Raw genomic sequence first — 71,766 nt, forward strand, 5'->3', positions numbered from 1 at the left:
AGAATAATCAATATCATACAAATACACAAGTTTAAGGAGGTTCGGCAAACTGCTTATTCCTCGGGCGAAAATAATGAAAGTTTCACTAATATGAACGAAGGTTATATAGAATTCCAATGAGAAAAACTCTCTATGCCAAGAACTACCCAAAATCTCACTTGGAACAACAACTCTCTCACACTCTTTCCAACCAAAGCGGATCAACAAAACTCCAAAAATGCCGAAGGGTTGCCACAAAGAAGAAGAAAATATCTGACTTTTGTCTCTCTCTAGGGTTACAACATATAACCTATTTATACTATATAAGGAGTTTCAGTTAACTGAAACCCTTAAAAAACCTAAATAAAATTCATGAGGCTCGTTGCTTCCTCGAGGAAGGGTCCAGAACTTTCTCGAGAAAGGGCAATCTGTTCCCCAACAAATTCGTTTTCACTAATTTTTTCAACACATGGAGAATATGCATTTTATGTGGAGTGCAACCCCTTTGACTTAGTGACAGGTTTCACGACATGGGCTCCAAGAAATCCGACGAACCAAATTTGTAATCGAACTCTGTCGATGACGACGCAGAAGAACAAATATGTAAAATGTTTTTCGGACAAGAGAAAGCAAGATTAAGACAGAGACAGGTAAAAAATTGTTGGGATTTTAGTACGGAGCCCCTTTTTGTGCACGGTGACTTGGCTTGATGATCCAACCAAGATTGTTGTGAATCCTGTCGAGCAGGTGTTGAACACCTGTTGAGCATCTGTTGAGCGCTAGCTGCTGTCCAATCTAGACTTACCTATGCTTGAGCGTCTGTTGAACAACTGTTGGGCAGTTGGGGTCAAGCAACTGTTGAGCATAAATTTTTTAGAGCATTTATTGTAATTTTCGGCCAAGTTGATAAAGTAGGGTTAGAGTATATAATTGTGATTGTAACCCTACAACCGTGAAGCTTATATTCTTTCTCTGAAATAGCGAAAACTCTCTGCAACTCCAAGGATGTAGGCATAACTGGTCGAACCTTGTAAATCTTGGTGTCTTGTTCTTTTGATTTCTATTTTCGTTTATTCTCTGTGTGTTGATACCGTTCCCAACCAAAACCTCTCTTTTTCGAGAAAGTTTACTGTCTTTCCATTGGAAAGAAACAATTTAAAATTGAACAGACACAACCAATGGTCAATCTGGATGGTCCAAAAAGTCAACTGATCCGACCCAGTTAGGTATGATACATACGCATGTGGTTTTGACCCAACTCAAAGTTCCCTTACGTCTTCTCCTATCCAAAAATTTGGGTGTTCTTGGACCCAAGTTAGTATCATCAATGAGAGAGCTTATAAACTCACTTGAAAATTCAATTTTCCAATGTGGGGTTGGACTCTTGCACTAACATTCATCCTAACTTCATGTAGATACTTTAGAGAAAATTCCTCATTCACTCGATATCGATTTCCGCAATACAAATATACTATGTTAATCTATTTTCGGAGATGAACATTTTTCCCACACTAACTAGTTCCAACAAACATGTGCGTCTCACATTAATTGCTCATAAGATATCCAACAACCGATGGTTGTAGCTAGCTAGCTTTTCTACCTCCTTCGATCCCAACAAATTGCTCGCAAATAAAAAATTATGTTTCCAATCATTCTTGCATGGTAAAATAAATAAAATAAGCTACATAGTTTTCCCTGTAAAGTTTGGCTATTTTATGTACCAACATGATTTATTAATATCAGCTCAGTTAGTGATGTAAGTCATGATATGTTAGGGCAAAGATCAAAGAGTAATTAATATAAGATAGTTTTCATTGCTTAACACTTGATCTTATCGACAATAATAACTCGAAAATGACATGTAGCCCAAGGGAACCCAACAGGTTTATTCCACTCTTTTATCCCAGAATTTATTGTTTTAATATAGATTCAATTGTTTTTTCAAAGCACAGTATATAATTCATTGTTTTAATTCTGAGTCCATTGTTTTTGAAATTTCATTGAAAAAAATAATGGAATTAAGATTTACTCGATAAAACTCTTCGACAATGAATCTTATTAGAAAGAATTTTATGCACTGATTCCAAATATGTATTTTTTTAAAAATCTAACATGTATTTTGATAGTTAAAATGTTTTAAAATTTCGTTTAAGAGACTTGGTTACCATGAGCTATCACTATGTGGGCTACCTAGTAGATTAGTCAAAATAAGACTAGAAGATTGATTATGCTGTACGGAGTCAAATTTAATATTGTATCCCAAAGAAAAATGATTAATTAATCACAATAACTTTAATTAATACAAGTCTTTGTCTTGCCATACAAAACAAAAGAACAATCAATGGGAGTCCCTGTTTTATATATGAAACTAGTTGCATGCTCGCGCTTCGCGCGGCACATATTTTGATTGGAAAATAGAGATGTGAAATTTTTTCGATACTTTGTTAACATGAAGAGCAGTAGAGCTTTAATTGTAGAAAATAAAAATGATTGTGAGATGGAGGTAAAATATATACAATACCTTTTTTTAATTTGCTAAGAAAATTTTTTCCATCCACGGCTTGTAATTAACTTTGCTAACAACGACCCTAAAATTCTTGATTTTGTATAGTTTCCCCTCATGTAGTTTCTCCCGGAAGCGTTTCGCTTGACGTTTCCATATAATAGCATGTATTTGTGTTCCCTTTTAAAATTAATCAATACTTTGTTAGCATGATGAACAACATCAAATAAATAGCAAATAACTACAATACATTTTATCAAATATGCTAAGAAAGGGAAAGAACTACAAATTACACTCATAATACAAATCAAATAAATTTTGTGGACCATAAAATTATGTAATAAACAGTAGAGATATTATAGAATAAATAAAACAAAATAAGAATACATCAAATTAAGTGAAGATGGTGTAAATCATGTATGAAAGCAAATCTAAAAAATTTAAGGTAGGTTGTCATTTTTTTTAAACTTGTAAACTATTGAGGGAAAAATACATTAGAAGTGTCTAAGATAATGTTAATATGTGGATGTATAGCGGAATAGAAGAAAACATCACAAAAATCTCACCTCGCGGTCAAGCAAAATCATGTCAATACTTATTGTTTCGTCCGTCTTGGTATTCCGTGATTCCTAAAGTTGAGGGAGTCTTACCACAACATGCGAATCCATTTGATCGGGGTTTAAACCTTTAAGCAAACCCTCTGCCATTTTTACCAAATAATTTTTTTGTGAGTTGTATGGATGATGGTTTTAAGGTTGTGTTTCAATGGTAAGATGCCACCTTTTATAACATGGAGGGTTCCAAAAGTAACCTTAATCATCTTAATGGGTAATTCATATTGTTAAATGGTGATAATTAATGCCCAAAACACACAAAATGTTTTCAAACTAAATACTACAAATGAATTTCATTAATTGAGTCATATCAAAAGACTCTCATAATTAGCAATACATGGCTTTTGAGAAACCAAAACAACATCAAACCACTCCTATGAAACATTAAATTCTCATACAATTCAATATGATTTTAAAATTATTTGAATACTATTAATTGTATAAGTGTGGTTGTGGGTCTTAAAGTGTATGAGTGTGATTGTGGGTATTAAAGTTTTGCAATATATTTATGTGTGTGGTTGTGGGTCTTAAAGTTTTCTAATATATTTTAAAATTTTCTTTTGTCTATGTAAGCTTTTTTGTAAAGGCGTCCACGTGGCACCATGAATTGAGGAGAAGCCTTGTGGATCCTCAGTTATATATATATAGATAGATATCACTAGTGTCTGAGGGGAGTTCCTTTCATTAAAAAGTTATTACCCACAGGCAACATATAAAAATAATATTAAAAAAACGATACAGTTGCTAATTAATTAATTTGGTAGGAGTACCACTTGCTTAATCAATAATATAAAGGCCCCATAAATCACGACCTAATAATAATAATAATAATATAAAGGCCTCATAATTCATAAATCACGAATTAATAATAATAATAATAAGCATGCAATTGACTTGGCCATTTGAGAATTGAGAATAATATAAATCAAATATTAATGATAAGCCCGAGTGTCTACGGGGCTTAATTACTCAATTTATTGGATAACTTAATACAATCAAATATACGACGTTTTTCATGTTATGATTGACCAACACTTGCTTATTCAATAATATAAAGGCCCCCATAAATCACGAGTTAATTACTTAATTGCATTCATTTGACTTGGCTATTTGAGATTTGACAATGACAAAAATAAAAAAATTAATGATAAGCCAACAACATTATTATACTTGGTGGGGTCTAGCTTCCAGTACACATCATATCAATGGCTGCTACAATTTTCAATATCTAAAAGTCCACATTTAATCAAACTTCAGCTAACTTAAGACTCAGAACAGTCAAGCCTCTCATACGCCTTTTGGCGCAGCCCCCCCTGGGAACGGGACAACTTACAAACAAATTGAGACAAATATGATAGAGATATTAAGCACAGTCAATATATATATATATATATATATATATACACAGAGAGAGAGAGAAGTCATTAAATGGATCTGCGAACTGATTGTTGCTACTTGATATCTTTAACAGTTAAGTACATCAGAACAACAAGCTAACTACTACCTACAATAAAATAACACGCACATGCATGGTAGACAATATTATCTATCCGAAGAAATGTGCATAACTCTTGAGCATCAACTATAGATATGAATTGTAGATGAACGAATAGATGACATATTTAATTAGCTAAAAGGGTTTGGTTATCTTTTTAAATTACTACTGCAAACAAACAAACGTACATTTGTCTTTTACTTGGGGTATTATTTTTTTTTTAAAAAAAGTTAACATTAATTTTGTTTATAGCAACGACAAGTATAAAAAGATGCTTTTAGAAATGAACATTCTGAAGAAGAATTTATCCAATCGGATAAGTGGTTAATTTTTAAATGATTGTCTCGAATATTTTATAATAGGACATTTTTCATAAACACTACTCCAAACCTCCGCTACTTAATTGTGCCCCGTAAATTCAGATTCTGGCTCCGTTTTTACAACAGAAGACAGCCTGAGCATCCTAGATAGCCAAGCAAAAACAGAAGCCACGGATAGAAATATCAAAAAAAAAAAGAAAAAAAAGAGACATAAAAGCAATGTTCTCAACACGTGATTCACTGCATCAACATAACTTTATTAACTTGTCTCAATCATTGGGAATCCAAATTCCAAGCAGACGATAATTAAAATAGACAAAAGCCAATGTTGTACTACGTCAATAAAGTTTGGCCCTGCCAATAATACCATTCATCGTCCTCGTCATCACAACAGGGATATGTTTTACAATATTTTTTTAAAAATGTACTTTCTATAAACATCAAAAGTGGTAGGGAAAGGAAGAAACAAAGGCAAAACGGGCATCCATTTAGAGTTCTTTTTTTATTTTATTTTATTTTATTTAAATAAATAAATAAATATATTTATATATAAACACCTACGGCCTACCTTTGATTTCAAATAATTTTTCTGGTGAAAAATAAATTTAACTGAACAGAGCATCTCATAATTATCTTTAACTTTTTAAGGTTTGATTCAGCGTTGTGGGAAGATTGGGAGTTCTCCACTTAATTCCGGCAATGGTCATTGTTTTTATTTTTATTTTTTTAGTTCTCTTATAATCCATTTATATGGTGACTCGAGTGTTTTAACGTCTCAAATTCTCTTATCCTTTGGCCGGGTAACTGAATACAATCCGATCCATGATATTTTTAAAAAAAATAATATAAAAGGCCCATAAATCACGAGTAAATTAATAATAATGCACTTGACTTGGCTATTTGAGAATTGAGAATGATAAAAATCAAACATTAATGATAAGCCAACAGCATTATATTACTGTGGGGCTAGCTTCCAGCACACATTATTTCAATGTCTGCTACAATTTTCAAACAAATAATTTACCAACTTCATCCCCAATAGAAACGGGACAACTCACAAACAAATTGAGATATATATATATAAGTCATTCCATGGATCTGCTTGATAGTTTAGAAGGACACAAGAACAACAAGCTAACTACTACCTACAGTAAATCTTTCACCAGACTTGATTACAAAACCAAAATCTTACCCCACGGCTAGACGAGCTTCACTAAAATAGCGACTGCTCCAGCTCTGTAGTAAATAAATTATAACAGTTCGATTGTAGGAGCCCCATTTTGGAGCCCAAGTTTTTTTTATAAAAAAATAATAAATATAATTTGATCGATTTTACAATCATATAATTTTTGTTCGAAATAAAAAATAAAATTCAACACGAAAATTGCGTAAAATGTTTTGAATTTATATTAAATCGTCCAAAATTTGTCTTGACTTTGATCTTTTTTTTTGAAAAAAAAACGTTCATTAAATTCTTAAAATTGATTAAAAATACAAATAAGATTTTTTTTTTTAAAAAAAATTGAGGTCCAAAAGAAAAGAAATGGTCTTTTTAACACATGCCTCACGGAATCACATGATTCAATGCATCACATATAACTTGTCACAATCATTAGGAAATAAGAATCCAAGCAGATGATAATTAAATAGACAAAAGTCATTGTTGTACGTTCAAAAAGTTTGGTCCCTCGCAATAATACAAGATATCATCATCATCATCCTCATTCATCATCATAAGAGGGATATGTTTTATAATATATACTAGTTTATAACCCACGCGTTACTACGGATATGTCCTTTTTGTTTTGGGAACAATTTCCTCAATGTAAAATAAGCCATGCTCGGCATCATCTATCCCCGCATGACATACGATAAAAAAGCTTGGGAAGAACCCTGTCCATGACATGGGTTCCTTCGATTCCTTATAAGCTGTCCACTTCTATCTCTATGTGGCTTACTTGACTTCCATTTTTCCATCCTAAAAACAAACAAAGTACAAAACTTGTCAATTGAAACTCAAAGAAATAACAATACATACCTTAGAAGAGGACAATACATTTAAAAAAAAAGAAGAGTATCTTATACTATAAAGCATAAAAACAGCAAGAAGAAATCCAATAAAAAACACATATGCAAATATACATAGGATGGAAAAGAAGATCACAAAATCTCAAGCTAAACTAAAGGGAACAATCACGTTGTAAAACATGTTCCTCACAGGTAATCATAGATTGTAGAACAATATAGAGAAGCAATCGACAAAAGAGAGAGAAGAGAAGAACACATAATTTACGAGGTTTGACAATTTGCTTACGTCCTCGGTGTTTGTGGTTGTTTTCAATATAGGAATTTCAGTAGTACATTCGGTTAGGATTTTAACCCTTATATACCAGCTACCTAGACACCCGAAATTACAACTATACCCCCATAAGAAGTTGTGCTCGACTGGTACGTTACGCTCCCTTCTCGCACAACTTCCCTTTTCCTAAAGTTTTTAGGTATTAATTAAAACTAATATGAGTCATTATTTAACAAATCATGACACGCAACAACCCCTGTGGGCCTTGCTATTGAATTCAAAATTTTGCAGTGATTTGTCCGGGCACAAGGGGTCCCTACACCATACTTGCTGCTGCCTCGTCGTGTGTTTCATTGGGTACTCTTTTGCCTTTGCTGGTAAGGCAATTCATGGAATTTCTCAACTGTAAAATAATGACTTTCTTTTGTTGTATGTGGGGAAGTTGAATGCATTGATCTGTCTGTTCTTATATTATAGAAAGATTAAAAAAAAAAAAACAGCAAGGGAAAATTCAATGCAAAACCCATATCCAATACATATCATTGAGAAGAGAACCACATAGTCTCAAACTATACATCCAATCAAACGAAAATACACACAAACAGCAATAACCAAAAAACAAATCCACGATCTCTAATTAAATCATAAAGAGACCTAATTTCATAAACTCTAACCAAAAGAACCAAATAGCAGACAACCAACAAAGCCCAAAGGAAAACACAACACCAAAAAATATAAATCAAACATGAATTCTCTAGCATATATCTCCAGAAGACGAATCGAACGGCTAGTTCCTCTGCCGCACCAACGCAGCTAATGACGAAAGAGAGCACCCCTATATATGTTAAATAATGTCTCATATTAGAAGCATTATCTAGTACCTAAAACCTATGATGAAAGGGGAAGTTGTGCGAGAGGGGAGCGTAGCGCATCAATCGAGTACTAATGGAAACCCTAGACGAATGTACTAAGGAATTTCCTATATTGATAACAGCCGCAAACCCCGAGAACGTAAGCACGGTGTGGCAGCGAGTAGGAATGATAGAATTTGTATAGGAGATAGAAAGAGGCGAGAATGAATATTTAAAAAGACATGGCCTGAAGTAATAAGAAATAATATAAAGTTAATAGAAGTGGATGAATGTATGATCCATTATAGAAATGAATGGAGAAAGCAAATACGCAAGGTAGATTCCGATTGATGTTATCATAAACTCATGTAGCGGATCTCAAATTTTCCTATTCACCTTGGGTTAATTATTTTATTTGGGCCAAGAAAATGTATAGCTTTGGGCCTGATCTTCGAAGGGGAAACAATACAACAATTTGGGCCGGGCTTGACGCTGAAGGTGACAGGTTTGATCCAAAAGCATCAAACAATTCGGACCAATAAATATAGCCATATAATATAATTTATAGGTATTTCAAGTTGACAAAGATTAAAGGGTGATGTGGAGTTAGGAAGTCCTATGTTTTTTTTTCTTCTTGGAAACTTATTAAACAAAAAGAGACTTGAAGTAGAAGGTAGAATAAGATAAAATAGAGCACAGAGAGAGAGAGAGCAACCACTAGAAGAAATTAGTCTGTGCTTGTTCTTGGGTGTTTCTTTTTTTGACATATGTGCCGTGGCAGTAGCAGTGGATATTTTTACGTAAATTTGGTAGAGTGGAAAGATTAATTTTCAATGTTAGTGAAAAAGCTGTGGAAAAAAAAATTGAGTTTAAAGCTGTGAAAAATACTATGAGGTGTTTGGTTAACCAAAAGCTGACGCTCAAGGAAATATCGTTGAATTAAAATATTAGATATTATTATTTTTATATTAAATTTTGTTATTAAATTTAATCTAATAAATATTATTTTTTATTAAAATTAATCCTAAGTATAAAATATCTTAAAATTTAATAATAATATATTTAATTATTAAATTAATAAAATATATTTTAATTATTAAGTACGAACATGTGGGGCCAGTGTGGGGAGCGTGGGCCCCATGTTAATTTTTTTTTTTAAAAAAAATACGATGGCGTTAGCATAAAATAAGCTCCTATTTGGAGCTTATTTGATGCTAACGGATCCGCTGCCATCTCTCTGCCGTTTGGCAAAGCATCTAACGCCAGCGTTTCGCTAAGCGGAAACGTTGTGTCCAATGCTCTACCAAACAGGCAGTAGTTATTGCTTCGTTTCTTGATACGCAATATCTTGCTTTATTGGAATCAAGAAAAGAAGAAATAAGAGAAGAATTTATCGACCATGAATAGACAATTTCATGGTGGAGCAGACACGTTTCAAACAATGGGCTGAGATTAGGTTGATTTCAAGGCAGTATTGGGTTTTGCTTTATTTTTCAAGCTTCTTGTTGCTGCTGTCGGTAGAAAGAGTATGGAGGGTTTGGAGCAAATAAGGAAAGTTTGTGAATGAATGGCGATGTAATCATTGGCTACTAATTTTATATACTACCAGACTACCAGTAGTAGGGTTTGCAGTTTGCTTATCCAAATTGGAGCAACTAAACACAGATAATTACTTCATCTAATTATAAACATAGCTAACTGATCCTTATCAGTTGCTTTCATTAGCATCTCACAGTGCATCCTGTCTTCCATATCAGTTGTCTTAAGCGACATATAGGTCCTGATATTATACCTAATGTATCCTTGCCTTCAGTTTCTGATAAAGGTTTGATGCAGGATCCAACTCCTCATGCTGTGCTGCAAAGGGTGATGTTGCAGGTACCCAGCTGTTGGTACAGTAGAAAGATCATGCAGTGGAAGAGGCTACATGGGAAGACCAATGCAGACTTTGTAGCCAAATATCCCGCTTTCCAATTTTAAAATTCTGTATTGGAATTTAAATCGAATTGTAGCTGTCTTGGTTCATAACATGTTTCTTGAGGAAAAAAAGTTGTTAAGGGAAGGGTACTTGTTAGATGAGCACTATATGCACTCTATTTTTTACTAAATATATCTCATTAACCCTTTAAAAATACATTAGAATGGGGTGTACTTAGTTAAAAATGAGTTGCATATAATGATTCTCTAGTTGTTATGATCCTGAATTGTAAACTTTGAAACGGTGCGTTTTGAGGTTAGTCATTAGTTTGTAGTTTTACATGTGTATCGTTTGTATTGGCCTAGCTATCATTAGGTCGGTTAATCAGTTACTATAAATATTGGTTACAGTGTTGTATGAGGTACGAATGAATTGAATACGAAAACCTTCTTCCAACTTCCATTGTAATTCTCCATTTCCTCCATTGATAACCTCTGTGCTAGATCAAGGACGTCAGAGGCTTAATAGAGGTTATTAAAGGAGGAAATGGAGAATTACAGAGGTTATGGTGGTACCATCACTACTGGGTGGATCACAGGCAGAGAGCTAGGGAGGAAGTTAGAAAAGAGAAATTGGTGCAGTCCCATAGGAATTGGACAACTCAGAACAGTTGAGTGAAGAGAGAAGAACAACTAAATAGCAGGCTAGAAGATCATCAGAGGATAATAGTGAGTTGTAAAATAAATGTAAATTGATTCTACTACTAAGATCTCTCGCGAGATTTGTTACAAATTCATCAACTGCCTGGACGGCTAGAAGAGAAACCCTTAAATAGATAAGAAGGTAAAGTAACGGCTATAAACACCAATTGTCAGAGAACAAAAGGAGGAAAGCTAAAACAGAAGCAACCTTCACGCAAAGGACAAAAAGGAGGACATAAGTCTTTGATGGTCACGTCGTCCTTCCCATATTACCAGGGTCATCCCTTGGTTAAGTGTTGTCCACGTCATTAATGCCAAGGCTTGGTTGGCTGTGGGCTACATCACAAATCTCCTAGACGGGAAGATAAGCCAGTCAATAGCTTAGTGTTTTTCTTTTTATTATTTTCTATAGAAATAGTCCTGATTGTATACTTTTCTATGTAAATCCTTAGTTTCAAGGAATGCCTCTTATCTTCAAAGATGATGGGTACTCGTGCAGCTCAAGTGGGAGGGGAGGTTACTAATTACTATGTATATATTTTCTAATACAATCCCCTCCCCCTTCACACATGCAACGAAGTCCAAACATGTTGAGCCAACTAAACTATGAGAAATATCAAATTCCCGGAGCAATTTTAGCCATTCCAGTCCTGATTTTTTCACTGTTATGGATATTCTTGATCAAGAGACCAGGATCCAAAATCGCTCCTCTACCACCAGGTCCTCGAGGATTCCCAATAATCGGGTACCTTCCTTTCCTGGGTAGCCATCTCCATCACACATTCACAAAATTGGCACAAACTTATGGCCCCATCTACAAGCTCAAGCTCGGGAACAAACTAGGCGTTGTGATTAGCTCTCCATCACTTGCAAAAGAAGCGGTTCGTGCCAAAGACTCAATCTTTGCGAATCGAGACCCACCAATCTCAGCAAAAGTTGCTGTCTTTGGTGGAAATGACGTTGCCTGGTCACCTTACGGTCCAGATTGGATAAAGATGCGCAAGGTGTTTGTGAGAGAGATGTTGAGCAATACAAATCTTGACGCTTGTTACAGTTTGAGAAAACAAGAGGTTGAGAAGAGTATAAAGAATGTTCATGACAAAGCAGGTGAGTGTCTGGATTTTGGTGAATTGGCTTTTGTGACTTTAATTAATACTCTGATGAAGATACTGTGGGGAGGAACATTACAAGGAGAGGAGGGGACTAAACTCACAGAGGAGTTTCGGAAGGCTGTGGCGGAATTCATGGTGATAATGGGGGAGCCAAATGTTTCGGATTATTTTCCGGTTCTTGCAAGATTTGATTTGCAGGGTGTAGAGAGGAGAGCCAGAAAAATAGGGGTTTGCATGGAAGAAATTGTTAATTCTATAATCAAGCAACACAGGAGCTCCAATATTGTCGTGAAAGAAGATGGAGTAGGAAATAAGAAAGGGAGGGATTTCTTGCAAATTGTGCTAGAGCTTCAAGAACGTGACGATCCTGCTACATCAATTACCATGAACCAAGCTAAGGGCTTGCTCTTGGTACGTTGAATTCCTTTATCATATCATTTTTTAGTAGTCGGTCAACTTATTATCTCCATTAATTGAGCAGAGTTTGTTCTTCTCACAATCGTTTGATCAGTGAGGTTCTTTGAATTTATAATTGTTTGCAAATATTGTTTGTGATCATGGTCCATTTGGTAGTATAAGTGTATACTGATGGTACCTCCTCCTATATTGTGTGGCTCGCAGGACGTTGTTACTGGTGGAACAGACACAACATCAACCATGGTTGAGTGGGCAATGGCAGAGATCATGATGAATCCAGAGATAATGAAAAAAGTCCAGCAGGAATTGGATCAAGTCGTTGGTGTGAACAACTCTGTCGAAGAGTTCCACTTGCCCAAACTACCCTATTTGGATGCTGTAGTGAAGGAAACAAGTCGCTTGCACCCTGCAGTACCAATGCTAATACCACATTGTCCAAGCTCGACTGCCACAATTGGTGGATTCACCATTCCAAGGGGTACTCAAGTTTTCTTGAACATTTGGGCTATCCACAGAGACCCTGAACTTTGGGACAACTCCTTAGAGTTAGGCCTGAGAGGTTTCTGAATGGAGAAGATTGCAAATTAGATTTCTCTGGTAATAATTTTAAGTATCTTCCGTTCGGTTCTGGTAGGAGGATTTGTGCGGGGATTCCTTTAGCAGAGAAGATGTTGGTGTATTTGCTGGCTTCATTGTTGCATTCTTTTGACTGGAAATTATCGGCAGGCGAAGAGCTAGAATTATCAGAAAAATCTGGGATTGTTGTCAAGAAGGCGAAGCCTTTGATTGTTATTCCAACACCGCGGCTGGAGCATTAAGGTTCCAAGACTTGTTGTCTCGAAATAAGGTTAGCATTTGTATTCATTCTTGGTATAAAAGGATATGATCTCCTGTTATGTAATTCTGCTCTTCTTTGTGGTGCTATAAATTCAGCTTATCAGACTAAAAAAATGTTAGCAATTACAATAGAAGGACCTAAACAAGGTAATAAATTGGCAGTTTCCACCATCTGCCATCTTGGGTCTAGCACGAGATTGTGTGCTAGGCTACAACTCGACAATTGTCAACCGAGCCACCATTCGTCGGTATGAAGCCAATCACCTTGAATGGGAACTATCTAATCTTTTATAAAAAGGCTCGACTCTAGTCTTCCATGGGACTTACTTTCTTTACATTGATGGAGTGTGTGTAGATTCTTTGTTAGGCTTCATTGTACGAAGACCACCTTTTTTTCTTTTCTTTTTCATTTTGATAATTAAAGTCTTATGAAGACTTCAAACCAATTAAACTTAATTTCATTCGGAATCAACAAGTGATCACCATCATTTTGTATTAAATTATTGAAGATGACCTTGTTGGGTTGTCAATTGACGAGTGTAGTTAGCATACAAATTATAATCTTATCCAAAAATCATAGTTAATTTGAAATGTGTTGGTTCACATCTACTCATCCAAATTTACCAAATAAGTTGGGAGTCTCATGATGTCATTTTACAGATTGAAATGCAATACTGGTCTGTAGGGCTGCCTTAAAAAACTAAATCGATCGATTAATTGGTTATTCTTAAACATATGTTAGTGAGAATCGATCGAAAAATCAATCAAATAATCGAAAAAATCAATCGATCGTTTGGTTAAATTTATGTCAAAAATTCGGGAAAAAAAAAACCATCGAAACTGACTGTGGACTTTCCTGATCTGGTAGTAGTCGAAAGCCAAATTATGTCATATTGATAAAATAAGAATGATTTTGATATTTAAGAAATATTACTCGTACGGAAAGAACTTGTATTAACAACAGAACCTTGAGGTCCAGGGTTCCATTCTCATCAAGGAGATTTGGGATTTGAGTAGTTTTTCATCCGTTGTGATGATTTTTATGCTCCTCGGGCATGGCTTAACGTGTGTGGCATGTGGGCCTTTAAAAAAAGAAAAAAGAAAAAGAGAGTACAAACAAATAAATAAAAATTAATTAAAAAAGTGACGTAATTTTATAAGGACAATGCTAGAGACCCCCCAAAATTTAACCCTCAAAAGTCCCCAAATCTATGTGCCATTAAAATAACCATTGATTAAAAACACACATATAGGGCCCACTTCACATCCAATACTCCACATTAAATAGGGGACTTTTGAGGATCATATTTTGAGGGTCTCAAACATTATTCATTTTATAATGTCACGTACGACTTGAAGTGTCCAGCTAATCCCGGCTGGGAAACAAAACATCATGCACTGCCTTCTGTTTATTTGTTTGTGGCCGTACATTAATACCCACGTGGGAGTGGGCCCCATCCTAACCCAAATTCATGATTATAATTATATACTTACTCCCTAAATGGGGATGTAATTAAGAGAGTTAATCGTATCTCCCTCTGCAAAAGTGAATGCCAGCTCATCATCATTGTGAGGGCATATAAGTAATTGTGTATTTTTCAAATTGTCAGCAAAGGACAGGTGTCAAGTGCACGTGATTACCAAAGTAGGATGATTTATCGGGCACGTGACTTTCCAATGTAGCCGCAACAAAGTTTCTCACGGTCGCCGGTAGCGCGGAGAGAGAGTTTGAACTAGTGAAAGAAACAACAAACGTAAAGGAGCCAATGGCTGGTTTTGGACTCTTCAGACACGCTTTAACGGACTTCTTCTTTGTTCTTTTAATGGTTCCTAGTATCAGCAGGTCAGCCCCTCCCTCCCTCCCTCCCTCTCTCTCTCTCTCTCTCTCTCTCTCTCTCTCTCTCTCTCTCTTGTGTATTTGTGCAAAATGTAAGCTCTTTGATGCGTAATTCAATTTTCTTAGTTAACATCAATTTGGGCCAATCGAGTTGAATTATGATTAAAATTCTATGTTTGTCTCTTGGGTTTCTGATTTTTGTTTTATGTTGATGCTTGTTTGAGGAGTTACACTTGGTTTTTAAGAGGTAGAGTGGATCCATGTGTGGGTCAGCTTGTAATTTGCTTCTTGGATTCAATCAGAAGAAATTGACCAACTGGGTATCTGAGGGAACTTAGTAGGACTTTGTTCTGATTTTGCAATTCTAGAATTCCACAGTTATCTGAATTTCCTTAGTTTTATGGCATTTGAAAAACTTTGAAATTGAAGATGTTGTTTTAAGGCATAGTATGTTAAAAGCTGATTCTCGATGTTTGATTTCGATTACAGAATTGGATAAACCGGCTTCTTCAAATTTATCTCGACTAAAGTCTAAGTTTGTTAGAAAGAAAGGCCTTTGGCCTACGGATTGAGCTTACTCTAGTGGATTTACCCACCCAAGGTAAAATCTGATGTCTCCAATATTTTCGGAAGGGTTTTTTGGAAAAGTAGCACTTTTCAAAACTCATTTTTGAAATCTAACCCACTTTTTTAGAAACATGAAATCTAACACTTTTTTGAAAGGAATTGTCCCAAATACCCTTATTTCACATTGTTTCACTCAAAAATCATTTTCCCTTCCTACGACATCACTCTTCATTCTTTTTTCTCTGCATTCTTTTTTCTCTTCGTTCTTCTTTCACTTTGACGCTGTTAATCTACGATTTTTGCCTCATTCGACCGCCCCTCTGCACATGGTTATTCATGGGTATGTTTTATTTAATTTTGTATTTGTGATTCGAGTATGAGTTTTTCAATCTAGTAGTGCTTAGGGTTTCGAGTATTCATTCATTCGAGCAGTTTAGGGTACTTTGTGTGCTATGTTCGAGTATTTCATATTTGTTGTTTCGAGTCTTTTATTTTATTTGTTCGAGTATTTCATATTTGTTGTTCGAGTATTTTGTTGTATCTGTTCGAGTATTTCATATTTGTTGTTCGAGTATTTGGTTGTATCTGTTCGAGTATTTCAGATTTGTTGTTCGAGTATTTCAGTTTTTCAACTTTGACCGTCCGTAACTTTTGATCCACTCGTGTGTTTCCTTATTATAATATATTTCCGAGGACTGATTTTGAAGACCTATAAGTCAATTAGGGAAGGAGATCGAAAAGACGTCATTTTGAAGTCTAACGGAGTTAATAAGAGATGTGAAAATCATTTTTTTGTTATACATTTTCTTGTTCGAGTAAATGGTGTATATGTTCAAGTATTATAAATATTTGTTCGAGTAAATAGTTTATATGTTCGAGTATATAGTTTATCTATTCGAGTAATTGATGATATGTATTCGAGTAATTGTAATTATCTGTTCGAGTATTTGGATTTATAAAGTGTTTCTGAATGAATTTTACACTTTTCTTTTACAGAAATGGGTGATGTTGACATTGTTGTTATATACGGAGGAGACTGGAAATTTTCAGGAGGAATTTACAAATTCATTGGTGGTACTGGGAAATGTTTAGTAGTGAATGAGTCAATTTCCTATGAAGATTTTTTGGAGAAGATATACAAGATTACGGGAATTGATCGAACTTCGAATGAGGTGGTCATGAAATGTGTCTATAACACACATTTCCATTTGGAACGGTTGGTTGTTAGCAATGATGATAACTATTTACTCGAACAGTCAGAGATATTTACTCGAACCAAATATAGTATTACTCGAACATAAAAACTATTTACTCGAACAAATATTTATAATACTTGAACATATACACCATTTACTCGAACAAGAAAATGTATAAAAAAAAATATTCTTCACATCTCTTATTAACTCAGTTAGACTTCAAAACGACATCTTTTCGATCTTCTTCCCGAAGTCTTGCAGGTCTTCAAAATCAGTCCTCGGAAACATATTATAATAAGAAAACACACGAGCGGATCAAAAGTTACGGACGGTCAAAACTGAAAAACTGAAACACTCGAACAATAAATCTGAAATACTCGAACAGATACAACAAAATATTCGAATACATATCATCAATTACTTGAACAGATAAACTATATACTCGAACATATAAACTATTTACTTGAACAAATATTTGTAATACTCGAACATATACACCATTTACTCGAACAAGAAAATGTATAACAAAAAAAATGTTCTTTCTTATTAACTTCGTTAGACTTCAAAACGACTCCTTTTCGATCTCCTTTCGAATTTCAACTGGGGTAAACCATAGATTGACTTTTAGGTCTTCAAAATCAGTCTTCAGAAACATATTATAATAAGGAAACACAAGAGCGGATCAAAAGTTACGAACGGTCAAAGTTGGAAAACTGAAATACTCGAACATATAAAACAAAATACTCGAACAACAAATCTGAAATACTCGAACAATAAAACGAAATACTCGAACAGATACAACAAAATACTCGAAATTGGACTCCTACTTAAACTAGAATTAAAAAATTGGAAACATAAAACGTGCAGAAACTTAATAACTCAGTTGGACTACAAAACGATGTCTTTTTATTCTCTTTCCCAATCTCAACCGGGTTTATCCCCGTTGACTTTTAAATACTCGAACAAGAATTTTAAATACTCGAACAAGAATTACATGTATTTGTTCAAGTAATTACATATATTTGTTCGAGTGTTTGCCTTTGTATGTTCGAGTACTTACATGCTGCACTTTTCAGTAGTGAACTTCACAAATCCAAACTCCTTTGACTTGCCACTCACATGATCAAAGAAGTACAAAGCCAAAGAGACCTTCCACGAATGAGTGACAAACCGATAGCCATCTGGGGAAGGTGAGAGCACGTGAGAGAGGCAAGCAACTATTTGAACAAATATATGTAAATACTCGAACAGATAAACAATTTACTCGAACTTTTGTATAAAGTTGGAACTCGACATAACCTCCTCAGAGGCTCAAACCCTAAATAACCTATTCGAAAGAAGCCTTAAACTGCTTGAATGAATACTCGAAATCCTAGGCACTACTAGATTGAAAAACTCAAACCCTAACCATTGCTAACTCGAACCACAAATATAACATTAATTAATACATACCATGAAATATTAGGTGCAGAGGGGCGATTGAATGAGGCAAAAATCGTAGATTAACAGCATCTTTGAGGATGAAAACTATCGGAGCGAAGCGTAGCGTTGAATACGATGGAAAATGGTGTCGAGGAAACATAACGAAAGTGAAAAGAAGAACAATGTGAAAGGAGATGTCGCAAGAAGGGTTTGGGTTTTAAGGGAATAAGGGTATTTGTGACAATTCCTTTCAAAAAAGTGTTAGATTTCATGTTTTTAAAAAAGTGGGTTAGTTTTCCAAATTCGTTTTTCAAGGGTGTTAGTTTTCCAAAAAACCCTTTTCGGAAAACTCAAAATTTTAATTTGCAATTTTTTTCTCAACTCCAATTAAAACAGTTTATACAGATGGTGGTGGAGAATAATAGGGCTCACTCGCATTCTCAGTAAATATGGGATTCAACACCTCATATCACCCTCATATACATCTGAGCATGTGGGTTCTGCGGAAATGAAACATCGTCATATTGTTGAAACGGGCCTTTGTCTTCTCCACCAAGCACCCTTGCCCTAGCATTTCTGGTCTTATGCCTTTCAAACCGCCACCTATCTCATAAATAGGATGCCCAACTTTGTTCTTCATTTTGATACACCTTATCACAAACTTTTCCATCATCATCCGAGCTATGGCAATTTAAAAATCTTTGATTGCTTATGCTATCCTTGGCTACTACCCTACACCAAACACAAACTTGAACCTCGTTCACGGCCGTGTATATTTCTTGGGTACTCTCTTCCCAATCATGTTTACTGCTGTTATGATCCATCCAATAGTCAAGTCTTTGTTTCTCGGCATGTTGTCTTTGCAGAAAGCATCTTTCCCTTTCAACACAATTCATCTACCGTACTCACTAAGTCATCTCCCCATCTCCATAAATTCTTTTCACACTATCATGAGTCAAATCCCATCACACCTATCACCAATGTGTCCCATGATGCCTCTCCTGTTCTAGTTACTCCCAACATCATCTCCTCCTCTAATTCTGGTCAGCCACTGCCCAATCCCCCTCTAGCTTCTCTATCTCGTGATTCGTCACTTTCTACAGATCATACTACTCATCACCAGCGTCAAGATGCTCCCAGCTTGGCACCTCCACAGGTAAGTCCTTCTCCAACCTTTTAACACTTCACCCACACACAAACCAAAGCATCCTGAACTCATCTCCTCAACCCATCTTGAACTCATCTCCCTTACCCACCATCCTTCTCCGCCACGCATGGTCACTCGAGCCCAGAACAATATTTACAAACCAAAAAGGCCTCTCTCTCCAAACTTCACTCACTGCCCTCACTGCCCCCACTAGAGTCACTGAGTCCGAACCTTCCACTTTCAACCAAGTTGTCAAATCCCAATGTTGGCGCCATGCCATGTCCGATGAATTTCAAGCCCTTATCCGAAATAAGACTTGGTCTGTCGTTCCATCTACACACACAAAAAATATTGTTGGCTGTAAATGGGTTTACAAAATCGAGAAGAATCCCGATGGATCAATTGCTCGTTACAAGGCTAGTCTTGTGACCAAGGGCTTTCATCAACGTTCGGGCATTGATTTCCATGAAACATTTAGTCCAGTTGTTAAACCTACCACCAAACGTTTGGTTCTCAGTATAGCGGTCTCTCATGGTTGGGATTTGAAGCAATTAGATGTTAACAATGCATTTTTGCAGGGAACTCTTACTGATGATGTTTATATGCAGCAACTACAAGGCTTTATTAGTTCTTAGTTTCGTCATCATGTTTGTAAATTGCACAAGGCTATCTATGGCCTCAAACAGGCACCCCATCCTTGGTATACTGAACTACAAACATTCTTGCTTGCCAATGGGTTCACAAATTCGAAGTGTGATGCATCCCTCTTCATTTGCCGTGCGTCCACCTATATTCTATATGTACTGGTTTATGTGGATGATATCATCCTCATAGGCACTAGTCCATAAGCAATTTAGGTTGTTATTCAGCTCCTTTCCAATCGGTTTTCTCTCAAAGACCTTGGAGACCTTCATTATTTCTTGGGCATTGAAGCACAATGAACTCCTCACGATTTGCTCCTTACTCAACAAAAGTACACTTGAATCTTCTTGTTAAAGCTAACATGCACCAAGCTAAAGAGGTATCTACTCCTATGTCATCATCTGAGTCATTACTCTTGATTAATGGGTCTCCTTCTCATGACCTTACGCAATACTATCGAGTTCTTGGTTCCCTTTAGTATCTATTCCTTACTCGCCTAGATATCTCATTTGCAGTTAATAAATTGGCACGGTTCATGCATTAACCTACTACTCAGCATTGGCTTGCTGTCAAACGAGTCCTTCGCTACTTGAAAGGTACGTCTCATTATGGCCTGTTTATCTCCAAAGTCAATTCCATTGCTTTTCAAGCATTTGCGGATGTCGATTGGGCCAGCGATGTTGAGTCCTATGCATCTACTTCCGCCAATGTTGTTTACTTTGGTACTCACCCGATCAGTTGGAGCTCAAAAAAAAAACTACTGTTGCTCGATCCTCCACGGAAGCTGAATATCGGGCCATAGCCTCTGCCAAAGCTGAGTTAAACTAGCTCACTCATTTGCTCACTGAACTTGGCCTCACCTTGCTCAAGCCACCTATAGTTTATTGTGAAAATGTTGGTGCTACTTATATGTGCTCCAATCTTGTGTTTCACTCTCGTATGAAGCACATAGCACTTGATTTCCATTTCGTATGTGACCAAGTGGCCGAACGTACTCTTCGGGTTTCTCATGTGCATTATGTGGATCAACTTGCTGACTCCCTCACCAAGCCACTTGCTCGCAAGCTCTTCATTGATCATCGGTTCAAGCTTTGAGTCTTACCTAGACACCTACGCTTGCGGGAGAATGATAGAGATAATTCTGGTACTGAAAGAGGAGCTAATTCCGGTGCAACAATCACAACATGATATGGTTATATTTTGATTTATTCTATGTAATATTCATTTGTAATTATCCCATTATTACCGTGATTCATTTTCCATGTTTGTTAAGAAACTCGTCACACGTGCATGTATATATGATTGATTCATATAGTCAATACTATTACACAAGATTTCATACAAACCGTAGAATTCTTCAATAATATATTTCTTGAGGACCAAAAAGTTGTTAAGGATAGTTGTTATAGTGCACTCTATTTTTTACTAAGGACATCTCATTAACCTTTTAAAAATACATTAGAATGAGATGTACTAAGTTAAAAATGGGGTGCATATAGTGTTTATCTAGTTATGATCCTAAATTGTAAACTTTGAAACGATGCGTTTTGAGGTTAGTAATTAGTTTGTGGTTTTACACGTGTAACGTTTGTATTGGCCAAGCTATCATGAGATCGCTTAATCAGTTACTATAAATATTGGCTACAGTGTTGTATGAGGTACGAATGAATTGAATACGAAAACCTTCTTCCAACTTCCTCTGTAATTCTCCATTTCCTCCATTTATAACCTCTGTGCTAGGTCAAGGATGTCAGAGGCTTAGCAGAGGTTATCAATGGAGGAAATGGAGAATTACAAAGGTTATGGTGATATTGTCACTACTAGGCATGTTGTGCTAGAATCACCAATACCCACAATTCAATAGCACCAAATTTGATTGACTAAATCAATTAATCCATCCCAAGTATGCAGAGAATCAATCAATCAACAATATCCAAGTAAATCAAAGTAGTAAAGATACGAGACAAGCGATATACGAGGTTCAACACAATCTTGCCTACTCCTCGGGCAGCAGAGAATTAAATTTCACTAGATGGAGAATATTACAAACCAAAAAAGACTACTCAATACAAGTAGAAAAAGCGCACTTTAGATGCTATCTTGTTCCTACAAACTCTCTACAAGAAACCCACTTACTCACAAGACAATCGGAACCCCAAAAGAAGATCTCTTGGATCCCACCACTCTTTCTCAAGTGTTTTCCATTTGTAAGTGTTCTCTCTCTATTTTTCTCTCAAGACGGCGCCCCAAAACCATGTTGAACGAAGTTCGGCCGAAAACCCTTGTAAAATTACAATTTATAGAAATTGGCCACGTCAGATCCCGATCGATCGAATTGGGTCTCGATCAATCGGGAATTGCTACTGGTATTAAAAAAAAATCTAGACATAGGTGTCCGGACGGCACCCATAGGTGGCCGGACACCACCCACCAAAAAAACACCAAAGAAGGAGCCAATTTCCACAGGGTGGATCACACGCAGAGAACTAGGGAGGAAGTTAGAAGAGACAAATCTCCTAGACGGGAAAATATTGAAAAACAAACATGCGCTGACCTATCAATATTTGTTCTTGTGGTTCTAATTACATATATCAATTTATCAAGTAACTCCCTTCACACGCAATTGCGTATCGACCATGCAACTTCACGCTCCACGAGTGTCATGCTCACATTATCATTGCAATAAGCCAGTCAATTTCTTAGTGTTTTTCTTTTTATTATTTTCTAAAAAAATAGTCATAATTGTATACTTTTCTATGTAAATCCTTAGTTTCAAGGAATGCCTCTTATCTTCAAAGATGATGGGTACACGTACGGCTCAAGTGGGAGGGGAGGTTACTATATATATTTTCTGATACAATCTCCTACCCTTCACACATGCAACGAAGTCCAAACATGTTGAGCCAACTAAACTATGAGAAATATCAAATTCCCGGAACAATTTTAGCCATTCCAGTCCTGATTTTTTCACTGTTATGGATATTCTTGATCAAGAGACCAGGATCCAAAATCGCTCCTTTACCACCAGGTCCTCGAGGATTCCCAATAATCGGGTAAATTCCTTTTCTGGGTAGCCATCTCCATCACACATTCACAAAATTGGCACAAACTTATGGCCCCATCTACAAGCTCAAGCTCGGGAACAAACTAGGCGTTGTGATTAGCTCTCCATCACTTGCAAAAGAAGTGGTTCGTGCCAAAGACTCAATCTTTGCGAATCGAGATCCACCAATCTCAGTCAAAGTTGCTGTCTTTGGTGGAAACGACGTTGCCTGGTCACCTTACGGTCCAGATTGGATAAAGATGCGCAAGGTGTTTGTGAGAGAGATGTTGAGCAATACAAGTCTTGACGCTTGTTACAGTTTAAGAAAACAAGAGGTGGAGAAGAGTATAAAGAATGTTCATGACAAAGCAGGTGAGTGTCTGGATTTTGGTGAATTGGCTTTTGTGACTTTAATTAATACTATCATGAAGATGCTGTGGGGAGGAACATTACAAGGAGAGCAGGGGACTAAACTCAGAGAGGAGTTTCGGAAGGCTGTGGCGGAAATCATGGTGATAACGGGGGAGCCAAATGTTTCGGATTATTTTCCCGTTCTTGCAGGATTGGATTTGCAGGGTGTAGAGAGGAGAGCCAGAAAAATAGGGGTTTGCATGGAAGAAATTGTTAATTCTATAATCAAGCAACATAGGAGCTCCAATATTGCTGTGAAAGAAGATGGAGTAGGAAATAAGAAAGGGAGGGATTTCTTGCAAATTGTGCTAGAGCTTCAAGAACGTGACGATCCTGCTACATCAATTACCATGAACCAAGCTAAGGGCTTGCTCTTGGTACGTTGAATTCCTTTATCATATCATTTTTTAGTAGTAGGTCAACTTATTATCTCCAAGCAGAGTTTGTTCTTCTCACAATCGTTTGATCAGTGAGGTTCTTTGAATTTATAATTGTTTGCAAATATTGTTTGTGATCATGGTCCATTTGGTAGTATAAGTGTATATTGATGGTACCTCCTCCTATACTGTGTGGCTCGCAGGACGTTGTTACTGCTGCAACAGACACAACATCAACCAAGGTAATAAATTGGCAGTTTCCACTATCTGCCATCTTGGGTCTAGCACGAGAATGTGTGCTGGGCTGGAACTCAGCTATTGTCAACCGAGCCATTATTTGTTGGTATAAAGCCAACCACCCTGAATGGAAACTATCTAATCTTTTACAAAAAGGCTTGACTCTAGTCTTCCATGGGACTTTCTTTCTTTACATTGATGGAGTGTGTATATTCTTTGTTAGGCTTCATTGTACGAACTACGAAGACCTTCTTCTTTTCTTTTCTTTTTCATTTTGATAATTATGGTCTTATGAAGACTTCAAACCAATTAAACTTAATTTCATTGGGAATCAACTAGTGATCACCATCATTTTGTATTAAATTATAGAAGATGACCTTGTTGGGTTGTCAATTGTCGGTTCCCAGCATCTGCTGTAAAAGTTTTACGACAGATCACACTGCAGTTGAAACCAACGATCAGATTTAATTTGATTCAATCTAATGGCTGATAGTTTAAATGCCTAAAAATACTCTATTTAATTTTCTCTTTCTATTCCCACACAGAGAGAAGCTTTCCTTTCCCATTGCTCTCTATCCGGTCCGATGATCAACGCCTTCTCTCTCATCAAATGACTCGTAGCCAAGAAATCGACAAGGAAACCAAGCCAACCACCACCAGTGGCAGCAGTGGAGGGACTTCCATGAGAGTGATGCCAAATTGCTTAAATAGAACAAGTGAAGGGAGCCAAGAAATCGACAAGGAAACACCTAGGCCTCGCCTTCTCCCTATTTTATTTTCTTCAACAAAATTTTTTTCGAACTTCCTGAACGACTCGCGAAATCATCTATGATTTTCGGTTTGAGAATTATGCTTCTTTAGTGGTAAAAAATTGAGATCTGCAATTCAATCCAATGGAAGTAGTCACCACATCAGCTCCGATTGCTCCACTCCAACAAGCAGCAACATTAATGACCATTTCTTTCTAGTTCTGGTTTTTTTTTTTTTAGTTTATTAGTATCAATGGCCATTTCTTTGTAAATTTGTGCACTAATGGAACTGATTTGGGATTTGGTTGCAATGATATTGTGAGGAGCTTGGTTTAAAGTTATTGGGTGTGGCTAATTTGGCGCAAATATGAGTTGTTGGATAGGTGTTCGATGAAATGTTTCAACGATCCATGCCCCTTGAACTCCAACTGCAAATCTGAGTTATAGTGAGAGGAATAAAATAAAGAATTTTTGGACTTTTATAATTTCAGCCATTAGATTGAATGAGATCAAATCTGTCCATTGATTGTAATTACGGTGTGGTCTGCTGTAAAATTTTTACAGCAGACCCCGGGCACCCTCAATTGTCAAGTGTAGTTAGCATACAAATTATAATCTTGTCCTAAAATCATAGCTAGTTTGAAATATGTGTTGGTTCACATCTACTCCAAATTTACCAAATAAGTTGGGAGTCTCATGGTATAATTTTACATATTGAAATGCCCTATTGATCTGTAGGGATGTCTAAAAAAAATTGAATCAATTCGAATCAACCGTCAAATCGATCGATTAGTCAATCTCCGTTAATTTTATAATGTCAGGTACGACTTTGAGTGTCCAGCTAATCCCCGCTGGGAAACAAAACATCATGCACTGCCTTCTTGTTTTTGTTTGTGGCTGACTGTACATGCATTCTAGTACAATGTCATCATCCGTTTATATATAATACCCACGTGGGAGTGGGCCCCACACTAACCCAAAAATCGTGATTATAATTATATACTACTCTATCTGAATGGATCTAATTAAGAGAGGTAATCGTATCTCCACCTGGAAGTGAATGCCAGCTCATCATGCATTGTGAGGGCATATAAGTAATTGTGTATTTGCCAAATTGTCAGTAAATGACAGGTGTCAAGTGCACGTGATTACCAAAGTAGGATGACTTATGGGGCACGTGACTTTCCAATGTAGCCGCAAAAAACAGGTTCTCACGGTCGCCGGTAGCGCGGAGAGAAAGTTTGAACTAGTGAAGAAACAACAAACATAAAGGAGCCAATGGCTGGTTTTGGACTCTTCATACACGCTTTAACGGACTTCTTCTTTGTTCTTTTAATGGTTCCTAGTATCAGCAGGTCAGCCCCCCTCTCTCTCTCTCTCGCTCTATTGTGTAGTTGTGCAAAAATGTAAGCTCTTTGATGCGTAATTTAATTTTCTTAGTTAACAACAAGATGAAAACTTTGTAGGTCTTCTGGGTTTCAATTTGGAGTTGAATTATGATTAAAATTCTAGGTTTATCTCTTGGGTTTCTGACTTTTGTTTTATGTTCGTGCTTGTTTGAGGAGTTACACTTAGTTTTTCGAGGTTTTTAAGAGGTAGAGTGGATCCATGTGTGGGTGAGCTTGTAATTTGTTTCTTGGATTCAATCAGAAGAAATTGACCAACTGGGTATACGAGGGAACTTTGTAGGATTTTCTCTGATTTTAAAATTCTATGCACCTAAAAAAGTTACTCTAGAATTCCATAGTTTTATCATTTATGCTATTAGAAAGACTGTGAATTGAAGATGTTGTTTAGGGCATTGTATGTCAAAAGCTGATTCTCGATGTTTGATTTCAATAACAGAATTGGATAAACCGGCTTCTTCAAATTTATCTCGACTAAAGTCTAAATTTCTTAGAAAGAAAGGCCTTTGGCCTACGGATTGAGCTTACTCTAGTGGATTGCTATAATCACCCAATATATGGTATCCAATGATGCTGAAACTCGTGGCTGAAGGTTGCATTGGTGGTTTTCCTTACAAGTGTTTCAGTCTGCTAGCATGGATGTAGCTGGCAGTGACAACAATAGTCATCCTTGGACGAGAGTTTGCAATTGTTACAAAGTTTCAATCCTCAAGGACACACTATTGGACTGCACCCATATTGCAGATCTGAGAGATCAGTATGTTCTTGGAGAGCAGTTGGGATGGGGCCAATTTGGTGTGATAAGAACATGCTCTGATAAGTTCACCGGTGAGATTCTGGCTTGCAAATCAATTACAAAAGACAGGCTGGTCACGCCAGAAGATGTGCGCAGTGTTAAGCTTGAGATTGAGATAATGATTAGGTTGTCTGGACACCCAAATGTTGTGAATCTCAAGGCAGTTTATGAGGATGATGATTATGTGCATCTATTAATGGAGTTGTGTGCTGGTGGGGAGCTTTTTCACCGTCTTGAAAAGCATGGAAGGTTCTCGGAATATGATGCTGGGGTTATCTTTAGGCAACTAATGCAAGTTGTTCTGTATTGTCATGAGAAAGGCATTGTTCATAGAGATTTGAAGCCGGAAAACATTCTCTTAGCTAACAAATCTTTGTTATCACCAATCAAGTTGGCAGATTTCGGTCTTGCAACTTACATCAAACCAGGTAAATGTTTTACATTTCTTTCGGTTGAGGTTTGTAAAGTTTTTTGTGGCCAATAATTCGAGTTTTGACTAAAGTTGTTGGCACATGGTCTTGGCACTGGCAGGGGGAAATTTACATGGAACTGTTGGAAGTCCATTTTATATAGCTCCTGAAGTACTGGCAGGAGATTACAATCAGGCTGCTGATGTGTGGAGTGCTGGTGTTATTCTTTACATTCTTCTCAGTGGGATGCCTCCATTCTGGGGGAAGACTAAGTCAAGGATCTTTGATTCTGTCAGGGCTGCAGACCTGCAGTTTCCTTCTGATCCTTGGGATAAAATATCAGCATCCGCCAAAGACTTGATCACCGGAATGCTTTGTGTGGATCCTTCAAAGAGACTTACCGCTGCTCAGGTTCTAGGTATGTCAATGCCACATGCATTTGTACCATAGATATTTCATCCTAGAAGATTCAAAAACTGTTTCTAAATATAAAGAGTACACTGGTGATCATACAATGAGCAGAATACTTGGTGAGTCCAGGATAGAAGCAGCGATAGCTAGAACAAACAAGGTTTATCTTTGCTAGGTTCATCAAGGCCATTAGATTGGTAAAGAAGTAGTTGCTAAGTGAGGCCTTCATGCCTACTGCCTAGCACTTTGATACTTAGATTCATCTCTTGTATGTTATTATATACAGAGTGGTGCCTCATCCACACCTTCTCCCCTCCCAACCCTACCTCACATGCACAGGAAGAAGGTTTATGAAAAGTTCCTCTAATTTGCAAAAGATAAGAATTCTCATTTATTTGTAATCAGCCATTTTTGGACTCATCTATAAGACTTCATAAGTCACACCAGCTTTGATTGACAACAGGGTTAAGCATTTAGTTGCAAATAGTTCATCAGTCCAAAGATGGATTTTGTTCCTCTGGTCCCACCCTTTGAAAATCACAGAGTAGTGTTCACGTTCGGCTTGAGTATTGGGCAGCTATGTTCAGAATGTGAGTTCTGCGACTGAAGAGTCCTCCTCAAAGCAAAATGGCTGAGGGTTGGACTTCATCCAAACTTTCTTTTATGGTGAATGTACTTTTACGGGAGCGGTTTCGCTTTTGGCCCCCTAGTTTGATACTTTGATCCTTTTTCCAAGTTAAATGACTTGGCTGCTGTCTTTTACAGCTCACTCCTGGATGGTGGATTGTAAACAAGCAGCTCAAGAACCATACAGGCAGGACATACTTGAGTGCAGACAGCTAGAAGTTGGTGGAGGTTCTTTCTCTACCCCACTTATTTCTAGGAATCGGGACTATAGCTTCAGTTATGGATCACCGGCAACTGGTGAAAGTCAGCAGGGGCAATATCCTACATTTACGTGCAAGTCGTCATTTTCTTCTTCTTTCCTAGTTGACAACAGCACTCCTTGCCCATCACCTGGAGGTTTTTCTTTTAGCAATTGTGGCAGCTCAGACACAACAAAATTCTCATACCCAATTCCCTCGATGCCTAGCTTCAACTTCTTCAGCCCATGCTCTGCAGCTGATCAAGAAAGTATTTCCTTAAGATATAATGCCAACTTATCAGCAGTGGAAACAATCCCTGGAGGTATATTTTTTTCCTTATGTTCCTTGTAAGAATAAAAGGCGAATAATGTACCAGAATATCTATTGAAAAAAAAAACCTAACGTAGCTCTTTCTTGTTGCCCAATGCAGAATCAAGCCTGGAAAAGCTATTAATTCTGCAAGATTTTGCACCTCCTTTAAAAGGTGAGACAGGAGAGATGGATCACGGGACAGCAGCTCGTAGGGGAGGGAATAATGGGTCTCGGGTATCAGGAATCCATGGCAAGAGAAATCACACCATTGGACTTGGTGAACGCGATCACCTGGATATAATAGTGACAGAATCAATTATCCGCTGGGCATCGTGCACACATATCCCGACTGCCCCATCGCTTAGATTATCACTCGTCTTCTAACCGTAGACATTGTCGGTATTTGGCCAGATACGGATGGATTGTGCTATTTTGATTGACAATTGAGGATTGTAAGTGCAGACCAAGGCAGTTGACTGTACACTTTCATGTGTGAAAATTAGTTAACGTCCTTATTGTAACCTGGCATATTGTATCTCTTTGTGCTTCATGGCATGGCGTCTGACCATGGATTAGCTATTGTAGTTTTGTTTGATATTTTATTGCAGTATTTCGACATCCTTTTCGTACGAAACGTTGTACGACCTCTAAAAATTATGATGAAACTTATTTGCATCCCATTATTTATTGACTACATCTTATTCTAAATAAATTTCAGTTAAAATTATAACAATTATGAGTTCACCTCATTTTTATACTTTTATCAAATTTTGCAAACTGTGTATCTCATAATTTTAACTGTTGGATCTCATAAACGGCTGAGATTAAAAAAAATTAAAAAACAAAACAAAAAAAATAATCTCTTCATTGTAACCCTAGATTTGGTCCTCTTCTTGCCAGCAATTCACCTGTGTAATCTGAAGCAGGCAACCATGAAACTCAAGAAATGTCACCAGTTATCATGTCTGGTACTGTGATGAGCGTCGTTATAGCGAGGCTGGCATCCCGAGGACAAATTGCTTATTCGTTTGTAGCAAATGTTGTGGAGCAGTCAATCGACACAATTAGAACGGTATTCCCCAATCATCCCAAGAATGTTGCTTTGCTTTTAACCTCTCTCTTTTTCCTTCTTCATTGCAGAATCACTTCATTTGTCACTCCTGATAACACAATACATGTTGTATCATTTACTGGGGAGAAGCAAGCCATAGATAAATACAACGAGTCATTGATGAAGGCTTACAGATCCAGTGTTCAAGAGGGCTTAGCTGCTGGTTGGAGTCTTGGAGCAGTAACATTCATCATATTTTCTAGTAACATCCATGCTTGAGTACATTTGCTGCTGGAAAAGCTACCTCTACATCAACACAAGTTGCTGCCAACCCTCTCAACAACCAAATCAACGACCATGAGTGTTCCTCATCTTTCATCGCCTATGCCCATGACTCCGTCGAAGTTTCCAACCAAGAAACCGTGGAAGAATCGTCCATTGATTTGGAAGAGAAGCTCTGTGGATGAGAGTGAAGAGGGAAAGGAAAGAGAATGACAGAAAGAGGAGGAAAACAGTAAAGTCCGAAGGGGGTGTATATAGATCAAGTTTTTAATGTTTTTTGGAATGTACTCAATAAAAGGTGGGATGCAAATACGGTTCATCAAAATCATAGATGTACATCACATTTTTCATTTTCATATGGCATAAGAAAACATTTATCTAGCCTGCTCTGAGAACTACAAAAACCAACTCAATCAATACCTGAAAAAGGCCATTTTCTTGTATCAAATTAAACTTTCTCAGAGGGAAGCTGAATATTAACAAACGTAGAGGAGCATTTCTTGCACTAAATCAAAAATGAAATTTGCTTTCAACACCCTCAACGAGGTACAGCAAAGGTTATGTAAATTATTCTCCGATGAGCATCTCTGAGATTCCGACAAATCAGACATGTTTTTCACAAATCAACGACTCGGACCTAAGCTTAAACGATGATCAATGCAACAGTAACTCTCATCTCATGCAAGGTACTAACAAAACAAGCCTATAAAACCCCGAATGCAATAACAAGGATGGTACAATTCGTGTTCAATAATGGAGCCAATCACGCAACCAACTCTGAATGATCATCCAACTCATAAAGGGATTCTAGTTTATACTTTTGATAGCTTCATAAAAAAATTTCACTCCTCTCATATGGTACAAGTACTGCTGCCTCCTGGACCATAATTTCATGCAGCCTAACATCCAGAAAATTTCCCTCCGATTATTTTCGGTCCCCACCCCACCTAATGAAACTTTTCTGTCTAGCTTCATATCAAAGACATGGCATGGAGATATCTCAGTGAATAAATTATATGGAAAAAAATGGCTTTCATCCAAGAGTAATTAACATTTGTCCGATTTCAATGTTACATGATGTTGCACTGATAGATACTTATCATGATGCAGGTGCATATTCTTGGATGGCAGTTGCAAGCTTATTTGTATCCTCCTCAGTTTTTGTCCTAATCAAGAAAGTACGTGCCACAACATTGTCATTGCCACCATTATCATCCTGCAACAGACAATTATCATCATAACTCACATGATTCCTAATGAACAATTTCAGCATAAATGACTCATTTTGATCCATCATTTCAACAATTCAGATCATCAGATTCCTAATCTGAAGTAAAAATATGTGTACACAGAGACAAACATACACTGACACACATACATAATATGTCATTTTAGAAGCTCATAAAACTCAATGAGACAAAAAATGATCCAAGAAATTTGAAAGGAAATCCCCAATGCCTAAAAGTACAGTCTAAAGCACCTTGTATCAATTTTAAAAAGTGAGAAATTTTGATGATTTCTAATATCGGGTTTTTAACCAAGGATGCATTGCTATGTATCAAAAAACATATTTCCTGTCATTGCCAAACAACCAAAATTATAAGACTGAAAAATTCAGCCCTTTACCAAAGTATGAAATATGGCCACGAGGGAATTCTTCTGTAATCTTGTCTTTATTCCTGAATACAGCAAAGCATTAAGCAACAACTTTCCCACCTGTCATGAGTAAAAGATTAAAAGATTACATGAGTAACAACTCCAGTAAAAGTTACCCTAAAAAGGCTTTGACTGACCAGATAAATGATTCTATGAATGTGGGATTCTAACAGGAAATACAAGTCACCTATAACTATTTTCGCTAAAGAAGAAATCTAGATTACCAGAGGAAAGAATCAGGAAACTTGTCACCACTCACCAGCAACAGTTCATATTCGAATATTCATTTTAAATTCCTAATAGAAACATTATGATCTCCATCCACTAAGGGAAATTTTACCATTGACACCATTTTCACCACACAGCATCATAAACTAATCTTTTTTTTATGTCCTATTCATTATTATTATTAGTAGCGCGGGAGGGGACTTGAACCTTGCCTTGATTGAAATCTCAAGGAGTCTGCAACCACTAGGACAAGCTCCTTGTTTTACCACATGTTAATTACTTATTGTTCTTTGATGGAAAATACATCAAGTTACAAGAAAAGTGAAAATGCCATATCAGTTCACTCATCGGGAAAATTGTTAGGACTCCATGGACATTTGAGGCCTAACTAATTGGTCTCGTAAAAGCCAAACAACAATTGACGAAAAATATAAATATGCTTCACACTCTAAAACCTAACACCAACACTCCAAAAGGCATAAAATAAATATTAACTTTTTACCATATCAAGTTTTTGCATGATTAAATTCTATGCTGTTGGCAAAGGTTTACATGGAACTTACATCATTTCGAACCAGAATGGTCGGGTTGGATTCTTTTGTGCCCTTGCTAACTCCCTCCTTGCATTTTATGGAAAGCTGACCTGTGCCTTTATCTTTCCATGTGTCTTTATCCGTTGGGTCACTCGACTGGACATATCAAGAGTAAAAAGAAAACACAGAAGTGACCATTACATAAGTGGGAACAAACAAAGTATTACAGCTCAGCACTTGGCAGATACATCTAATTATTACTAAATAAAAGAAGGATGCAAAAGTATAAGTGGATTAGGTGAAAGAAAATTGGAATTCAAGTCACAATAGCACAGCAACAGCAAGCCCTTTAAGTTGAAACGGAACTCACCTTGAGTTCATGGGCCCTATATCATCATCCCCAAAATCTAAGCCAAACAATTTGCAGTCAACAACATAAATCGATAAGTAAAATTGATCTCAGGTGTGAGCAGAACAATTCATTTCTTCACCGGCTCACTAGCAAAATTGGCTGTTTAGGATGGGGAATACGAATAGCCCACCACAAAAAAAATATTTCGGGAATATGGGTATTCCTTAAACCCAGTGGCAATAGGTGTGGGTATGGAGAAACTCTTCCATGCCCACGCATGATGGGGGATGGTTGAGGGGCACCCTACCCATTATTCCATTAATCATCCCCAATTAACCCAAAGACAACAAATGCAGTGCTTATTATTCAGTACTGACAAACAGATTTAAGGATACGAAAGAAACAACATTAACCTTCAGAACAATCTCATGAAATGTATCACATAGAGATGGGGATGGACAAAAGAAAAACTAATTTTCACTTCAATGTAATGTTTATGCAAAATCTAAAGCATAATTTAATGATTCTTCAATGCAGGTAAAATACACGTAATGCAATAAACAACAAGCACGCAACACCAAGTCACACTAGAATTGTGTAAGTATAAGTAACTCAACTCCAAGTGTGTGGTATAGCAATCAGATATATTAATGTTTGAGTAAAAGGTGCCACTTACAGCCATAAAAAGCAATAATTAATATATCTGTATGAGCTACTTACATATAAAGTTTTCATTTTTCAGAAACAAATACCTTGACATAGAGCTTGCATTTAACTTCATGGACAACAATAATGCCCTTTTCTTCAGCCTTCTTTACAGATGGGCTGCTTGGCCGCTGCAAATCATTTTCTGATGAAGAAAAGTGTAATAACTTATAATTATCAAAATAAAAGTGTAATGTCATCATATACCTACATGGGACTAAAGCATGCCATGAAGAGCTATTTGAAGAATACACAGTCAGTAGAAATACAGTTCTGTAGATGTCGATAATAGTAGTTCGACAAGTGGTACACATACTGAAAACAACAAAAGTTGTTTTTTCCCTTTTTCACGAGAAAAGAGACGAAGGAGCAATCAATTTCTAAGAGCATCTAAGAGACCTTCAAGTTGCGAAGAAACAAAAATAATAAAACCAAATGTTTGGTGATTCAGGGAACGCATAAGTCTGAAAGTCAAGAAGGAGCTGCGTAAGTCACTTATGACTTAACAACAAGCTTATCCCTTCGTATGACTACTATCGTTTGACTAAATAAAAAGAAACCAGCTGTGAAGAGTAGCCCATATGCTTCATCAGCAAATAGTAGCAAGCTTGTGCACATTTGGGCTAATCACAAACACACTGAACATAGAAAACAAGCTACATACTTGTTTTCAAACAACTAATGACAGAAGGATTTCAATACTAAGAATAGAAAGCATATTCCACTATCTTACCATCCTCGCCATCAATTGATGCATTAGTGTTTACAGGAACAGAGCTTGTACCTCCTGCAATGCAAAAAGCAAAAGTAGGACGTCAGAAAGCAGACAAACTGAATAACATTATAATGCTCAAAAACCAAGCGTTGATAGAGCTTTACGGGTTTCTATGCAACCTTCTTAACCTATTTCTTTTGCTCAATTTTTTTCCACTTCAGGCATCAAGATGCACATGGAATACAAACTACCCAATGAACATATGTACAGTGAGATGGATTCGATTAGCAGCACGCGCAAGGAAGCTCATCACTGATATTTAATACTTACAAACCTTCAGATTCAAAATTTCTGATCATGAACAATTCCATAGCTTTACCCTAGTATTCAAAGGCAAATATGGTGTGGATGTTGAATTTCCTCTAAAAATCTACCAACAAAACAGTCCATTATTATTCTATAAAGTTGAGAACTTGATGACATAAACACATATTCCTACATGAGCTTGGCACGCAATTTCAGCATTTAGATAAATTTACTTCATTCTCCCTACCCTATGTTACAGGGTTACTATCTTCAAGTAAAAATATACAAGTTCCATTTGTTTGAGACTTTAATAAACTATTGAATTAAGAAAAAATAATATCTACTGAATAAGACAGGTATTTGACTATTAAATAATGTGGCGGAGCTTACCATTGTTGGAGAATACTCCAGAGCTCTGACTAAAAGAGAATAATCCAGAGCTTTGAGTACTGGGGAATGTTTCAGAGCTTTGATTGTTGTTACTGGAGGAAAATCCAAAGCTCTGATTGTTGGAGAACAACTCCGAGCTTTGACTGTTCGAGAATAATCCAGTGCTTTGAGTATAGGACAACCCCCCTGAGCTTTGACCATTGGAGAGCAATCCTGAACTTAGACCGTTTGAGAACCCTTCAGAGGTTTGATTGTTTGAGAACAACCCGAAGCTTTGACTGTTAGGAAACAAGCCAGAACTTTTACTGTTGGAGAACAATCCAGAGCTTTGACTGTAGGAAAACGATCCGGCACTCTGACTGTTTGAGGATGTTCCAGAACTTTGGCTGCTGGAGAACACTCCAGAGCTCCATGAAGCTGTAAAGCTTGCATTGCTACTCACTGGAGTATACCCACTTTTCTCCTTAACTATGGTCGTTTCCTTATTTGTAGTTTCAGCCACAAGCTTTTTTCCACTAATAAGAGATTCAGATGCAGTCAATGTTCCTGCTTTAGCTGTATTTGCTTTAGCTGTATTTGCTTTGAGCCAGCTAACAATGTCACTGAACTCATTCTGTAATAAAAGATGATAAGCAAAAAAAACTCAATTTGCAACACTGACATGGTTTCTAATCACAGCTTCGAATGCAACTAAGTAACACACAAGTCAGATATCCTTGACATGAGACTCATTGATGTCACTCAAGGGAAGTGAGAGCAAACCTACTTACCAGCCTCTTCCAGATCTGCAGCGTCTAGTTTGACAAACCATAAAAAAGATACACCCAAAAAAGGAAATCTGACTTGAGAAGTAAAGTACTTAAACAATGAAGTATCCAGCCTATGATGTCCGAAGAAGGTTAGGTATAGCAAACTTCCAAAACCGATAAGGAATTACCTTAAGAAAGCTTTTCGTCATACTATTTTTGTAAAGCATGGAACCCGTTCAAAACTGGGCCATACTGAACAACCCCTAGATAGTAAACACCCATATACTTTGAAAGCTTAAGAAAATCTTTTAGTCAAATTGTTGCAAGCAAAATCAGAGCTTCATTGATTTCTAGAAAAAAATAATGTAAACATGATTGCAAAAGAACCACATGATATTCCATCTAATCTGATATAATGAACTGCCCCCCTCGATTTTCAACCTTTAGTAACAATAACATAACTCCCAGTATACATCAATATCATCGTCATCATTATCATCAAAGTCTTTATCTCAAACAATATTGGGATCATCTAAATGAACCCATATGAAAAATGAGTGAGTATCCATCATATGCACATAGTGAGATTTGCAAAAGCATAATGTACATGTGCATAGGTGTATTACAAAAAGAATAATAACCCCTAGACTTTATGCATAAAAGCAATATAAGGATAATGGTAGAGTATTATCCCAAGTAAACTTGAAGTTATCAGGTATTACCATAATGTTAGAAGCATGAGCAAGGTAGTCTCGAACACCATCTTCCCATAGTTCATCAGGATGATTCGTCAATTGCATTTGCACCCAACTATTAACAAAAAAATAATAGAAAGCATCACTTGAGAGCAAGGATGACATATGTAAGATTTTATTAACTCAAGGACAAGGCAAGTGCATGACAATTGTAAGAGGGAAAAAAACATCAATTTCATTCTAAAAACTGTCAAACAAGATAATATAAGACCAAAAAATGCTAATTAACTGAAATTGTAGAACGCTAGAACATAATAATAGTGAAATGTCAAAACTACATAGCAAAATTCAGTTGCCACTGGACATGAGAGAGAGGTTTTCAAGATAAAAAGGTGGACCTTGCAAATTGGGTATTGAGAGCTCTGACATGCTGTCGAGACAATTCAGCTCGTTGCACATCCAACACTGGTGCTACCAATGACTGTTGTTGGGATGGTTCTGCCCTATGAACATCAAAAAGAGAACCCGCCAATATTCTTTTGTTGTTGAGCTGCATTGCATTAAAATCAAAACATAATAAGCCTCTCCACAAAATGACTGACACAAAAAAACACATTTAAACAGCAATGTAACAGAGAACACAACAGGTACGTAACTTCTCATCATAATTTTGACATCAAAGATCACCAAGACCCGTCTTTGAGTTTACCGAAATCCAAAAGAACACCTCAAATGTCACTCTTCCATGGTGGTCATGGTGAAAGCCACAATATTGTTTACAGCTCCTAATGTCTCCAAGAAGTTAAATCACCATTAAAAAGGATCCATTAGAGAATTCTCTAATTATTGATGAAAGTGCATTCTACCTCTCCCTCGCTCTCCCTAGTAAATTCTGCTCTAACTTTCACATGAAGGACAATTAATAAGAAAATCCACAAAAGCCCATATATACTGCCCAAATCAAAGCAAATTTTCAAAAGAAATTAATTCCGAACCCTTGTTACTAGCAAACCTAATTTATCATAAGAAGCTTCTTCTTCTTTACAAAGTCCAAATCTTGCTCAAATTCAAAATGCATAGGCAATCCGTAAAATGAGTAACAAGTAAAGCCTACACCTACGTAAGTAACGTAACACCAAACAAGAACGGACGCAAGCTCTCCCAGGCAATGATGTAACACCTATAGGTCAGTTTAATCAAATTTAGACACAGTAGTGATTTAGGACTTGAAAATTAAGTGAACAGAAGCTCTGAATCAGGCCTTTTCAAGCAATAACGAATTGACGATGAACCCTCACCTCCCGTCCCCTCCCCTCCCCAACAAAAGGAAAAGAACAAATTTAAAAACTTACAACTGTATCGTTCCCGTCCTGCACAGACTTTGATGCAGCGAACCGTTTCGTTCCCCTCATGATTCCGGTGGCTCCTACTGTTATGGAAAAGCTGCTAGAAAGCTAAAATTTAGGGTTTTCCCCTTTCGTTTCAGGCTATCAGAAAGAAGACTCTTTCTTTCATTCGCCTTTTTCACTTCGATGCGGAGATTTTTTAATTTTTCCGATTTGGAGTAATTGATGACCGAACGATCAGGTGGGGAAATAACATTTGAGTGGGACCGTTGGATCTCACTCCCGAATGAGACCAAAGTATGGGCCCAGATTCAATGAATTAATAGTCAAAATCTCCAAGGCCTGCTGACACAGCCCGTTCTCAAAGAGCCCACCAATAGACAACGACAAAGTGGTTCAATGTTTTAGCGTTGGATTGCCATAACAAATGCGTGGTCCCCATATTTGGTCTGTTTGCATTAGATTTCGAGTGGGTAAAGTTTGTGCGCATGGTTGGTGCATATGTGATAATTCTTCTAATATTTAGAGACCCAAATATAACTTTTATTTTACCTTCAATCAATCAATATGAAGTGTTGAATGTTAAAAAAACCTAATCAATGACTATTTTATATGACACATAAATTTTAGATATGTACAATTTTCTTTTATAATATTTTACTATTTTATTCTTACAATAAGAGCATCCACAATGAGAGGCATTTCAAACACTTAAAATGTGATTTTCTTGATAAGTTAAGCACTACATTCATACAATGGAAAAAAAAAATGACACTTCAAAACATCTCCAAAATTTGTCCGTCCTCCATTTTTGGAGCACCACTTAATTGATGAATATTATAAACTATGAGACCCATGTAACCAATGACTTGAGGACACCTAAGAGCAAGATGGAGAGAGAGATGGGAAGAGAGAGAAGATGGAGTGTGGTTTCAATTTTCAAGTATGTTCCATTCATTGGAATGCACAAAACCAAATATTGTACTTGGAAAAATAGTAAGCACAAACAAATTAGGAGTATGGAGTATCCACCACTATGGATGCTATTAAGTGCTTTGACAAATACATAACTAGAAATGCATGTAAAAGACCAAAATTGAAGAATCATATATAATTAGGGTAAAACAACTGTTTAACTACAATGTACAGTTGGCGAGTTCGGAAACAGGACTTTATGGGCAAAAATGAAGACATGATATACGTAAATTTTACCCCCACACGTAGAGAAACTATTTCAAAAATTGAACATGTGACCCTAAATTGTACTTGTAGCCCTACAACTTTACCGCCGGCCAAATACCTGTAATTAGTTCTTCATTCATTAAAAAAAATAAAATAACAATAGGATTAGTTCTTTTGCCTCCACACGAAATAAAGAAATGAGAAATCCAAGCCATCATCTACTAATAAGTATCTAATAAGCATGAGTGCATGACAAAAACCAGCTGATCCTCAAACAATTCAAGAAAAAAAATAAAATACAAGATGAACAAAGAATAAACAGCTAGACAGGCTGCCAAAAGAAGAAGAATTGCTCATAGAATCAAATTGAATTTCCAAAAACTGAATAGGAAGGATTATATTCTCCTAGGAGAAATTTACATCAAATCTAGATAACATACTTCTGTTGCTTCTATGAGTTCTATCTATGCTTGGTCCAGAAACCTCTGCTTTACTCATCTATGCCTCAGTTGTGCTTATGAATTTAGAAAAGCCAATAAAAAATGACAAAACAAAACTGGAAAACAAACTGAGAGACTATGCTTCATTGATCTTTTCATACTAAGGGTTTTTTCTCCTCGTCTTCGCCATTCTCGACAAGGCTTCTGTCTTCTTTAGTGAAGGACTTCAAACGCCTTGTGGAGGCACTCCTAGTTTGTGGTTTGTTATCAGGTAGCATCTTCAATATGATTCCCATGGATATAAGCAGTAGCCCGGTACCGTGCTGTTCAGTCATTGGCTTTGTAAATATTAGGTATGACAGCAGCAATGTCACTGCCTTTCTTGCAGTTGTTATCTGCAGGCCATAGAGAATATTTGATCATATAGCATATTCATGAAAAATAGCACAGCCCCCTAGTCTTAAATTCAAATGAAATGAAAAAATACACAGGCCCAAAATGCAGTGCAAGATAAGAAACTAAAATTACCATGGCAGTGGTGGCAGCTCCAAAAAGGGCAATGAGGGATAACACAGATACTTGCCCAACGAATGTGGCCATGGCCTCAAACACCAATACCCCATATACATAAGGATGCTGCAAAAATAGTAGATACGCATCATCAACACAGAACAAAAAAACAATCTTCAAGGTAAAGATCAAATTCTGACCAAATTGAACCGAGTAAAAAAAAATTCAAAAAATGAAAATGCTGACGGGCTGTTAGCATTGCGCACTAAGAGATGATAAGGAGCCAGATTGTACCATTCCATTCATTCATTTGTTAATAAAAAATATAACTCCAAAGTATCCTCATATTTCAAGTCATCTTTAGACTTAATAAAACATTATGGAACCAAATTGTTTTGCTCTTTCAAAGTATCCGGTGATTTTGTTTATGCTAACATAATATTTCTACATCATCAATGTGTCAAGTGACACTTAAACCTACCTGACTAAGTAAACAAACCTACCTCACTAAGTAAACTAAACTAAAATAAGATGAACAAGTGCATTGACAACCACCAGAAAATTGATATCACCAATGAAACTCGAGACAGATTGAACCGGCAACTTATGTATCAAACTAGGCATTAACATATAATTGAGTTTAAATTAAAACATCAAAATTAACAAGAAGGGAAAATTCCTTACTTGATAACAAGAAGACCAGGCCCTGAACAGCTCTCCTGTTAATATCATGGGTAAAAGTAAGAAAGGCATGCCAACAACCGTTGAGCAGAAAAGCATCTCCATCTGAGACATAAGAAAAGTGAAGATTGTAAGCAAAAATATAAACAGCTTTTCCTTATCCAGAACTTATGTTGCACTTTTGATTAAGAAAATTGAGGGTTACCTGTGTTGTATCAGGATTCATAGTGAAGATTGCTTCTTGTAAATTACCCAGAAATGCATCCATAATCAGAGCACCAGAAATCATTATGACACCAATAATGCTAAAATTTGGAGATGTATTGGCGTCAGCTAATGTGAAAAGGATTAGACCAACAACCAAAAGCAGAGCAGAAATATATTCATGAAACGGGTATTTTCTTCTCAGGCCAGGAATAAAGGCACCCATGACCATGACTGGCAATACCTAAATTCCCATAATCACAAAAAATTAAAATTAATAAACATTATAAATAAAAAAGAAAAAAAAACTCTCAAATACACAGCATTCAGCATTCTCTACACTTTCAAAGGCAATTACTTGGATATCCAAAATTTTAAGATAAGACATCACATATTCACAACAACATGCAGAGTGTGCTTACATAGTACTTCGCATTCAACAACCATATCCATTATCCAAGTCAAGTGAGTTAAGATACCAAGATAAAAACAAAGTTAGCAGCATTGACTACCTTTGTGGATTTGAACATGATCTGTGCAGGATAGTTGAGGAAGGCCAATGACCCTTTGGTTAATCCATGAGACCCGGCAAGGACGGCAGATAGTTTCACATATGTTTTCCATGGATTCACCATTTGTTTGGTGGTGAAACCCTGGAGGGATATGAGTACCAAATACACAAATCCCTGAACGAAAGTAAAATACCATCCATAGCTGCAAAACCCAAAACAAATTAGAAAAAGGGAAAGATAACTTACTGCATTAAATTTTCAAAGTTAAAGGTATACAAACGTGTAGAAAAAAAAATACCTGAATTGAAGCCGATTATATACGTATTCCTGCAGTTGAACATGTCGATGGTTAGAATGAACAAAACATATATGGGAGTTTATTTAAAATGGAATCTTGATTGGCGAATTGAAAACGGTCTTTAAGTCTGTTTGGTCCAAAAGAAAATGCAGAGAAAGTGAAGGAAAAAATAAAAAAAATTTCCCGGAGAAAAAATACAACCAAAGTCATCAACATGCAAGACTAGAAATTCGAATTACAGGAAATGCCGAATTCGGAAGAAGAAAAATTACCGATCAAAACAAAGCAAGAAACCCAAAACTAGAAAATTAGGCACAAAAAATGAAATTGAAAAAAAAATCGAAAGGGAAACCAAACCTCGCATACGCCATTGACGAGATAACCGAAAAAGAATCCAGAAGAGCAAATCAAGAACTGCTGCCATCTGGGTCGATCGGAAAGAGAAATCCCAAAGAGAGACCGCACTTGATCCTCACCCTTCGTCATCTCTTCCGATCAAAATCCTCACCGTCGGATTCAAACCAAAATTATTCAAAAACAAAGCACCCAAAAACCACACCTGGTGTGAAGCTGGAACCTGCGAAAAGGTCTGTTTAACAGACCACCAAACGAATTGCTTGCAGTATCGATGCAATAAAAAAAACAACTTTAAAAAGAGGGGTTTGTTCGTTTGATCACGAAGAAAAGTATTGAACGAGAAAACGAGAAGTCTTCTTGTGGAAAAAATGTAGGGAGGGATTTTAAAGATGGACTCTCTCCGCTTTCCGGACTTTGACCAATCGGGATTCGCGACACGCATTTTGCGGGGTGCCGGGGTTTCCAGTTTTGCTAAAAGAGCGTTAAATGACTTATGACGAAAACAAGGAAAAAATTAAAAAAAAAAAAAAATATGCAGGCGCATGCTAATAATGGAAGAGAGGTGGTATTCTCATCTCCTCTATTTAGGATTCTTTTCTTATTTAACATCCATACAGTTTTTATTTATCAGTCTAACATCCGGTTTAACATATTTCCTAATATATCATTCCAAGCCTACGTGACACAATATATAAACTCTTTTTTTCTCTCTTTTAGTGTATTTCATGGTACAAATTCACTTTTCTCACTCTTTATCAAAAAGCACATGCAGAAGATACAAATTCACTTTTCTCTCTCTTTGTCAAAAAGCACATGCAAAGAGAGCTTTAAAAGCACCTCATCTCTCTATATATATAAAAGCAGACACATGGAAATACATATTTAAATATTTAAATAAAAGCATATACAGATTTAAATAAAAGCATGTACATTATAAGATACATGGAGCTTGTAAGATGTTTCAAGCTCAAACCCACATATATAATGAGAGAAAGAGAAATGAGATGCTTTTAAACCCCTCTCTGTGCATGCTTTTTGACAAAGAGAGAGAAAAGTGAATTCGTACAGTGTGAAATACACCACAAGAGAGATAAAAATTTATACATTTAGCCACGTAAGATTGGAATGGTATATTAGGAAATATGTTGAATCGATGCTAGACTAGTAAATAAAAACTGTACGGATGTTAAATAAGAAAAAAATCTTTATTTAGTAATCTCATCCCCCAATTATTGGTTTAATTTTTTTATATTTTTTTATGATTGATTTGATATTTGATTCATTTGATTTCTGTGCGATTTGACATTAGATTCATATTCTCAAAATTAGTTTTTCCATCCCCATAATTGGTTTTTCCACCCCCAATAATTAAATAAAATAATTTATTATATCACATCAAAATAGATTGGTGGGTACATTTAATGTATACTGCAAGTTGTTCACTGTATAGAATGACCCATTCATTTGCAACATCATACTATATCTCAACATGAGAGGCCAGTCCAAATTTGTGTGTAAAATTTTCCAGTTTTATTGTAGCCAAAAGCTATATCTGCACAAGCAATGATAGTTCGCCTGGTTTTTAAGACCTGCACTAGTAACAAGCAAGATAATCATCATACCCCCACTTGTTAAGCCCTACAATACAAAAATGACTAGATGTCGTGTCACAATACAAAAAATATTTGTTAAGCCCTACAATACAAAAAATGATTCATCTAAATGCACCCTAGTTTTTACTCTATACACCCCCTCCCTTTTTCTTTTTTTTTTCTCTATACACCCACTCGGTCCCACCTCTTTTATATTTTTATAATGGTAAATTTATTTGGTTAAAAAACAATATTATTAAAAGACAATATTATTAAAATAAAATAATTATTAAAAACTAATATTATTAAAAAATAATACTATTTCAAAATAATACTATTGAAATATAATATTAGAATTTGATTTTAATACTTTGTGTTATGATGTAAATTTTTTTGTATATTTATAATTATTTTAATTTGATTTTTTTATGATGTGATTTTTTTGTATATTAATAATTATTTTAGTTTGAATTTTTATGATGTGAATTTTTTTGTAGGTTTGTAATCATTTTAGTATGAATTTGTGTCTGAAACTCTAGCTTCGTACATCTCAAGGTAATTTTGAGTCGATATGGTCCACCATTCATAATTTTCTTGAATGTCAATTTACAACAATAAAGAGTACCTTGGAGAAGAGCTTAAATGTTGTTCAACATAGATTTCGAACATCATATTTCGAAGAGCTTAGAGGATTTGTGTCTGAATAAGCTTTACAAAAAGTCCTAGAAGAGATGGATCGGGCAAAAGTTGTTGGACTCGACATCCAAGCGTGCAGATGTATTGTTCGGTTAATTCATGGACTTCCTTATGCACATGAGATATCATTATATGTACACAAAAAAGACCAATTCCTTTATCTTTTGTTGATTGTTTTTGGAAAAAAACTTGACTTCAAGCCAAGCAAGGTATTAGAAGATGATGGTCTCAGCTATACGGTTGAGATGGAGCAAATTGTGGATTAGTTTCAAATGAAGCCACGGTCTGATAAAATTGGACTATTGAGGAAGCTACGAGAGATAATCAAACCGTCAACTACCTCACTTTTGGAACCAAAAGTCATACAAAATACACGTGGTCGACCCTCATTGAGAAAGAAGGATAAATCGACTCGTAGAGATCCCTCTGCATTTGAGTATGTGGAAAACTTCTTTGAAGACTTCATATGTACCTCATCGTCATAGTTGTTCATCAATTGGCATTGCTTCATCAATAATATCAAGACGAGGACGACCAGTTCCATCACCAAGTTAAGTCAACCAATTTCACCTATTATGAGTGAGAATTATCCGATGCCCCCTATTATGATCCAGTGGTTTTCATACACGTATGATTGTACAACAGCATGGGCGACACCATATAAGAAACAACTCCGTGATTATGAGAAGTTTGTTCATTCGATAAATGTACCTCAATCCATTGTAGACATAACCTCTGATTAATGTACTTATATTGATAACAATATTGTTTTTTAATAATATTGTTTTTTAACCAAATAAATTAAAAATTATAACCAAATAAATTAGAAATTAGAAATATATAAAAATATAAATTATACAAATATAAAAATATAAAAATATAAATATTTTTTAATAATATAAATTATACAAATTTAAAAATTTAATTATAAAAATATAAAATATATATTAAAAAATATATAATACAAATTATACAAATATAAAAATATAAAATATAAATTAAAAAAATATAAAAATATCAATAAATTGAGATGGGGTTGAGGGTGTATAGAGAAAAAAAAATAAAAAAAAATTGAGGGGTATATAGAGTAAAAATATGGGTGCATTTAGACTTTGGCTACAAAAAATATGATACGGGATATACATACATTTGCATATCAAGCAAGGTATAATTGCATTTTAAACATGTTTGATGTATATTGATTTAATGGTTTATGGACTCACATGTCACATGTAGTATAGTATCATTGACATAGCAAATTTCAATATTCTCTTCATATTGTCCTTGACTTTGTTACTTTGTTGCCTTTTAACTTTGTTATAGCATGGAGTTACAATTGCAACGAATTGGGTAATGCTGAAGTTATTCATAGTGTTATTTTGCTTCCATTTTGTCCTATGAAATTATTGGTGCTAGTAAGATAGAACTTATTCATAGTGTGCGAACGAATGAGTCACTCCGTACAGTGAACAACTTGCAGCATATATTAAATGTACCCACCAATCTATTTTGATGTGATATAATAAATTACTTTATTTAATTGTTGGGGGTGGAAAAACTAATTTTGTGAATATGAATTTAATGTCAAATCGCACAAAAATCAAATATCAAATCAATCATAAAATAATATAAAAAAATTAAACCAATAATTAGGGGGTGAGATTACTAAATAGAGGGGGTGAGAATACCACCACTCATAATGGAATATTCTCCGGTTGCGGGATTCTGCACTATAATTAAAATGTAGGATTCATCTAACACAATTTATTTGTAAGTAGGATCCTCAGATGTGATCAGGGATGGGCATAGGATTTTATCTCATAGTAGGCAAAAAGCTACATGGGGTCCGGAGGCAGTGCTCGTGGAATTTGTATTGAATATTTATTAATTATACCTTCAAAAATATAGAAAACAACACTAAAAATTAATTAAAGATGTTAAAAGTGATGGTAAGTAATAATTAAAAGGTTATTTACAAAAGCACTTGACATTTTTTTTCTTCATATTTTGTAATTGTTTCATGACAACCTCATTCGAAATCGTATCAAAAATATATTTCTTATTGTATATAACTATAAATCCGAATCTTGACCATTTTCATGGTAAAAAATATTCCCTCTAAAACAGCAATTGCAACTGATAAAATCAATTTGTAAACCCATCAACCACAAAAGAATCACCACCCCTTGAAGATAAAAGGCAACATCTTTCTTTATATTGTCATCATCATCATCAAAGCCTTTTATTTTTCTTTAGATTGTAGTCTAATCAAAATATTACAAACTCAAAGTGGGCAAAACTATCATTAATATTAAAAAAAATCAAAAACTAAGATTAACTATAAAGAAAATTTTAAAAAAATGAGGGTGGGCAATTGCACTACATAGATTCACTCCTACATGTGATGAGATCCACGAGTGAATGATGTTAGATGGGTCCTGATTCCCACACTTTATATATATATGAACATTCTTCAATGTGAGATTCAAAACTTTATTTAAAGTTTTTTTTTTCCCGAACTAATATTTTTAAATAATTAATTACTCAAATAACATAGTAGTATTTTTTATTACCAAAATGATATAATGTGTTATTGTTTAGGTATATTTGCGCTACTGGATTTGGTAAGGGTAGTTGTATTTGGACTGGGTCTCCTGAGTTTGTGTGACTTGGAGCTGATAGGAGAGTCTCCACGTTCGAAGTTTTGGGTCTCAAAGGAAAAATTCAATTTCCACTACATTCACCAAGTCTTGGAAGTAGGTGGATATGGTTTACCTTTCAATTTCCACTACAGATCATCGCGTTCTATAGCTTCTTTTTTTTAGCAAACTATTCATAATTGGGCATTTTGGATCAAGAAAGATTCAACTGAAGTAGAACCTGGTGTTGCAGAGTTCTCCCGCTTGAGCGGGCGTTCGAGCTGACAAAACCTACGAAGTTGCAGATGTGTGTCGCTTGACCGGGCGCTTGAGCTGGAGTGTTCACGAAACCAAGGCTTGGACCGCTCGAGCGGTGTTGCAACATGGCCCTAGTGGTTTTATTTACTTTTAGGGCTGATATAAAAGGGGTTTTTGTGAAAACAGGGACAAACACACTATTTTTGGTGTTGTTATTTTCTTCTTCGTCTATGTGTTGGTACATATACAAGTAAGGTCATGATGACCATGATGACCTACACATGTAGAGATTTCCTAGTCTAAAATGACGGCCATGATGGCCTACACATGTGGACATTTCCTAATCTAAAATGACGGCTTAATGTGGACATTTCCTAGTCTAAAATGACGGCCATGATGGCCTACACATATGGACATTTCCTAGTCTAAAATGACGGCTTAGTGTGGACAAATCAATGTCATGACAAACATATCTTCAGTCAACTTTGTGTGTCCCGATTATTCTCCTTGACATCCTGAATATCTGCTCTAACATCCTTGACATCTGTTTTAACACTCCCCCTCAAGTGGGAATAAATGTTGATGATTCCCAACTTGTTAATCAAGGCCAAGAATTGTGAAATCCCTACTGATTTGGTAAAAATATCTGCCGGCTGTTTCAAAGTTGGAACATGGAAAGTTTTGATCAATCCAGCTTGAATCTTCTCTCTCACAAGGTGGCAGTCAATTTCTATGTGTTTGGTTCGCTCGTGGAACACAGGGTTTGATGCAATGTGTAGGGCTGCTTGGTTGTCACAATGCGGCCTAGCTGGTTGTGAATGTTTAATACCAAGGTCATGTAAAATGTATCGTACCCAAGTTATCTCACAGCATGCTGATGCCATCGAGCGATATTCCGCTTCTGCGCTTGATCGTGAAACCGTGTGTTGTTTCTTGGTTTTCCAAGAGATTAGTGAATGTCCAAGGAAGACACAATATCCCGTAGTTGAGCGCCTTGTGTCACGACACCTTGCCCAATCTGAATCACAATAAGCATTAATCTGCATGAGACTGGTTGCTGAAAATAGAATTCCTTGTCCTGGTGCCTGCTTGATGTAACGTAACACTCGGTGAGCTGCTTCCAGATGGGGAGTACGTGGTTTGTCCATGTACTGACTAAGTATATGAACAACATATACCAGATCCGGTCGAGTAATCGTCAAGTTTATCAATCTTCCAACTAGTCTTCGGTAGGAAGTGGGATCACTGATGTACTCTCCTTCATTCTTGCTAAGTGACAAATTCTGTTCCATAGGAGTATTAACTGGCTTGGCACCAAGGTAACCTGCATCTTCCAGTAACTCAAGGGCATATTTACGCTGTGAAATTGCAATCCCTTTGTTGGAGCGAGCAATTTCTATTCCTAGAAAATACTTCAATGCACCGAGATTCTTGAGTTTGAACTGTCTCATGAGATCGATTGTGGTCTCTTCGATGTCTTGTAAGCTGCTTCCTGTGAGGATTATGTCATCAACGTAAACAAGCAAAGCAGTAAAGCTTCTACCTCGGGTTCGGATGAATAATGAGTGATCTGATTTAGATTGAGAGAAACCAGCCAATTTGAGTGAAGTAGTCAACCTAATAAACCATTGACGAGAGGCCTGCTTCAATCCGTATAAAGATTTGTGTAATCTACATACTCGAGTCTCCCCCTTTCGTCCGAATCCCGGAGGTAAAGACATGTAAACTTCTTCCTCGAGATCACCATGAAGAAAGGCGTTGTTGATATCAAGTTGGCGAAGATGCCAGTGTTGGGTGGCTGTCACAGCGAGGAGAATGCGGACTGTAACAAGTTTGGCAACTGGGGCAAAGGTCTCACGGTAGTCAAAGCCGACAACTTGATTGTACCCTTTGGCAACCAATCGGGCTTTGTAGCGTTCAACAGTACCATCAGGATTAAGTTTGATCTTGTAGACCCATTTGCATCCAATGGCTTTCTTGTGTGGGGGAAGGGATTGTAGAGACCATGTATTGTTGTCTTGAAGGGCCCGAAGTTCTTGATCCATAGCTTGACGCCATTGAGGATCCTGAACTGCTTGGGAGAAGGTGTTTGGTGTTTTGATGGCAGAGATGGAAGTAGCAAAAACTCTGTACAAGGGAGACAACTGATTATAGGAAACAACATGAGAAAGGGAGTGATAAATACCTACATATCCAGCCAATGAAGAGGTTGATGTTGGTGGAGATCGAGCGGGCAATGAAGCTTCTACATGGTAGTCTTGGAGATAGCTGGGTACACGAGTTGGGCGTTGTGATCGAGTGGAAGGCAGAGACTGTAGGGAAGTAGATTCTGATGTGGTGGTGTTGGGTGGAATAGGTTCAGGTGTAGGAGAGGAATGTAGTTGTTGCTCATGAATAGGAAGTGTCGGTGGCTGGATGTTTGCATGAGAATGATGGGGTTCTTGGTAAGTATCGGATGAAGAAGGAAATAAAGGTGAAGTAGTGGGAGGAATGGCAGCGGAAGTGGAATGAGGGAATATTTGTTCATAGAATATGACATCCCGAGAGATAAAAAACTTTCCAGTTTCTAAGTTATAGACTCGGTACCCCTTTGTCCCATATGGATATCCAAGAAATATGCAACGGATGGAACGGACATCAAATTTAGTAGGGCGATGGTCATGTGTGGAGGCAAAGCATAGGCAACCGAATACGCGCAGATGCATATAGGAGGGTGGTTTCTTGAAGAGAATTTCATATGGCGTTTTACCTTGAAGGACAGCAGTGGGTGTCCGATTGATAAGGTAAGCAGCTGTAAGAATGGAATCCCCCCAAAATGTTTTGGGAAGTTGGGCTTGAAACAAGAGTGCACGGGCAACATTTAGAAGGTGGCGATGCTTGCGCTCGGCGACTCCATTTTGTTGTGGAGTGGAAACGCAACTGGTTTGATGTAGAATTCCATTGTTAGAAAAAAAATCTTGCATTGAAAATTCTGGGCCATTGTCACTATGGATAATTTTGATGCAAGATGAGAATTGTGTTTCAACAAAATTGATGAATGAAACAAGGAATTTCCGTGCATCTGATTTGGCATGCAAAAGGTAAACCCATGTGCAGCGAGAAAAATCGTCAACAATGGTAAGGAAATATTTGTCTCCGTTGAATGTTGGAATGTGATAGCCCCCCCAAATATCAACATGGATTAACTCGAATGGTATTTTTGTAGTAATACAACTTAAATGAAAAGGTTTACGAGTTTGTTTGGCAAGGGGACAGATAACACAATCATCAATAGAGCAAAAATCAATATTCTTGGTAGACAAGGAAATAGCTTGTAGGCTTTTATTGGACAAATGACCTAAACGTTGATGCCAGAGATTGGAGGAAGTTGAGGCTGTTGTGGAGACAGAGTGACACCCAGATATCTTCGAAACGTCCAAATAGTAAAGCCCATTGCGCTCAGTTCCCATCCCAATCATCTTCCCCGATCGTTGGTCCTGAACAAAACAAGATGTATCAGAAAACGTTGCACAACATAAGGAGGTCTTAGCAAGTTTGGCTACGGAAATTAAATTCAGTTTGAATGAAGGAACACAGAGTACATTATAGAGAACGAATGTATCTGAAAGGCGGATGGTCCCGATGTGTGTTACAAGAGCAAGTGCATGGTTGGGTAGATGTACATGTTGGTTAAGGACTGGTGTCTTGGTGGTCAGAAAGGTCGGTGAACATACCATGTGATCGGTGGCCCCTGTGTCAAAAATCCATTGGGTATCTGGAATAAAATTGTTTGCACAAACTTTGTTACCTGACATGTTGCTCATGGTGGTGGCTGCACTCACTTGACTTGCCATGTTTCCAATTTTGTTTTGATTTATGAGGGCAATGAGATCATGATATTGTTCTGCCGTGAGATTGTAAGGAGTGGATGGTGTATCAGTTCTTTCTGATTGGGAATCAACATGATGTGCCTTTGAGCGGAAATTGGAATTGACATTGGATTGGTTGTTCCTATCACCGTGATTATTGGCTCGCTTCAACTTTCGACAAATATCAACAGTGTGTCCTTTGTGACCACAATATTCACACTTGAGGTGTGCACGACAGTCTTCAGCAGTGTGCCCCATGAGATTGCAGCGGTGGCAACGCACATTGTTGTTTTGCTTCGAGAATCTCTTTTCAGCCGAACTGAAACTATTCCTGGCAGCAAAGGCTGCTGCTTCCGGTGTCTTTCCCAAGACTTGGGATGATACGACTCGCTGTTTTTCATCCTGGTTAATGAGGGAAAACACTTTGTTGACCGGAGGTAAAGGTTCCATGAGTAAAATCTGTCCACGTGCGGCTGCGTAGACCTCATTGAGTCCCATGAGGAACTTGATGGAACGTTGTGTTTGTTGGTACTGCAGTAGCGTCTTGGCGATATCTCCACTGCAAGATGGCATAGGACATAGAGCATCTCGCTTATCCCATAAACTTTTCAATTTAGTATAGTACTCACCAATGGTCATGTTACCTTGTAGGCAATCATGAATTTGTTGTTCAATTTGGAATAAGTATACACTGTTGGAAAGGCCAAGTCGATCCTTCAACTCATTCCAAAGATCGTGCGCGTCTTCATTATACATGACGCTTTGTCCAACGTCAGGTGATATTGTGTTGAGGATCCATCCTTTGACAAGAAGGTTGCATCGAATCCATTGTTTCATCTCCACTACGGACTCTGCAGGTGGTTTAGTCACAGTCCCATTAATGAAACCATCCTTGTTCTTTGCAATGAGAGCCATGAGCATCGCATGACTCCAAAGAGAGTAGTTGTCTTGATTTAGTGTTTGATTCACTAGGACAAGACCAGGTTGATCCGAGTGATGAAGATAGAGAGGATTGCTTGGGTCGTCATACTTGTGTGATTGAACTTTGGTCATCTCAGATTTTTCTGGAGTGCCGTCGTTGTTCTTGGCCATTGGTGCTGTTGGTAGTGATGGAAGAAGATGGTTTGTTGCTAGTTTTGTCTATGTGGTGTGTTCTTGAACCTGCTCCGATACCATGTGAAAACAGGGACAAACACACGATTTTTGGTGTTGTTATTTTCTTCTTCGTCTATGTGCTGGTACATATACAAGTAAGGTCATGATGGCCATGATGACTTACACATGTAGAGATTTCCTAGTCTAAAATGACGGCCATGATGGCCTACACATGTGAACATTTCCTAGTCTAAAATGACGGCTTAATGTGGACATTTCCTAGTCTAAAATGACGGCCATGATGACCTACACATATGGACATTTCCTAGTCTAAAATGACGGCTTAATGTGGACAAATCAATGTCATGACAAACATATCTTCAGTCAACTTTGTGTGTCCCGATTATTCTCCTTGACATCCTGAATATCTGCTCTAACATCCTTGACATCTGTTTTAACAGTTTTTGAAGGAAAATTAGGGATTTTTGAACGACTGCAGGCAGTCGTTTTGGTAGACCAAAAAGCTTGAGAAGGACAAGAGATCTTGGGTGAAGAACAGAAAATCGGATTGAGACTCACCTTCAACTAGTTTTTCTCTCTGTCTCTATTTTATTTCATTCTTTCCTTGTAACTTTCTTATGGGATCTTTGAATATGTTGGATTGCACCGAGTTTAATATGAGTTAAACACTTATTGCTAGGGCTACGATATAGCCTAAATATGTTGATTCGGATTATTGCTTTATGTTATTGAATTGATTATCAAATCTTGCTGAATTTGCATCATTATGCTTAATGCTTTCAATTGCTTGATTGCCATTTGATTGAATTTTTATTGCATGTTGATATCAAGAGAAGATGCGCGCTATTTTATTTTGTGATGTAAACCATGAATTGAAGGAAAGACTTAGTTGTGTCAACGTGATTTGTGCGATTTTACTATAAAATATCATATATATTTTTAAATTCACATAGAGATATCGTCTGTTATTGTGTGTTTGAATAATTTCAATTCGACTCGAGAGAGGGTGTTGGATAGTTTAGGGTATTTTACCGTCAATGAGAATTGCTAATGATTTGATAGCATATTCCTGATATTCAAATTTGATGGGTTAGGTGAATTGTATGCCTTAATGTCTCATAAATTGGTTAAATCCTTATTGGTACGTTCTTATTATGATACTCTATTTTAGTTTAATTTCTACAAAACAATCACTTTCGACTTTGTTTAGATAATTTAAAAATAGAATAATTTCAATACTCAATAGGTGAATGTTACTTGTGGATCAACATCTTACTTTTGAACGATTCGTACATTTACCAATTTTGCGTAACAAGTTTTTATCAAATAGGATTGTTGGGCCAAGAAGAATTGCCAGGCTTTTGGGTGAGTGTGTTGGTGGTGGAGACTGGATAGTCAAGGACTCAAGGGGACTAGTCACATGGACTCACTACGTGGTCCGATGAGATGGATCAGGCCTTCAGCATCTGATGGATCCTCATGCTGCCGTAACTGGCTAAGCCCATTTGTGTCTGCCTGGCCCATTTACAAATCTCAATTCTCAAGACTGTCATTTTTGCTCCAATTCCCAAGTGTCATGGCCTGCTTCACATGCCAATGCTGTACATATAGGTTGCTAGCACACTCTTAGATGTCTGGCTCTTAGGTACCAAACATATATTAAATCAACTTTGAATATAAGTTATATGTCTAAAATTTGAGTTCAAAAACAAAAATTTTGTTTAATTTTAAAACCAAATCCGGGTCACATAAATCTTATCCGATTTACTTGTTCGGACCCTAACCTATATTAGATTATTGTTCGATTTACTTGTTCGAATTTAAATTAATCCAAGTTCGATCAATTAAATACGTCCGAAATTCAATCTAGATTAGAGTCCGGACATGTGAATATTTAGTAAATACGTGATATTGTCCCACTCGAAACAGATCAGTGACCGATTTTTTTTTGCCACCCCTAATAACGTGTGCTTTGACTAGGAAGAAGATTACTACAAGATTAGTTACAAAGAAGAACAACCTCAACCACTCCCAAGATTTCCTCATCTTTTCATTCAGCTAAAGTAAGAAGATTACAGAACTACAACGCAATTCTCAAGTCTAGGGCAGGTGGATTTAGTCATTCTAGGCAAAATGTCTTTGCCTGCGTCAAAATGACCAAAACAACCCTAACATTTGTCCAAATATTTCTAACAAATAATTATGAAAGTTATAATATTTAAGCTAACTATCAAACAACTCAATCACCAAATTTGTAAAAATCTCTTGCTCCAGCTCTAAACCCACCTCTTGGTTTTCTTCCTCCAAATTTCTCCACTGTCCATTCTTCTCCATATCTTTCAGATACAATTTCCTACCATCCTTCACTTCCCATCCCAAAAACAATTCTTGCTGTCCATTCACCCAATCCGCCGCTTCCTTCAATAATAATTCATCCTGAATGTCCTTACCTTGAGTTTTATTTTCCCCTATGTTTTCTTGAAAGTAGTCTAACAACACATTATCTACCTTTCTAGATGTAAGGAGGGTACTTGATGGAATTCTTGATTTGACTAGCTTAACTAGCTCATCAGCTTTCTCCTCCTCGTCGTAGTTGGTAGAAGGGGGCGCAGGGGATTTGAGTGATTCAGGATCATTCATCTCTGATAACGCAATTCGTTTTGCCAAATCCACTGGCTCCAATTGAGCTAGACTTTCAAATCGTCGGATCTTTTGAATGAGCTTCTGTTTTCTTCCTGCTCATCAAATAATTAATTCAACATTAGTGATATATTAACTTGTGAGTCCTTCAATGTCAGGAGAATCAAGCCAGCTAGCTTGATAAATATTCGTCAACAAAACCCAATTAATAATAGATCTATTTAAGCCAATTTACGTATATTGGAGTAATTATAGGTAAGAGAGATAGAGACAGAGAGAGAGAGAGGAGAAACCTTCCATGCGGGCAAGACTAGAGTGGAAAGGAGAGGTAATGTCTTCATCATCTTGAAATGGACAATCCAACACCGACACTGGACTGAATTGCTCCTTCTCCTCCTTCGGCCACTCCTGTCATATCAACCAATGTTCAATCTCTTAACTTGGAAGATAAAACAGACAAAACAAAACGTGTGGGCACCATAATTAATTTAGTTTGATGAGAGTATTAACTTCTTGACATAAATCTTAACCACAAATGCATAATCTCCAATCATTTGATTTGTTGGGTCACAGGGAAAGGTCAATTTTAGCATCTAAATCACTTCTGTCTATATCTTTTAATGCTACATTAATAACACCCGAGCCACTAATTAAATTGATAAAGATGATGTATATTATTCTCGTGATCAGAGTTTGAATTCCCCTCTTTTTTTTAAAAAAAAAAAAATACTATTAAAACAAATTAAATAGAAGTTTTAATACAGTAAAAAGTAAATACCAAGACTAAACTAAGCTTAATTAGTCAACTCACTAGTCCACTAGTAGAATACAAAATGACATCTGTCCTTTCATGAAGAGTATAATTAACGGAAGACAAATTTTAATGCAGAAAGACAATAATTAACGGAAGCAGTTGAGATACTGCCAAAACAGCCAAGTCAGTAAAGTTCCCTATGCATTTTTTTATTCTGTTTTTTTAAAACTAAGGATAGAACCAAAAGAAATATTAAAAAAATAACCAAAACTCCACCCACCGACAAAAGGAAAAAAACAAAATAAAAAGGAAAGATTTGGTCTACTAATAATACGTAAGTCCATAATCTATGTGGCTTGTATGATATCAAAACTTTTTATTTCTTATTTTTTAAATGAAACTTCAAAATGTATTGTTCTCAAAATACATCTAGATTTTTTTTAAAAAATATTGTATGTTGAGATTCAGCAATGTAAAACTCTTTCCAAAAAGGCTCATTGTTGATAAATTTAACATGAACGTTATTAATTATATTATTTTTGAAACAAAATATAAAAATCTACAACACTTAAAACAATGCAAATTATGTATAGAAAGGTGTACTAAGATATATTGTGTTAGTCAGAAACAATGTAATAAGAGTTAATCAGAAACAATGTAATATGAAACTCTATTAAAACAATGTAATTGCCATATGATTATAGACGGTTATGTATGAAAAAACCATATGAATATATATCATTTCCGTAATACAATTCCAAACGAACAAGATCAACTATTATTTAGTCTGATCTGCCAAGTTAATGCCAATAATATGATGTTAATGATATCAAATTAAGGAATTTTTAGTAAAAATAAAAGGAAGGGTGGGGGACTGATATAGTATCTCGCGTATCATGATCCTAAATACGCCAGCGAGTTCTGTCGCCGTAGATCTCCCAGATGAAGTAGGGGTGGCGAGATAGTAGGCCTTGAAAGACCCGATAGGAATTTAATTATCATAATTCGAGACGTACTTGTCGTCGCAGAAGATATCGGACCGCACGTGAAGCTCATGCGATCCGAGTCCAGCTGTTATTTTATTTTCTTTCTAATTCTAAAGAATCAAAAATTTTCAATTACCTAACACGTCCCTACGGTGGAAAAAAAAATCAATTCCGAGTCTGTTTCGGGTCCGACGACATTACATATTAACGAAATATTTACATATCTAGACCCTAAACCGAATTTGTTTTTAGACGTACTTAATTGATCAAACTCATATTGGTTTAAATCCGGACAAGTAAACCGGACACTAATCTACTTTTAATTATGATCAAAACAAGAAAATCAGATAAGATTTATGTGTTTGGACTCGAACTCGAACGTATACTGGACAAATATTTTTTTGTTTAAACCCACATTTTGGACATATAATTTATGTCCAAACTTGATTTAATCCGAGTCAGACAAATTCGGTCATTCGAATCGGATAAAGTTTAATTAATTAATTAATTAAATTTAAGCTTACCTGTAATTGTATGGAATCCTCACCGACTGTTACGCCTACTCCGTTGCTGATCTGTTCTGGTAAATCTTTCTTACCTGCCACGGCGTCGTTTTGTTGGATTCTTATCTCCGATTTTTCACTATTGCTGGTGAAGTCACTCTCGCTCCAGCTATTATTGTTACTGTCACTGCTTCTACTTGTTGAATTCCGGCTACTAGTTACCGTCGTCGCCGTGGTTACGGTGCTGATGAAGGAGGAGGTGGATTTGAGGTGATTGCTTTTATCGTCCGACTGATTTCCTTTTTCTTCGAGGAACTCACGAAACGATTTCAACTTCTGGACCTTCTTGCGTCCTTCATTGTCGGATTTCCTACAGAAACTTCTCTTCCACAGCCTCCTCGACAAACTTCGGGGAAGGAGTCCTTTCTTTCTCTTAATTTGTAAGGACGGTGAAGGCGGAGTGGTAGACCTAATTCCAGGAAGCGGTAGCAGCTTGACGGCCTTGGCCACCGCCTCCGAAGCTCTATGCAGAACAGAGACCGTCGTTGCAGCCGCCGCTCTCGATCGACTTCTTTTGAGCAGTACCGGTTTGTTCTTGTTTGAATTTCTCGATTTGAGATCCATTTCGAGAAGAAATCGTACGGTAGTGCAGCATTGTCGCCGCGGAAACGATTTGAAGCCGCTAGATGAACACGAGCTGAGATCATCTAAAAGGTAATCTTTGAGCATCAATGGCCTTCGATCAATGATTAATGCTTTCTGTAATATCTTTTGATTACTAGAACCAGCGATTGAAGCCATTAATTCTGCTTTGAAATTGAAATTCCTAATGAGCAGAAATGAAAATGATATTGGAGTGACAATAATACTTTGAAAGAGAGTCAGTGAAGCATTTACTTCACCTGCACATACAAAATTAACAGAAATTACAGGGACAGAGAGAGTACTAGAAAGTGAGGGAATTTATAGGAAGAAGAAGGGAAATAGTAAGAAAGTAGGAGGTAGGTTCATAGGTGAAGATCTCAAGACCTTCTGGTACAGAGTGAGTGAGAGTGTTCAGAGTGGTAGAAGCTGGGATGCTTCTTTTTGTGTAAATTTTGAATGTTGGGTTTGGTTATTTTATTAGTATTAGTTTGAAACTCTGGTGTAGAGTTATTGTGATTTGAACTTTTTATTAAATATATTTGGGCCCTTGAAATGCTGTGTATTTATTGCAAGTGTTTTATGTGGTTATTAATTAATTAATATATGGCAGAGATGTTGGGAGGATTGAATGGGAGTTGAAAATTTAAGAAATTTTGGATGAGTATGACATAATTTATTTTTAAGGTAAGAATATCAACAATAATGAAGATAAGTTACGAGAAAATACGTTTATGATATTATGAGCATAATAACGTAGAGATAGTGTTGCGGCAATAATGAGAATCGAGCATATTTGTATGGCGAGAATAGGAAGCGAAGAGTAAAACTTAAAAGACATGAATGATAAGAAATAATATTAATTCAATAAAAGTTGAGGAAAGTATAATCGTTGATAGAAATGAATGGCGGAAACTAATATACGCGATGGATTTTTTATTTCATTTTCTCATGTACTCAACCGACTCTAAATTTCTGGGGACCAGTAGTCGACCATTGGCAACAATTAATATTACAAAAAAAGCCTCTGTATGCAAAGAGTAGCCAATCTTCACGGCCGTAACCACGTGTGGGTATTGTTTTTCTACTCCATCTGGTGATGGAAAACAGTGAGTGAAAATTCGGTCTTGGTGGAAGACAGGAAGAACCTCTTCTGCTCCTTTGATCTACAGCTGGCATAAGAAGAAGTTTTATATCATGTGATGAGACGTTTTAGCTTTTTTTTTGGTTGATAGGTTTAGCCGTATAGGGTTTATTCTATAATCATCAAATTACAATTAATGATATATAAGTATATATGCACCTCAAATATTATGTCCAAAACAATTTTGTGATTTTATTATCAAGGAAAATGATAATGATTTGAATACCTATTAATTCCAAGTTTCCATTTGGATATCATGATCTTGATAAAATCTCTCCTTCGAACTTGGGTTTTGACATTTCTTAACGAGATGAGTCCGAGCTCAACTTTTCTAAGCCCTACAAAACCCAAACTCATTTCGAGCCATATAAAAATGTGACGAGCTGAACTTGGACACGACAAGACCGCCTATTTACACCTCTAATTATTGTACCAAGCAATCATAGTTTTGGTGAAGTTTAGTTGCAAACCCAGCAATTACAGCATGTAAAAGCAATAAATAATGAGAGTAGCTACAACAACCTTTGTGGCTATTCTCTTACATATTAAACACGTAAAATAGAGCTCAGACAAATTAAGTCGGTTGATCATCATCTCAAATCATATAGTGAATGGTGTCATATTCTGATTAAGTGTAGACTATTTACTTGTACATAATGTTATGACCATATATGCATGCATCCGTGTTAATTTGTCCATTGTTTTAGTAATATTTAGTTGGAGAAATGTACGGATAATGTGATGTGCTAACTATCTATTAATTGTAAATTAAGTAGCCAGATCATGGAGCACGCGTAAGTAGGTGGTTTAGTTTAATTGTGAATCGTTATCATTACAAACTTGCAAACTGAAGTGGAGTCAACATGAATTATATGTATTTTTTTTCTGAAATAGCACAAAGAAATATGTTTGCAGTTAAAATTAAACATTGGACACATATACGACTAACCTAGTTGATTGCCAACCAAACCACTTCTCGTTGGTAACATTAATGATATGCAAAAACTAAGCAGCTGATCATGAATTCTATACTGATGTTATCTAAACTCAATTCTGACTCTTTTGAGAACCCGGCCTATTAATTTCATATGAAAAGGGAAGATGTATATGGTAAAAAAAATTAAGACCTCTAAATTGGATGAGGGTGGTATTAAACAAGGCAAATTGTGATATGTATGATGTTGAACTATTTAGGAACAAGGGAAATTATTCCCACTAGAGGTAAATTGTGGTGGAGTTGGCTTTGGGCTCGACAATTACCTCCGAAAGTTATTATTTTTCTCTGGCGGGCGTGTTTGGATATTATTCCCACTAGAGGTAATCTCGGCAGTTCCAGTTGATTTTTTGCAGTATGTTAAAAGCGCTGAATTGTATGCAATTAGGGAGGGGATCAGTTTAGTTGCCAGATGTGGGTTGATGGAGTTTACGATTCTTAGTGATGCGAAGGGAGTAGTGGACACGATTAATTCGAATCAGCTAGGCTTGAACGAGGATGGTTCTATTAGTCAAGAAATCAAGACCTTTAGTGCGTTCTTTTTTACATCTTTAAAGTTTATGTTTATGACTAGAAGTTCTAACAAAGTTACCCACTGTATTGCTCAATTTGCTCTCAACTCTCTTTCGAGCCTTTTTGGCTTCAGGAGATTGTATTGACAGATCTTCTGTCGACTTCTACTTAATAATATACATTCCTCCCCTTTTGAAAAAAATCAAGTCAAAGGTTTTTCTCCCTTCACCATAAACGATATTGGATATATGTATATTTGTGTCTCTCTCTCTATATATATATACACTTTATGAATATTTTACTTATGAAGTATCAAGTATGACTACTTGTGAATTAGAAAGAGAAAAAAATAATATTATTGAATACATCGTAAATCTACATTTAAACAATTACAAGTATAAAACTATAAATAGGAACACATAAAACAACTATATCTATAAGTAGGAACACTTATCAAAATTATTGAAAATCCTAAAGAAGGTAAAAGCAACACACTTTTTTTGTTTTGTTGGCAGATACTTCATACCACAAATATGATGGTGAACTCCACGTGAAAATTTTATTTAGTTTGTGTATAATAACTTAAATCATTAAGACAACCATAAATGAGACTAAAGAAATAACAACCAATGATGGAGTTCCCTTATTATAGTAGAAATATATCTTTAATGGATAGATGTTTAATGGTTTATAATGAGGTATTGGAGCTAATTAAATATGTTTTCGGTAAGGTGGGAGTGCGAATATTGTTGGTAATACTGAATTAGCTTGTGTAGGATAAGATTAAATTTTATACAATAACGTTTTGAAAGAGATTCTCATAGTAGATGGATAGCGGAAGAACTTTTTACACCATAACAATTTTATTAGATTAGTGGAGCAGTTATGTGACATAGTTATTGTTGTTAATATTAAAACATATGACTAATTAATCCAATGGATAGAGATATTGGACTCCTGCGCCACCTTGAAGATTGAATCGCGATCCAGGATTGGTCCCATCGGCGGTGCTTATATTCTAAACTAGAAACTCCTTTTCATGGTCGAAGGTCTGCCATGTTCATAGCTGTTGCAACCATGTTGTTGGAGAATGTGTGTGCATCTCTCAACATTGTAGTTGCTTCAGTAACAGTAATGATCCATCTTCCACTGGAGGCAGAGGAGGATTCAGATATGGTTGTTTCAGTAACAGTAATTGATGCATCATTGGAGGCAGAGGAGCATTCACATACGACAAGAAGCATCCATGGAAACCTGCTCCGATACCATGATATGTGTTGAACCTTCAAGTTACTTGGAGACTCTTAGTAAAGAAGAAAAAAGAACACACACTAGAAGAACATAAATGAAGAAGAGATGTACAATGAATTAATTCTCATTGCTTGAAGGAGCAATGTACAATATATCTAATACAATCCAAACAGTCACAAGGATGTGACTAAAGAATAAAAGATATAATATAAGTTTGAAATAAAAAAATAACTATTGTGTTTAAACATAAAGAGCAATGGACCAGAAAGACCATACATCCCAACCAAATAAACCAAGCCCAAGACACAGGTCCGATCAAAAGAAACAAGTTGGTTAGGGCATTCTAGGAAGAGAGAACCCGCGAAATTTCAACGGAGGAATGATGAAGATGAAGCCATCGAACCTCTGTGTTTATCATATTAGTTGTAGCATCTAACAGCAATAAATTATAAGAGTAGGTAGAACAACCTTTGTGGCTTTTCTCTTACATATATACAAAACACGTACGTACGTACATAGAGCTCAGACAAATGAAGTTTTTCATCATCTCAAATCATATAGTGAATCATCATCATTACAAACTTGCAAACTGCAGCGGAAACAACATATATTATAGTTTAATATTGTAAGAGTAAATTATTAAATACTATCATAATCGAAGTCATAAGAGATGGTCAGGATGTTTAGAATTGATTGTGTCTGGTGTGGAGTTCTGACTCTTTTCAACAATGGCGACCAAGTAGAAACAGAAGGTAAGAATGTCAAATTCTGTGCCATAAAAACAAAAGGTAAGAATATTAAATGGTATTTTAATGATAACCTGGTTGAGGCCTTGATAAATCTAGACAACAAGCTTGCAGTAGAAGCACAAGAAACATTTATATATATATATATATTTGTATATCTTCTTAAGAGAAAGAAGATCAACAATCAAGCATTCAACATATTACATATATATGAGCTCGTAGCTCTTTAATATCATTTTATTACAGTACAATACAATACATCCATTACAAAGCAGATCAGCCTTAAGAAGGATCAAACACACCTTCTTACAGCCACACGATAAACTAACAATAATCATTATCGTAAGGGAATGAAGGGCACTTTCAGGGCGATTCAAGTTCGACACCCATCTGGTACGCCTTAGGGAATATTAAACTTCGGGGGTTACGTTCTTGGATCATACTCCTATGAAGTGCTCATGAAGAAGGGGTCGCCACCAGAGTATGATGATATTCACAGCAGTCACAACAATCCTAGTAGGACGAAGGGGACTCTGCTATGTGGCTTGCTATGAAAATAAAGACTAAAGAAGAAGAAAATTGAAGAAGATGAAGATTTGAAGAAGATGAAGATTAAAGATTGAAGAAGTTGAAGATTATAACAGTAAAGATTAAAGAATATGAAGATGAAGAGGATTGGTCAATTATGGCTTCACTCAAAAGAAAGAAAGAGAAAAAAGAGAGAGTGAAAGTGTTGAAATCAAATTAGAAAAAAAGAAGAAGATGAGAGTGTTGATTTAGTGTCCGTAACAGTAGTTGATATGATGGAACCTATTTAATGATATAAAAAATAATTGGCGGCTCCCTCTCGTGGATGTAGGTACATTGTCGAACCACGTAAATCCGTGTCTATATCTCTTTCTTTGTTTTCTCCTCTATCTTATTCTAGCTTAACGATTGACTATTTTACTTATCTTTCGTATATGAAAATATTAATTAGTCCGGAGAAGATGGAGCTTAAGAAATTCTATGGATCATTAAATTTGTACTGATGCTAATCTAGGATTATAGTAAAACCTTAATGTCGGTTGTAGGCCAATTTCTTAACAACTGTGGATGGAAGTTATATAACGAATGTTCAATGTGGTCATGGAATGTTTAATGTACTAATCTCATCACTCATTTCAATGTGAATTTTTATGTTACTAGGTGAAGAGGGAGTCACCCCTTCCCTTTTAAGTTTACATCTCAGTGATAATGGTTTAGGGTTTTATTTTTATGATTATGTCTGATAGGTCTTATTGTGATAATGGTTTTCCCCTTCATGAATAAGATAATGTGTTAAACAATATTGCTTTGCTCCTCCAGTTTATGCCCCTACTATCCTATACTACTCCACTACAAGCACAAACAGTGACAATTATATACCTGAAAAAACTGTCCAAATACATGCTTTGTTAGAGAAATCACTCTATCTGATATCCTAATCCAATTTTACCCGCTCGCGGGGAGGTACAACGATGATGATGATCACACTGTGAATTGCAACGATCAAGGTGTGGAATTTTAGGGAGCACATATTGATGGCAAGCTTTTGAAAATTCTCAATGGAGATTATGAAATGAAGCTGCTGAACGATTTTGTTATCCTAACCCAATTTTACCCTCTCGCGGGCAGGTACAACGATGACGATCACACGGTGAATTGCAACGATCAAGTTGTGGAATTTTGAGAAGCACAGTGATTGGACCTCTATTTTGAGGTTCTAATGTCCTTTAATTAGGATGTTCTAGCACTTAGTTAATGTATTTGATTGCATTTTAGCTTAATTTTACACTTACAAATGTTTCCCCTTGGTTTTGTAGGAATCGGACCTTGTTCGGGCAAGTTGGAGCACTTTTTGGGCACTTTTTGCTGTGAGGTGTCGGGACTTAGATTATGAAGATATTCTTGAAGACTACAAGCTCCAACGGTACACTAATCTATGGCCGAGATTGAATTGTTTTGAATTATGAATGGATTAGATTACAACAAGACTTGAAGGGTTAAGATGATCATTTAAAGGTGAATCCAATGGTTGTGCATAAGACAACATTCTTGCTTGCAATTTTTGACTTAAAAGAAGATCTTACTTGATTTTTGGAGTCAAAGATGGCTGCAAGTTGCTACACATTTAAAAGGAAATTGTTGGAGATACCAATGCCAAGATTTGGTGCAAGTTTGATCAAATGGTCAAAGATGACAAAATTGTTGGAGATACCAAGGTCAAGATTTGGTGCAAGTTTAATCAAATGGTCAAAGATGGCTGCAAGTGCACATGACAACTCAAATCTTGCAAAGCTACACTTGGAAAATAATGCAAGTGCAACGGCTACATATTGCAAGGTTGAGATTTAATGATTATTCATTGACTTCTCTAAGAGGAAGCCACCATAGGAGTAGTGTAGATCTAGTTTCTCTCTCTAAGTTTTCTTTGTTGTTTTTGGTGCTTTCTCTTGATTTTGTATAAACTCTGATTTAGATGACAATAGATTGGATGTTTATTGCAACAATCATGAGTGGGTAGTTCTCTTTCTAGTTTCTAGTCCCAAACGGTGGGTGCTCGGTTTCGATTACTTAAGGTATGCTCAAAGAATCGTAGCTTCGATTTCTCTCTTTTAATTTCGTGATAGTTGTGTGATTGGATCTATGGGAATGACATATTTGCTTGTATTCTTGGATTGTCTAGTCTAGGGATTGCATCTAATGTGTTCGATTGAGAATTGTTAAACCCATTGCATGATTTCCTTAATTAATTGAGTTTTTCATTACATAACTATTAATTATGTGTATTGATGATGGGGTTTTGGGTTAAATTAGGAATGTGCATGGGAGAGTTATGGTTAATTGATCTTTGAGTGTGAAACTAGGGTGTTAGCCAAGCCAAGCCCCAAGGGGGAATATTAATTCATAATATTAGGTGCTTATCCCTTTGCGTTCATCGTAGATTAAGAGACCCGATGGCCTACATGTATGAATTGAAGTCTTATAACCCAATTCTCTTTGCATATGCATGATTGATAGTATCACACAATGCATTGTGTATGGTTGTGTGTGTTTGCAATGATACCTTGAGTATAAGAACCGAGTAGCCACCGGGACGGATTAGAGACTAGGTTTTTAATTAATTGTTTTAAATCCAATTTGTGCTTACTTTGATTACAAAATCGCTCATGCTACCGAGTCATTCGGCCCATTTCTTTTACTTGCTTTTATTTGATATTCATTGTGTTTATTAGTGTTAGCTAGTCATTTGCATATCATTCACTTCAAATTTGCATTGCTTCCTCGTGGATCGATACCGGACTCACCGGTTTATTACTTGACGATACCCTACACTTGGGGTAAGTACACACACACACTTTGGTGTCGGTCACACAGATTGATGGCAAGCTCTCGAAAATTCTCAACGGAAATTACAAAATGAGGCTGTAGAACTATTTTGATCCGCAGTTACTTGAATTGGAAACATATCCCTTAGTAGCAATACAAATTGACTTGTTTAGTTTTGGTGGGTTGGCAGTTGGTGTTTGTGTGTCACACAGGGTGGCTGATGGATACTCAACATCACGGGCGGATCTACAGTTGTGCTACGGTGGGCTTGAGCCCGTGTGAAAAAAATAAAAAAAATTAGTAAATATACTTAAGCCCACTAGCCTAGACACTATGCCACTAAGGTGGGCTGACCCAAGACAGGTTGATTTGCTTGAAGTTTGATATCGATATACCTGATATGAGCACTCGGTACAAAGAAGCTACAGGATGTTATTGCCAACAGAATGATGATATCACATTTAAGCATCACTATTGCATTGACATCTTTAAAGCTACGGTTGATTATATATTGGATGAGTTACGTATGGGATTCAATGAAGAGTCAATGGAACTGCTTATGCTCAGCTCTGCTTTAGATCCTAGGGAAAACTTCAAAGCTTTTGATCCTAATCGCATTCTTTTGCTTGCCGAGAAGTTTTATCCAACTGACTTTAGCGGACAAGACATATATCTTTTGAAATGTCAGTTAGATCATTATCGACTTGATGTGGTTTGCCACGAGAAGTTTCAGAATATGTTAACAATTTTAGAATTGTGTCGTGGTTCATGTCTCGTGGATTGTCTTGTGCTATTGCGTGATAGCTGCTGCTAATTCTTCTCTTCATTTGTGTGTTCTGTTTGGGTTCTAAAGTTGATCAAGTTCATCATGCGTCTCTTCTCTTAAGGTTATAAGGTACAACTTGAGAGTATTTGAGTTTTTGGCTTGTGTTGGCAGTAGATAAAACAAGAGGCAAGCTCCAAATGAGGTTTTTATTTTGCTGTACACTACTACTTGATTGGGTTTGCCTCCTTGATCATACACTTGATTGACTTTGTTAGAACTGCTTGTAAACTACAACTTTTAGAGTTTCAATTTGTTATATATTAATACATTACTGGCTTATCAAAAAAAAAAAGATCTAGTTATCTTGGAAGGCATGGTAAGTTCTTACCATTTTGAGATTCTATTGAAGTTCTAAAAATTTTTCGGGTCACTGCCTCGAATCCCGCCACTTTTAAGTTCAGCTTGGGGTAAATCAAAATCCTGGTTTCGCCACTGCTCAACATCTACTTTCATCAATATTGAATGGTCAAAATCATGCTTGGGAGGTTTCATGCAAGCAATTAGTCCTCCAAATTATGAACTAAGTACTCTATTTCCTACTAGAGATCTCTCAACGCTTAAGCCTCCAGAATTTGTACTAAATGAACTCAATTTGTTCACAAAAAGGTTTTTGTTTGATGCAATGGGAAAGCTAAAAGCCATGGTGGAGGCATGCAATGCAGCAAGACCTAACGGCCATTTCACGCGTACAGAGGTTGTGACAGCGAACAGATATCATCAATGGTTGCGCTGGCGATGGAATTGAAGCTTGGGTTTGCTTAGATAGGGAAGAAATGCTTCATTTTTGAACAACAGCCAGATATTAAAAAATTCACATCTTAACGATACCAATAGAAAACCAGATCCTTACAATTAGATGAAAAACTCGAAAAAAAATTCTCAACAGACGCTAGAATTACTGCAATTCTTGCAAACAAACAGATGATCGATGCCAATTACATGTCCCGGCAAGATCATCAAATTGAAATTTGAAACAAAAGAGACAAAAAAAACAATACTAAATCAGGAAAAATATTTTATTTTAGACATCTGCAGATACCTTCTTCTCACTGATCTCAATAGTTTCTTCATATTTCCCAACAAACTTACTCCAGTAAGGATGTTTCTGCCACACAATAGTCATTTCTTCGATAGGCACTCCCTTAGTCTCCGGCAAAAACTTCTTGATAAACCAGCTCATGATCAACACCCAGCAAGCAAAGAAGATAAACAGACCAAACTTCATGTGACAAAGCATGGCAGTCGAGACTTGAGCGATCGCGAATGTCAACAACATGTTCACTCCAACATTGATACTTTGTGCTGCTGATCTGATCTCAAGTGGGAAGATTTCACTAGGAACTAACCATCCCAATGGTCCCCATGACCACGCGAACCCAGCAACGTAGATACAAATAACTGCAACCACACCGTAAGCATACCAATGGGGCAACACACCAGGGTTTCCATCGAGCCCGAATTTCCAAGAAATTGCAGCCGTGATGATACACTGCAAATGATAAGAAAAACAGAAACATTAAATTCAGTATATGGTGATCAATGAAACAGTACTGTGAAATGACAAATGACAAGATACCTGGCAAATGAACATTTGAAATCCTCCTTCAAGGAAAAGGGTTCTTCGTCCCCAGCTATCGACACCTATGATTGAAACTACGGTGGCGAGGAAATTAACTCCATTAGTAATCACAGCAGACATGAGAGAAGCACTGCTTCCAAACCCCATAGTTTTGAACAAAACAGGTGCATAAAACACATAGACATTGTTGCCAGTAAGTTGTTGAAAGAGTGGAATACAAATTGCAAACGTGAGCTGAGGCCTGTATTTCCTCTGGAAGATGTTCTTCCATGGGTGCTTAACTTTCCTGGACCTGTCGCTGGCCGCAACCAGATCGTCGAATTCCTCATCAACATTGTCAGTACCTCTGATTTTTAGAAGCATATGTTTGGCATCGTCTCTCTTGCCGCGCTCAATCAATGAGTTTGGTGTGTCAGGAAGGAAAATGGAGCCTAGAGTGAGTATAATGGCAGGCACCATTGCACCTCCTAAACCCAAACGCCATCCATAATCAGACATCTGAGCAAAGAAGTAGTTCAACACATTGGCGGCCAAGATCCCAATTGTGATGCAGAGCTGGAACATAATGTTGAGCGATCCTCTGTACTTATACGGTGCCATCTCGGACACATAGATTGGCACCGACTGTTTAACACAACAACAACACAAACCCAGAATCAGAAATTTAATTACAGGCTCTCATACTATGTGAAATACTGCTATTATACCTGATTGGCGCAACCGATCCCGAAACCAAGGAAGACACGACCAATGTAGAGCATCCAGACGTTGAATGCCACGGCATTGATTAATCCACCGATGAAGAAGAGAATACCAGCAGACACCATAGTAAAGCGTCTTCCCAGCAATCTAGTGACAGTGGATGCTACCATGGAAGAAAACAGAGCAGCCAAGTAGAGAGAAGATGTGAACAATGTCAATTTCTGGCTATCAAACTTGCAGTACTGATTGTCTGATGGAAGCATTGATATCTCCTTCTTGTAAATATCTGGAAAGAACTTCTTCAAGAACGAATCCATTGATGTCACACCACCTACACCCATCACAAAAATCGCCAAATCACATATCAAAATCAATATAAAAAACAGAGTGAATGAATGAATGAATGATTAGTAGTACCTGATATGCCGAGATCATAACCAAAGATTAGACCACCAAAAGCAGCAAGAACACATGTTCCGAAGACCCTGCAAGTGAGCTTGCCAGGGTAGGCTTTTCCACCTGAATTTGGAGCAATTCCTCCTCCAGCCATTTTTCCTGATTTTTGATTCTTTTGTTTTTTCCGATTTTGATTTGCTGATTTTGATTGTTAGCAGAGGAGAATCGTGTAGTTTAAAAGTGGCTAAATGTGTGGGATTTATAGTGAGGATATGATTGAGGTTGGTTTAGATAATATTATTGTTTGAATTAGATTAAAAAAAAAAATGTTTGAATTGTGAAAATCACTTTATCAACAGATTTTTTTTTTGAATTATATGTACAAGATTATTTTGTTTTTTGAATTATATGTACAAGATTCTAATTAAAAGAAATCAAAATTTAAAATTAAATTTGAAAATTAAATTTAATTAATTAATTTTAGCTCGAAAAGTTGGATATTATAATAAGTAACCTTATGATTCAAAAATCTCTTCTCTATTGCTTATAAATGAAACATTATAATTTGATGGTTTATCCGAAAATGAAAAACATACCAAATTCTATTAAAAATTAATATATAACTAATGGAGTTGTAGTTGCAACTTTTTTTTTTTTATCAGGGTTGGGGGTGGGGCTTGAACTTGGAGTTTGAGATTACATACGACCCAACTCGTCAACTGAGTTACAACTTATAATTATAATTCTTATTGAACTCCTAACTTTTATGAAAGCAATTAATCATTTATCATAATAGGATTATAAATTCATACTGACAAGCAGGAAACCCTTCTTTTTTTCTTTTTTATAAATCAGTGATTCAGTATTAAGGTTTATTTTTAAAAAATAAATTGAGCTCAACCAGCATGACTTTTGCTACATGGGCTTTAAACGCAATTTCTTAATAGGGAATTCCATTTGGGCTCAAGACAACTGCTTTAGGTCTTTTTAGGCCGAAGTGACTTTTGGGTCCTTTAGGCCCATTAACGGCCTGGAAGGTACGAAATGGATACGTCGGGTCGGGTTTTGTCCAAAACTCATCTTCGTTTCTTTTTTCCTCTCGCTCTCTCAAGTCTCAAATTTCTTTGACAACGGCGTCTTCAATGTCCCGGTGTGCCGGTGTCAACTAGTGAAATTTTTCCACACTGCTAAGAACTGAGCGATATTTGTCCACGAGTAGCCTTATGGATCCCAGTATTTTTTTTTGTCTAAGTTATCCTAAATGATGCATATGATTTTATATGGATTATATGAGATCCACAATTTTCACACAAATCATATGCATTTACCTCAAACATTTGGAATAGTTGAGACAAAAAACACTAGAATCCTTAACATAATATTATTTATTGGCATGCATGCATGATCTCATATGTTAGTGGAATAAATATTTTGCATTTCAATCCAATTTTCATCGCAAAAATGAAAAATCAATATCTCTTGGCATAATACTATATATATATTTTTTTATAAGTCGTGTTTTCTTTTCTTCCTGTTATTCTTTCTTTTTTTGAGTACAATGGAAGACAATAGGGGAGATTCGAACTCGAGACTTCTATGAGATACCACACATATGAGTGATGTCTGAGCTACTCGTGATTAGTATGAGAGCGATTGCAAACCTTGAAGCGTACATACCCTATATTCTTTAAATTTGTAATGAGAAAGGTACTATTGAGGCAGGGATTGAAGGGTAGTCGGAATGACAAGTTGCCCTAAAATCTCTAGAAAAATTACTTAATACCTAAAATCTCTAGAAAAGGGAAGCTCTGTGAGAGGGGACGAAGCATACTAGAAGGGACCAGGGTGCGGGGGCAGAGTGCACGCAATACGATAAGGTATTACTGATGAGTGTTAATTATTTTTAATATGGGGGATATAGTTATATTTTTAGATACTCAGGTAGGTTGCTATAAAAGGGGAAACCCTAACTCAATTGTACACTAGACTACTGGAGTATTCATAGTGAAAACACTCATAGATTCCGTGGACATATGCACTCTTGTCGAACCACACAAATCTCATCTTCTTCTTCTTTCTCTCTTTTTGATTGCATTGTTTTATATTGCTCTATTATCTATTATTTGTTGTCTGCGTGGTTATGTATTACGACAGTTCAAACCCCATAGGGATTGAGAAGGATTTGGGGTTATACAATTCCATATAATTTACACTTCACATCTATGTGAAGAAAAAGTAAAAAAGTTACAAAAATGAAAAAACAAAAGTGTGTTGTGATATGACACATAACCCAAACCATTGATCCAAATTGTGAACTCTACAATTTTAAATGTAGAGACCTCAGAACCGATTGCGAAAGTGAATGTTTTTTTGGTGGTTTGAGATTTGAGTGTTAAAAAAAAGAAAAGAAAAAAGAGACCTACTAGTGATTACTATAAAAAGTTTTCAATGCCGAATTTCTTATACCCAATTAAATTACATTAACCAGTCACCATCATATACTTGTTAAAAAATATTCAATAA

At 36.4% G+C, this 71,766-nt stretch overlaps 5 protein-coding genes, 1 long non-coding RNA gene and 2 pseudogenes across 7 annotated transcripts; 4 read left to right on the forward strand and 4 right to left on the reverse strand.

The window, feature by feature from the left end:
* Positions 1–11,103: 11,103 nt before the first annotated feature.
* LOC119987407 lies at positions 11,104–13,236 on the forward strand (annotated as a pseudogene).
* Positions 13,237–14,730: 1,494 nt separating this feature from the next.
* Positions 14,731–21,176, forward strand: LOC119986552. The gene is made up of 3 exons (XR_005465284.1): positions 14,731–14,889; positions 15,373–15,484; positions 18,465–21,176. It is a non-coding gene; the product is annotated as an uncharacterized LOC119986552 (long non-coding RNA).
* Positions 21,177–21,397: 221 nt separating this feature from the next.
* Positions 21,398–24,203, forward strand: LOC119986812 (annotated as a pseudogene).
* Positions 24,204–25,926: 1,723 nt separating this feature from the next.
* On the forward strand, positions 25,927–29,569 carry LOC119986550 (calcium-dependent protein kinase 26). 2 transcript variants are annotated; one of them, XM_038831159.1, is made up of 5 exons: positions 25,927–26,029; positions 26,520–27,304; positions 27,408–27,704; positions 28,463–28,885; positions 28,994–29,569. In XM_038831159.1, exons 2-5 carry the CDS (start codon positions 26,716–26,718, stop codon positions 29,257–29,259), a joined length of 1,575 nt encoding a protein of 524 aa, XP_038687087.1. In that variant the 5' UTR covers positions 25,927–26,029; positions 26,520–26,715; the 3' UTR covers positions 29,260–29,569. The 2 variants fall into 2 exon arrangements, with proteins under 2 accessions (XP_038687087.1, XP_038687088.1); XM_038831160.1 differs by lacking the exon at positions 25,927–26,029 and adding an exon at positions 26,059–26,080.
* A 1,405-nt stretch (positions 29,570–30,974) lies between these two features.
* On the reverse strand, positions 30,975–38,095 carry LOC119986551. The gene is made up of 9 exons (XM_038831161.1): positions 37,890–38,095; positions 36,936–37,087; positions 36,565–36,652; positions 35,094–35,706; positions 34,416–34,469; positions 33,730–33,827; positions 32,656–32,781; positions 31,835–31,924; positions 30,975–31,424 (listed from the first exon to the last, which is right to left on the reverse strand). Exons 1-9 carry the CDS (start codon positions 37,947–37,949, stop codon positions 31,308–31,310), a joined length of 1,398 nt encoding a protein of 465 aa, XP_038687089.1. The 5' UTR covers positions 37,950–38,095; the 3' UTR covers positions 30,975–31,307.
* Positions 38,096–39,394: 1,299 nt separating this feature from the next.
* On the reverse strand, positions 39,395–42,503 carry LOC119986579 (UDP-galactose/UDP-glucose transporter 4-like). The gene is made up of 7 exons (XM_038831200.1): positions 42,068–42,503; positions 41,711–41,739; positions 41,413–41,614; positions 40,902–41,144; positions 40,700–40,801; positions 40,034–40,141; positions 39,395–39,900 (listed from the first exon to the last, which is right to left on the reverse strand). The coding sequence occupies exons 1-7, from the start codon at positions 42,194–42,196 to the stop codon at positions 39,661–39,663; spliced, it is 1,053 nt and encodes a 350-aa protein (XP_038687128.1). The 5' UTR covers positions 42,197–42,503; the 3' UTR covers positions 39,395–39,660.
* An 11,739-nt stretch (positions 42,504–54,242) lies between these two features.
* Positions 54,243–58,288, reverse strand: LOC119987400. Its single transcript, XM_038832301.1, has 3 exons — positions 57,121–58,288; positions 55,150–55,264; positions 54,243–54,951 (listed from the first exon to the last, which is right to left on the reverse strand). The coding sequence occupies exons 1-3, from the start codon at positions 57,898–57,900 to the stop codon at positions 54,440–54,442; spliced, it is 1,407 nt and encodes a 468-aa protein (XP_038688229.1). The 5' UTR covers positions 57,901–58,288; the 3' UTR covers positions 54,243–54,439.
* Positions 58,289–67,419: 9,131 nt separating this feature from the next.
* LOC119987444 (sugar transport protein 12-like) lies at positions 67,420–69,397 on the reverse strand. The gene is made up of 4 exons (XM_038832364.1): positions 69,265–69,397; positions 68,853–69,178; positions 68,143–68,769; positions 67,420–68,055 (listed from the first exon to the last, which is right to left on the reverse strand). The coding sequence occupies exons 1-4, from the start codon at positions 69,395–69,397 to the stop codon at positions 67,588–67,590; spliced, it is 1,554 nt and encodes a 517-aa protein (XP_038688292.1). The 3' UTR covers positions 67,420–67,587.
* Positions 69,398–71,766: the final 2,369 nt, after the last annotated feature.

The sequence above is a fragment of the Tripterygium wilfordii genome, chromosome 20, assembly GCF_013401445.1.
Source record: "Tripterygium wilfordii isolate XIE 37 chromosome 20, ASM1340144v1, whole genome shotgun sequence".
Taxonomy (NCBI): domain Eukaryota; kingdom Viridiplantae; phylum Streptophyta; class Magnoliopsida; order Celastrales; family Celastraceae; genus Tripterygium; species Tripterygium wilfordii.

Bases quoted from the DNA above. Each gene is read 5' to 3' on its own strand.
- LOC119986579 (XM_038831200.1), bottom strand. From the start codon at position 42,196: ATGACGAAGGGTGAGGATCAAGTGCGGTCTCTCTTTGGGATTTCTCTT. The intron at 41,740-42,067 runs GTTTGGTTTCCC...GTTCAACTGCAG, and splicing joins TCGTCAATGGCGTATGCGAG to GAATACGTATATAATCGGCT. The intron at 41,145-41,412 runs GTAGTCAATGCT...ATGGGAATTTAG, and splicing joins TCATGTTCAAATCCACAAAG to GTATTGCCAGTCATGGTCAT.
- LOC119986551 (XM_038831161.1), bottom strand. From the start codon at position 37,949: ATGAGGGGAACGAAACGGTTCGCTGCATCAAAGTCTGTGCAGGACGGG. The intron at 34,470-35,093 runs GTAAGCTCCGCC...TTTGCATTGCAG, and splicing joins TGGAGTATTCTCCAACAATG to GAGGTACAAGCTCTGTTCCT. The intron at 32,782-33,729 runs GTATTTGTTTCT...TGATATGTCCAG, and splicing joins AATGCAAGCTCTATGTCAAG to TCGAGTGACCCAACGGATAA.
- LOC119987400 (XM_038832301.1), bottom strand. From the start codon at position 57,900: ATGGCTTCAATCGCTGGTTCTAGTAATCAAAAGATATTACAGAAAGCA. The intron at 55,265-57,120 runs GTAAGCTTAAAT...TTGATATGACAG, and splicing joins AGGATTCCATACAATTACAG to GAGTGGCCGAAGGAGGAGAA. The intron at 54,952-55,149 runs GTTTCTCCTCTC...TTTGATGAGCAG, and splicing joins TAGTCTTGCCCGCATGGAAG to GAAGAAAACAGAAGCTCATT.
- LOC119986550 (XM_038831159.1), top strand. From the start codon at position 26,716: ATGGATGTAGCTGGCAGTGACAACAATAGTCATCCTTGGACGAGAGTT. The intron at 27,705-28,462 runs GTATGTCAATGC...TGTCTTTTACAG, and splicing joins TACCGCTGCTCAGGTTCTAG to CTCACTCCTGGATGGTGGAT. The intron at 28,886-28,993 runs GTATATTTTTTT...TGCCCAATGCAG, and splicing joins AGTGGAAACAATCCCTGGAG to AATCAAGCCTGGAAAAGCTA.
- LOC119987444 (XM_038832364.1), bottom strand. From the start codon at position 69,397: ATGGCTGGAGGAGGAATTGCTCCAAATTCAGGTGGAAAAGCCTACCCT. The intron at 68,770-68,852 runs GTATAATAGCAG...TGTGTTAAACAG, and splicing joins GGATCGGTTGCGCCAATCAG to TCGGTGCCAATCTATGTGTC. The intron at 68,056-68,142 runs GTATCTTGTCAT...TATCATTTGCAG, and splicing joins TTCAAATGTTCATTTGCCAG to TGTATCATCACGGCTGCAAT.